At 35.6% G+C, this 72,089-nt stretch overlaps 2 protein-coding genes across 3 annotated transcripts in view; both read left to right on the top strand.

Moving 5' to 3' along the window:
• Positions 1-16,756: 16,756 nt before the first annotated feature.
• lepr (leptin receptor) lies at positions 16,757-52,115 on the top strand. Its single transcript, XM_051111555.1, is given in 21 exon segments — positions 16,757-17,005; positions 21,624-21,676; positions 24,537-24,589; positions 27,438-27,608; positions 28,673-28,790; positions 29,188-29,369; positions 33,877-34,022; positions 34,698-34,836; positions 38,795-39,067; positions 39,163-39,268; positions 39,349-39,572; positions 41,200-41,351; positions 41,738-41,891; positions 46,032-46,114; positions 46,202-46,418; positions 46,808-47,011; positions 47,130-47,207; positions 47,481-47,574; positions 50,905-50,980; positions 51,153-51,759; positions 51,762-52,115. Coding segments are annotated over 20 exon segments (3,225 nt in total). The 5' UTR covers positions 16,757-17,005; positions 21,624-21,671; the 3' UTR covers positions 51,905-52,115.
• Positions 52,116-53,962: 1,847 nt separating this feature from the next.
• The window catches only part of pde4ba (phosphodiesterase 4B, cAMP-specific a), a 188,569-nt gene continuing 170,442 nt past the window's right edge, over positions 53,963-72,089 (top strand). Inside the window, exon 1 of one of the 2 annotated variants that reach the window (XM_051111564.1) lies at positions 53,963-54,005. The gene's annotated coding sequence lies outside the window, so the exon portion shown is untranslated. Of the gene's footprint in view, positions 54,006-70,759; positions 71,153-72,089 lie in introns of those variants that run through there. The other variant, XM_051111563.1, reaches the window with a different exon arrangement.

Genomic DNA, 72,089 nt, shown 5'->3' with positions numbered 1-72,089 from the left:
CTATCCTCTCTCCACGTTTCACACAGATTTAACAGAGATGAGGAGAAAACTTTTTTTTTTTTTAGCATGTTGCCTCGCCTGCGTCCAATCAGGCTGACGTAACAAAGGTATAGCATAAGAGTCCCATTTAAATAAAACGCCATGTCCCTACAATAACAAAAATAACTGGTGTAGGTATATAATACATAATAATCGTCTTTAACAGTGACAAAGAGTTTTGGGAAGTTCATCACAATAAAATACAATAAAATTTATATTTGTCTTCCCAACTTGCTACACTAGCAACATGTTATCAACATGCTACTCATTCCAACACATGCTAACAACATGTTAATCATGCTAACAACATTCTAAAACATGTAAACAACATGCTAATAATGTTAAAACATGCTAGCAACATTCTAACAACATCCTAACAACATGCTACTCTTGTTAAACTTGCTAACAACATGTTAATTATGCTAGCAACATGCTGACGTGCTTAATCATGCTACCAACATGCTAATCATTCTAAAAGCATGCTGACATGTTAAAAACATGCTAATTACGTAAAAACATGCTAGCAACATCCTAACAATACGCTACACGTTAACCTGCTAACAACGTTAATCGTGCTAGCAACATGCTTATAATGTTAAAAACATGCTAACAATATGTTAATTATGCTAACCAAGTGATAAATTATGCTAACAACATGTTAATCGTGTTAACCATGCTAATGACATGCTACTCATGATAAAAACATGCTTAAACATGATAGCAGCATGCTGTTTAATAGTATGCTAATAATGCTAAAAACATGCTAGCAACATGCTGACAACATTCAGATCTTGCTAAAAACATGCTAACAATATGTTAATCATGTTAACAATGCGATAAACAATGCTGGCAAAATGCTAATCATGCTAAAAGCATGTTAACAAGTTAACAACATGCTAGCAACATGCCAACAATGTGCCTAATCATGCTAACAACATCTTAAATCATGCTAGCAACATGTTATCAACATGCTACTCATGCCAACACATGCTAACAACATGTTAATCATGCTAAAAACATTCTAAAACATGTAAACAACATGTCAACAACATGCTAATAATGTTAAAACATGTTAGCAACATCCTAACAACATGCTACTCATGTTAAACTTGCTAAGAACATGTTAATTATGCTAGCAACATGCTGACAACGTGCTTAATCATGCTACCAACATGCTAATCATTCTAAAAGCATGCTAACATGTTAACAACATGCTACTCATGTTAAAAACATGCTGACAACGTTAATCATGCTGACAACATGTTGATCATGTTAAAAACATGCTAACAATATGCTAATTACGCTAACCAAGTGATAAATTATACTAACAACATGTTAAACATGGTAACCATGCTAATGACATGCTTAAACATGCTATGTTTAACAATATGCTAATAATGTTAAAAATATGTTAGCAACATGCTGACAACATTCAGATCTTGCTAAAAACATGCTAACATTAACAATATGTTAATCATGTCAAACAATGCTAGCAAAATGCTAATCATGCTAAAAGCATGCTAACACATTAACAACATGTTAGCAACATGCTAACATGTTAATCGTGATAAAACATGTTAAGAACATACTAGAAACATGCTAATCATGTTAGAAACATACTAACAACATGACAACATGACATGTTAAATCATGTGAGAAATATGCTAAATCACAACATCTATTTAATCTATCTAAACTTTCAAATTTCAAGCTTTTACAACTGCTTCAAACTTTTAGTCAAGACTTTTTCAAGCAACTTCAATGTTTGTTTGCAAATATTACAATATTTTTGTTGTATTTACAATATTTATAGTACAATATTTTTGTACACTAAATTTTACATTTCACAGAAAAATGACAACTTGTACTGGGACAACATGCATTATATAGACATTTTTGTGCAATTAGGGAAATTACTATTTATTTAAGTCAAGAGTAAGAACTAGCCCCAGGCTTATACTGTTATGTAACCATGAACATATGGTAAAACATGCTAGCAGACTGTAAAAACTAGTAAATAAGCTCATATCTGAGGGATCTGTGAAATCGTTTTATTTGTTTTTGTAAGATAGTGCATGGAAATGTCATTTGCTGTGGTCCCTGTTATAAAACCCAAAAAGAATCACGTCCTCAGCACTTTTAAGTTTTAACTTTCACTTTATCTGAATTGTTTTCCTTTTCCATATTTTTGGCATATAAAAGACTGTTGCTCACTTCTGGGAAATGAACATCTTTGAGTGAAGTTAGCCAGCTTGCGTACACCAGTCAGTCATGTGACTTGACTTTATGAGCCGGACTGTGTAATTTCGTGCAGTCTCCAGCTAATCCTGGTAGGACTCTGCAGATTTCCTGCTAACACATATTAAATGCAAAACATATGAAATTTAATTGGACGTCAATGAACTCGTATATCAGCACATAATCATAACACAAACTTTAGAGAAGAAATCCAGAGCTCAGATGTTTTCATCAAACCCAAGAACACCAAAAGTAGAACTCTAGACTGGCAGCTGCACCATTTAACACAGAGAACAGCCATTTACCTATTATGACGTAAACTGTGTGATTAACCTTTAGGCTAGAGGTAATTTCCAATCTTGGAAAAGATCGCATTATTTATTCTGTCTCCCGTGGTGCTTAAACCAAATCCAATTATTGATTTGTTGACATGCATTTCGTTTTCCTATATCTGCAAGCAGGTGAAGTCATTAATATTCCAGTTTGCATGATTTTTCAGAACAGCCATGATGGAGGTTTAAACCAAAAGGGCGAAGTTTTCAAAAGAAATTTCCATCCACACATCACAGAGCATCATTTTTAATACCCACTGTCTGTTTTGTTCTGTCATATGGTTCACTAAAGGGATTATGCAAATCATGCAATGGCATCAATACACACTAATTTGTCCTGAACGCTGTTGATTTTAGTAAATGAGATGCAATCTTTATTGAAAAGAGATGTTTTTGCACTCAAAAGTCATCCAACCAGAGTGCTATTCCAGTACATTTAGCTCATGGTTAAACAAAAATTTTGTAGACATGTGGAGTTTCTCACTGAAATACTATGCGCTAAAGTGACATAAACTGGTATAACTCCCCCCACAGTAATTTAGCATCTCAATGTGTCTAGTCAAAGTCCTCACACAGATACTCATTCATATTGTACCCATCAAGCATGGCGAAGACCCAACAATAATAAGGTGGGAACATACTGTATAGACTTTCCACCGTCAGAAAAAGTACCTCTCCTGTATGACTTAAGGGGAAAGAAATGATTGCCCATGATTAGCACCTTCGCAGACATGAAGGAAAGAAATGATCACTTATTATGTAGTTATGTGTCATTTGGCGGTGGTTGTTTTTCCAGTGTGGCCTAAGGTACACCAATTGCATTGGTAGACCCCTTAAAGCAACCCAGTGTTAAGTGGCTTTCTCAAGGACACAATAACATGGTAGGAGCTACTAACAGGCTTTGAATTAGCAGTCTGGATCCTAAAACGTATGCTAGCAGCACCACTTCTGTGTAATTTACATAACTGGAATGTAGCCTTATCTTGAGCCTATGCTGAGTTTATTTCCTGTCTCGAATTTGCCTTCAGTATTGGATTATCAGTACACACCAAATATCCAGTTCACCAGTCATTCTTTATTCTTCATAGTTTCAGGTGAAAGACCATGAGATCAGATATACAGTGGCTCAAATACGTATTTTGACAATTAAGCCACGCCTAAAGAGGTCATCAGATAAATCGCCCCCCCCCCACCCCCTCATTTACCTAAATGTAAAGGAACATTCCACTTGTTTTAAAACAGGCTCATTGTCCAACTCCACTTGAGTTAAACAGTTGATTTTTATCATTTTCAAATCCATTCAGCTGATCTCCGGGTCTGGCAGTAGCACTATTAGCATAGCTTAGCATAGATCATTGAATCTGATTAGACTGATAGCATCTCGCTCAAAAATGACCATATATAATGATGATATTTTTCCTATTTAAAACTTGACCCTTCTGTAGCTACAACATGTATTAGAACTGAAGGAAAATGAAAAGTTTTGATTTTCTAGGTTGATATGGCTAGGAACTGTACTCTCATTCTGGTGTAATAATCAAGGAACTGCTGCCGTACCATGGGTGCAGCAGGCGCAATGATATTACGCAGCACCTGAAAGTGACCGGCACTAAGTTTGTGTAGATGCACCTCTGAATCACTGCGCCTGCTGCACCCATGGTACGGCAGCAAAGTTCCTTGATTATTACGCCAAAAGAAGAGTATAGTTCCTAGAAAATCACGACTTTTCATTTTTCGTCCGTCTATGTACATGATATAACTACAGAAGAGTCAAGTTTTAAATAGTAAAAATATTGAAACTCTTTGGTCATTTTTGAGTGAGATGCTAACAGTCTAATGGGATTCAATGAGCTATGCTAAGCTATGCTAAAAGTGCTACCGCCAAACCCGGAGATCAGCTGAATGGATTCGAAAATGGTAAAACTCAACTGTTTAACTCTAGGGGAGTTGGAAAATGAGCCTATTTTCAAAAAAAGTGGAATGTTCCTTTAAATATAATAACAGAAAATGGCTAAGAAAAGTGGTTCTTGATATCAAATTTAGCAGTTATTCATAACCAACTCAAACCCCAGGTCTGCATGTGCATATTTTATTACAATATAGTATGTAAAAAATACTATGTGAAATGAGTAGCATTTGATTTCCAAATTTGCTGTATAATTGAGAAGTATGGATCATATACTATTTCTGTCAAAATTCTGAACTGCACATTCCATGAACATCGAAAGCAGAAGCGGTGCAACTGACAATGTAGGTCAAGTGACAGTTGGTGGATAGTAAGTCCAGACTACTAGTAACTTTTGTTAACTAAAATGAGTTCAAGTTTATTGGTTGTTTCATCACTTAAAACGCATTTTACTTGCTCTTTCTTTCTTTAAGTATGGCTTAAAGGAATAGTTCACCCAAAAATGAAAATTACCCCATGATTTACTCACAGTGAATGTCTGTTGAGATTCAGTAGTCCAACAGAAGTCCAATAAAGTCTATCCATCCATCATAAAAAGTGCTCCACATAGCTCTAGGGGTTAATAAAGACCTTCTAAAGCATTTGTGTAAGAAAAATATCTATATTGAAAACTATAAACCGCTATCTCTAGCTTCCACTAACTGTCGTACTCACATTCACATGAGAGCGGCATTACAAAAGTGACGAACACGGAAGCACAGAAGAGAGAGCAAAACAAAACACTGGTCACAAATTAGAAGTACAAAACAAGGATTTGTAAAGAAAATCTCAAAAGGTTTCGATACAAGCCAAGTGGTTTTCCTTTGAAACTTTGCTTCCTTTGCGCCTGTAAACAAAACTTACTTCTTGTGAGACTAGCATATTTTCACCGGAGCTTTAGCTATGCCTATGTCTTACATCATCCGCTGGTACGTCACTTTCTCATGTATGCATGTACAACAGTTTAAAATATGGATATTTTTCGTACATAAATGCATGGATTCACTTTAGAACGCCTTTATTAACCCCCTGGAGCCGTGTGGAGTTCATTTTATAATGGATTGATGCACTCTACTGGACTTCTATTGGACTGTTGAGTCTTAACAGAGATTCACTGCCATCATAAAGCTTGGAAGAGCCAGGAGATTTTTTTTTTTTTTAATACACCTTTGACTATTTTTGTCTGAAAGAAGAAAGTCATATACACTTAGGATAGCTTGAGGGTGGGTAAATGATGGGGTAATTTTCATTTTTGGGTGAACTATGCCTTTAAATGTCCAAATTTAGAATTCTCTTAAAACTCATTACTTTATACAATTATCAGCAAATATGGCAAATATCCTCCTCTGATTCTCACTGTATTGTACACAGAAACTTAAAACACTTAGAGCCTTTTTCTACTTTGCATGTGTGTTGATTTATGGTGATTAAGCAGATGCTGCTATGAGTCAGCTCGTTAGAGGGGGTTAATTGAAATGGTGACTTAAGGGTCAAATATGTGTCAGTTTGTCTGGGACCAACAGCTTCATACGCAGAATTAAACATCTAAATCTGTTACTGACCTTTTCAAGGCTTGCAGACCACACACTACACTGACAAGAATAAGTGGTGAAGTTCAAAGCATTTAAATTGGTTTCACAGATTATGTATCATGTTATTGAGAAGATTGATGTGTAGTAACAGCTAACACTGAAAATAGAACATTATTGTTCAAATTATCATTGTTATCTTCCTCCTATCAGTTTGTCTTCTTTGCTCTACAATTGCAATCTTGTAATCTACAATAATACCCAATAACATCACAAATTAGATTCGCTGTTACCATCAGAAGACTGAGCCAGTGTAATACTGCTGACATTCTGTTTCTGAGCCCTTGCAGTGTTCACCACGGCATGCAGTGGATGCTTTGCAACCTCATTACGACAGCTATTCTTCTCATTAGTTAGCTTATAAATCTCACAGTCCTCCTTGTAATATATATCTCAACCCTGCAAAAACAAGGGCACTTGTGAATGTTGCCTTTGCGTTGGGTGCCAAAGGAAAGACCGTCTCAGTCACTGACTGTAAATCTTCTTTTGTATTCAGTATGCCGTAAAATTCTCCCTCACCAATTGCTTCATTTCTTCCCCAGAAGGAACAACATCCACCTTTGTATAGGCAGTGTTTTTAAATAAGGGAGCATTTGACACTCCTTTAGTTCCAAAACTAGAGCATGAGCAAACTTCTGAATATTTTATTAATTCTGCACATGCAGGTTCTCTTGAGAACATGAGATAGTAAGTGCATGAGGTCATATCTTTAAGCCTCCTGGATGATGGTGAGAGATGATGTCATTCACATTCTAAGGAAAGGAATTTGAGCACTCAAACCTTAGACTTTTATCTAAATAATTACTTCTGCCACACATTCAGTGCTTTGATATGAAAGATTAAATGTATTTAAGGCTGAGCTATCGTGGACATAAACAGACTCTTGGCATTTCAGAACTTCTCACTTCAGAATCTTGGTGGAAGTGTAGTAGTAGTGCAGTCATACACTCTAAAAAATGCTGGGTTATTTTTTTCAGCCAAAATGCTGGGTTTGGTTTATTGGGTTTTATTTATTAATCATTTTGTTGAGTTGTTTTTAATATTTTTACCCAGGTGCTGGGTAGTTTTTTTGCACTATAAAAATGTTGGGTAATTTTTTTCAACCCAAATGCCGGGTTCTGCCTATTGGGTCATTTTATTGGGTTATTTTTAATATTTTTTACCAAGGGGCTGGGTAGTATTTCTGTTTTTGCACTCTAAAAAAATGCTGGGTTTTTTTTTAACCCAAATACTGGGTTCAGCTTGTTGGGTCATTTACTTTTGATATTTTTACCCAGGTGCTGGGTAGTTTTTTTGCACTCCATCAAATGCTGGGTATTTTTTTTTTCAACCCAAATGCTGGGTTCAGCCTGTTGGGTCATTTTACTGGGGTATTTTTATTTTTACCCAGGTGCTGGGTAGTTTTGTTTTTTGCACTCTAAAAAACGCTGGGTAATTTTATTTATTTATTTTTTTAACCAAAATGCTGGTTTCAGCTTGTTGGGTCATTTTATTGGGTTATTTTTAAGATTTTTACCCAGGTGCTGGGTTTTTTTTTTTTTTTTTGCACTCCAACAAATGCTGGGTAATTTTTTCAACCCAAATGCTGGGTTTAGCCTGATGGGTCATTTTATTGGTATATTTTAAATACTTTTTTTTAAAAACTTTTTTTTTGCATTCTAAAATATGCTGGGTTATTTTTTTAACCCAAATGCTGGGTTCAGCCTGTTGGGTAATTTTATTGGATTATTTTTAATATTTTTATTGAGGTGCTGGGTAACTTTTTGCATTCTAAAAAATGTTGGGTTGTTATTTTTTAACCCAAATGCTGGGTTCAGCTTGTTGGGTCATTTTATTGGGTTATTTTTAATATTTTCACCCAGGTACTGGGTAGTTTTTCTGTAACTCAGCTGCTGGGTCATTTTTACTGTCAATACAAATGATGAACCCCCTCACACACCTACCCAGCGCTGGGTCAGTGTAACCCAACGTTGGGTATTCTGTGCTAGGGCTGAAACAATTCCTCGAGGAACTCGAATACAAAAAATCATTGAGGCACATTATTTGCCTCAAGGCTCCGTTTAGTCCATTAACTGTAACTACACATGGAACACTGTGTTTCCCCACGGACCATTATTACTGACACACAAACTGATATATGCTGGACATATTTAAGACCGTAAATTAATGGTGGTTAGTTATGATGTTCCTAAGTTAGCTATGTTTTGTGAAAGACTAAGTGCCATTTAAGTTGATTGTCTCATTCTCTCTCTGTGACACACAGAAAGTTAGAAAGTTAGTCAATATCAAACGAATTTGTAATCAGCATGATTACAAATGTGATACTGATTTTATACAACAGTTCATCAATAAACAAGAAATTAATATTAAGAGATGGCATTTCGTTCTTGAATGAATCACCCATTAAATTATTCAGGTCAATCGCAATGACTCACTTACTTAACATTGACTTGCTGCCACCTACTGGCCGTATTGATTTCACATTTAAAGTATCTTCATTTTAAAAATACATGTAAATATTAGTATTCAGTGTTTTGTTTAAAATAATAAAATATTATTTATGCATTTTAACTGCAAGTTAAATGCATTCATGTGCATTCATGTCCCTCTGAGCTAAATTAAATAGTGGGTAAATAGGCCTACATCTAAATGCCTCATTTTCTTGATTTATGTATTCAGTTTAGGTTGTAATGTTTACCTTTTTCTAAAGTAATGTGAAATAGATTTATATATAAATGAATAAAAATACTAAAATCTATTTCGCATTACTTCAGAAACTGTATGCAAATGTATGTATGTAATTTCAGCAATAAAAATATTACTTTTTCTAAAAAAGGAAACAAATTAGTTGTTTATTTTAAGAAGCCTTTTTTTTTCTTTTGCATATTTAGTATTGCTCTTTAATAAAGAAAAATGACTTCTTATCCGATTAGTCGATTAATCAATAGAATAATCGGTAGAATACTCGATTACTAAAATAATCGATAGCTACAGCCCTATTCTGTGCCAAACCGGTTAAATTTGGTTACATTTTTCAGCAGCCATTTTGTGTTCAGTCCTGAGAGAAAACCAACAGATGGGAAACTTCCTGAATAAAATTAAGGTTTGTATTACATAGTTTTCTATTTATACAGTGATAATATGAAAGGAATACATAGGAATACATAGAATAGTTTATAGTCCCACATTTTTCCTTTTTTCTTAATGTACGTCACAACTAACGCCTGCTTAGAATGCTATAGCCTTCTACAAACGCAGCAATCACCGGATCCAAGTTTCCTTCCGTCAAACTAATATGCAACAAGGGCTGAAACACAATGCAACCACTGCGCCATTGTTGCAGCTGTGGTCACATTATGTGTTTGACGGGTTGAAACTTGAATGTCTGACAGACAAAATGGCACAAGGTAAAGCTGTTTTTGATGTAACTTTTAAAACATGACTGAAGTAATTTCATAAACTGGAACAGCCTACTGATAGCAGTTTTCTTCCTACAGATTCCCATTGGCTGCTTGCTGCTCCTGTCATGTCCTAAAACTTTTACTAGTAGTTTTGAAGATTTTAAAAGACTTGACATTGAATAAAAATATTATATATGAGCTGTTCTTGTCCTGCATATATATAAACAGATATTAGAGTACTGTTTTTTTAATTTCAAATAAAAAAACCTTCACTAGGTTAACTGACCCAGCACTATGCCAAAAAAACAGCCCAGCAACTGGGTTAATATATAAAACCCAACAAGCTGGGTCGAAATAACCCAGCATGTTTTTTTAGTCAAATATTATCCCAGCGCTGGGTTGCCAAATAACCCAGAAATGGTTGTTTTTAACCTAGCATTTTTAGAGTGAACCTATACTATTTTGTAAATATTACAAATATTCATTCACTTGCAGGAATGCAACAGAAGAAGCATTTTGGGAACTTTTCAGTGAGCAGTTCCTAAAAGTACTGTTTGTTTTTTATTTGCTGTGAAGAATATTTTTAATAATCTAAAGAACTCTTTTCTACTATAAAGAACGTTTTGTACACTGGAAAGTTTCCATAAATGTTACAGGTTCTTCAAGGAACAACTGAACTTTTATTTAGTTGTTCCTGAATAAAAGTTTACAGAGTTGGTAAAAAATAAATACAAAAATGGCTCATGAAAGTGGTTCTGAGAAAAGGTTTAGCAGAACATCTGAGCATTTGAAATGTATTTATTTTTGCGGTTTGACAATGGCTTCTGCCGCACATACAATGCTTTGAAATGACAGATGCAATATATATGAGTTACAGCAGACGTAAACACATGATAATCTCCCAGACTTGTGACATTTTGAAGACTTTCTGATGCTATTACTTCATAACAATCGTTGCATATCAGTGCAACAGTTGCTATGCAGCCATAGTGCAGTATTAGAGGTCATGTCGTGACTCATTTGAAATATCTTCCTTGGTGATGCTCCTCTGCTCTCGCCATTCAGACTCTGCAGGGCTTCCCAAGCGCTAGTGATTTAACCGCAGCTTAAACTATGCATGACTAGTCTCATTCTTCAGGGTCAGACCTGGGCAGAAGGAGAGCGTCAAGCTCCCTGCTGTCAAAGAACACCTACACTACACTGAGATTCATACCTAGCATTGGCAGCCCACATGCAAACATACCCACACAGATGCATCTGTTCTGATGTCACTGTTTGCTGCGGCAACACCTATCCTTGGAGATCCTGTGGGGAGAACAACATGAATGCTTTGACTAAATGCTTTTAAACAAACAAACATCTTGCACTACATTTGAGTCAGTTTTATTATACAGATGTAGATAAAAATGGCATGACTTTTAATAATAAATAGAGTAATCATCCGATATATTGATAAAAATTTTTAAATCCTAGTATTGGGACACCTGACCATTAGCCAACAGGGACTTTAATGGCATTGCATCTAAATACATAAATATTAATATGGAGCTCTTTGTCGCTTTGCACCTATAACCGCTTCTGCTCTTCTGGAAAGACTTTCCACAAGAGTGTTTCTGTGGGAAGTTTTGCAAATTCATCCTTGAAATCTTTATTACAGTTCATGCCAATGTTATTCGATAGAGTTGAGGTCAGGGCTCTGTGCGTACTGGTCAAATTCTTCCACATCAAATTCATCCAACCATTTCTTATTTGATGGCACAGCCATCCTGGTTTAGAAAACTGCCTTCCCCAAACTATTCCCACAAAGTTGGACAGATAGCATTGTCCTAATTATCTTGGTATACTGAAGCATTAAGATTTCCCTGAAAGTAATTGGACTAGACCAACTCCTGAAAAACAGCCCCATTATCCCTCCTTCACCAAACAGTATAAATGGCGCAATGCAGCCAAGCAGGTAACGCTCTCCTGGCATCTGACAAATTCAGAATTGCCCATCAGACTGCCAAACTCAGAAGTGTGATTCGTCACTCTGCAGATCACGTTTCCACTTCTACAGAGTGCAGTGGCACCATGCTTTCACCACTCCATTCAACACTTGGCATTGTACTTGATGATGTGAGGCTTAGATGCAGTTGCTCAGCCATGGAAACCCTTTTCGTTAAAGGAGAAGTCCACTTCCAGAACAACAATTTACAAATAATTTACTCACCCCCTTGTCATCCAAGATGTTCATGTCTTTTTTTCTTCAGTCGTAAAGAAATTGTTTTTTGAGGAAAACATTTCAGCATTTTTCCCATATAATGGACTGATATGGTGCCCCGATTTTGAACTTCCAAAATGCAGTTTAAATGCGGCTTCAAACGATCCCAAATGTGGTTGTAAACGATCCCAGGCAAGGAAGAAAGGGTCTTATCTAGTGAAACGATTGGTTATTTACATAAAAAAATACTATTTAAATACTTTTTATTCTCAAACGCTCGTCTTACCTTGCAGTCCTTGAACTCCGTGTATTCTGACTCAAGACAGTTAGGGTATGTCGAAAGACCGTATTTTCTCCCTCAAATTCAAAAATCATTTCAAAATCATCCTACATTATTGCAGAAGTTCCGACCCAGTCTTTGCAAAGTGAACATGCAAAAAAGATCAAACACCCTTAACAAAAAAGGTAAAACAGCGATATAGGACGATTTTGAAGTTGAGGGAGAACATGAGATGGGAGTTTTTCGACATTCCCTAACTGTCATGAACAGGAACAAAAACAGCCCAGGCAGAGTAAGACAAGACGAGCGTTTGGCATTGAAAAGTATATAAATTGTATTATTTTTATTAAAATAACTGATCGTTACGCTAGATAAGACCCTTCTTCCTTGGCTGGGATTGTTTACAACCGTATTTGGGATCATTTGAAGCCGCATTTAAACTGCATTTTGGAAGTTCAAAATCGGGGCACCATAGCAGTCCATTATATGGGGGAAAATTTCCTCAAAAAACATAATTTCTTTACAACTGAAGAAAGAAAGACATGAACATCTTGGATGACAAGGGAGTGAGTAAATTATTTGTAAATTGTTGTTCTGGAAGTGGAGTTCTCCTTTTCTGCCAGTGGACATTTGTAACTCTTCAGCTATGGAATCAGCAGACCGTTGGTGCCTTCTACACACTATGTGTGCCTCAGCACTCAATGACCCTTCTCTGTGACTTTTTACGTGGTGTTGCGTGGAGTTGCTGCTGTTTCGCTTTCCAATAATACCACTTACAGTTGACCGTGGAATATCTAGCAGGGATGAAATTTCATATGCTGACTTATTGGAAGGGTGGCATCCTATCACAATACCATGCCTGAATTCACTAAGGCTATGTTCACACTGCAAGTGCTCAATTTTGGCTTAGATCCAAATGGCCAATATCAGATTTCCAGTGTGAACAGATCATGGTTCTGAACTGATGCACATGTGCAAAAAACAAACAAACAAACAAACAAACAACACAAACAGGGTTGCCAGGTTTTTACAAAAATATGCCCAATTGTTTCTCAAAACTAGTCCAAAACTAGCCCAATAGTGTTCCGGGGGAAAATATTGCATTAGTGGGGTTGCTTCAACACACAGATTTGAAAAACAACCCATGGCGACAGTGAAAAAAGTAGCCCAATTTTGTGGGAAAACTGTAGACTTGGCAACACTTGTGCTGCGCACCATCATACGGAAGTCAACACGGAGGGCATAAAGTAAGCGATTATGCGTTTATTTATCATGCAATCTGTCGCAGAAATTATGTGCAAGCAATATGAAAAATTAAGACAAGAACGTGACAGAAAAGTTTTAAAGCTTTTATGATGCGAGCCCTCATGTTTTGCTTGTATATAGATTTGTCACTGTAAAACTTATGAGTTCTGACACATTACTGTACTTCCACTGACTACCTTTTGCAACTTAACTTTGGGTATGTAAAATCTTTAAAGTGACTCCAATGAAAATCCTGAAAAATGTTGATCTAGAGTGACTTAAAAGTCACATAAATTCCAATATGACTGTTCGCACTGCATGCAAAACATTTAACCTGTATTGGATTTAGTACCACATATAGAAGTGGGACAAAATGGAATTGAAAAGATCACAACCACAACAGGGTTGGCAAAATTAGCCCAATCGCATTCTGGGGGGGGAAATATTGCATTAGTCACTTCAACCCATGGAGTTTAGAAACAACCTGTGGCAACAGTGAAAATCTAGCCCAGTTTCACTGAAAAAATGTGGACTTGGCAACACTTGTGCAGCGCAGCGTCATACAGAAGTAAACACGGAGGACATAAAGTAAGCGATCATACATTTATTTATCATGCAATCTGCCGCAAAATCCCAGTGAAATTGATTGCAAAATTATGCGCAGGCAATATGAAGTATTAAGACAAGGATGTGACAGATATGATGGTTTAAACTGCATTTGCATTGCAAAACATCTGACCTGTATTGGATTAACTACCACATATGGAAGTGGCACAAATTGGAATCGAAAAGATTAGATTCCATGTGGTTTGTGCTGTTCACACTGTGCATTGCAAATGTGGCACACATTTTTTTGCTTACATGTGACTCAGATCTGTTTTTCTCATTACAGTGTGAACAGCACACTTTTGCAATGAGACCGCAGTCTGAACAGCCATATAGGAATTCACGCGCTCATGCGCTTATGAAGGTGACTTCAAAGGTTGTACATACCCAAAGTTATCAAGACAATTGAGAAAGTGTTAGAATATAATATCTAATCAACTGCCAAGATTCAGTTTGGTTGAGTGATGGAGCACAGAGTCAGGACCCTGGACCAGTGAATGAAATGACCACACACAGAAGTGCAATTCACTCAAAGGTACTTTATTAAGAGAAGCTTCGAATATATATATGGTAGATACAGAGAAGTGATTTTCAGTTGTCAGCAGAAATATAGAAAGATCAAACATCACATCAATATAAGGCTGCAATATTTTGACAAACTAAAGTTAAAAGGTGATAAAGATACATACAAGCAGTATTAATTAACATATTAGCCTAATATTTTACCTACCTGACCGGAAATGAAAAGAACAACATGAATGTTGTCAAGATTCTTGCTCTGGAAATCTTGGTTCAGTATGGCCAACCACAAATGCCTTTTGTTCCTCAGACAGTTTTTGCACTCTTCTCCTTGATTTGTTATAACTTTTGGCAGTTTCCGATTAGTACAGCCCAAAACATGACAATAATTGACCATTTTCAGCAGCAATAATAAGCAAAATATGCAAATTTCATTTGGTTCAGTGGAATTGTTTACTTTCACTGCCACCAACATGGCTGATTGATGACACGCTGTGAAAACACTCTATTACAGTGACAACTCTATAAACAAGCAAAACACAAGGGCTCATATAATAAAAGTTTTTCATATTTCCTGTACATAATTTCGCTGGCTTCTATGACAGATCACATAATAAATAAACTCCACAGTTTTCCAGTGGAATTTGGCTACATTTTAACTGTTGCCGTGAGTTGATTTTTCATGTGTTGAAGCGATACCACTAATGCTATATTTACCCCCCAGAATACAACTGTGCTAGTTTTGGACTAGTTTTAAAATGCAATAGGGCGGATTTTATTATGAAAACCTGGCAACCCTGTTCGTATTGTTTTTTTTTGTTTTTTTTTTGCATATGCAGGTCAGTTCAAAACCATGGTCTGTTCACACAGGAAATCTGATATTGGCCACATTCAAAAAACAAAAATGTGAACAGCTATACAAAAAAAAAAAAAAAAAAAAAAAAAAAAAAAAAAATAGATCTGAGCCAAAAAATAGGATTGAGCACTAAGGTTTGCAGTGTGAATGTTGTCTAAGCTGTTTAGAATGACTGTTTTATCCACAAATGTTTACAAATGCAGACTGCATGGCTTGATTTTATACATTTTTATACTGTGGCAATGGGTTTAATTGAAACACCTCAATTCAATACTTTTTTGTCTATGTTTGGAAATGGTTCTTCAGTTGTACACCCTATATATTTGTTTTTCACAGCTGTAAATCTAATCCTAATATGTTTCTGTAGCAATGGATTTTCAAGTTTTGATTCTGATAAGGTTTTGATAAGCATGGCTGCCATCTAAATTGCACCCTGCCGACTTTCTCCAACCTGCTGTGAACTGCTAAAGACATACGTGGTGTTTTTGGTCTACCATCACAGCATGAGAGAGGCCACATAGTGCATATCATGCATTTAAATGCTTATTATACAAGCTGTAGCATTATGTGTATACGGTATGGGCCTGGAAAAGGCTGATAAAGGTTGATAAACATTCAAGCCTTTGAGCATCATTGTTAACTTCCGTACTGCTTTGGTGTTTGTATCTGCATTCCTGTTTATATAACCGAAAATTGCTTATGGCTTAAACATCATCCAAGGTCTAATAGATGTCGAGGCAGTATTATTGCTATAATATTTATTTTTAACAATATACTCAAATGGATTTGCTTATGAAAAGTTTTGAGTGAGAAGTAGTAATAAATATGTTTTAATAAGTGAAATATGGATTACGTTTTACTTCTACAGTGAAAAAGAGCTGTGGAGTAAATATCACGTGACCTCACTGTGTGGTTATTACATCGATCCCATGTAAGATCATGCATATATGAGACAAGCACGTCACGTGGGAGCCTCCTCGCGCTCACTTTAGGTGATGACAGCATGTTGAGATCATGCGGATGACGTAATGTCGCTAAACTGCAACAGTGCAAGTGAAACAGCAAGACGCTCATTTGTTTCAATTACCAGTGACTCATTATTTAGAGTATTTTAATTATGACTGTTTACAGATCGGTTAAAACAATAACTATAGTATGTTATTGTTAAAAATATATCTATTTTTAATATTTGTGAGAATTACAGCTTAAAGATATTAGCCTTTTGTTCTTATGTAGGAAGCGCTTACGATTAAAAATAATAATAATAATAATATTAAACACTTGCTTAGCAGCATGACCAGTACCAGAATATATTTAGGCTAGTTCAGTGAATTTCACTGGAACAGAGAAGGGTAAACACTTATTCAGACATTTCCTCAGGGAAGGTGTGTACGTTGTAAAATACAACAAACGCTGCAGACTTTCTTTTCCTTGCCAGAAATTAAACAATGAAGATGATTATGCTGTGACGCAATACGCTCCGTAGAAGGTGCCCCTCCCTCCGCCGGGAAACGCACAGCAGCGGCGGCGGCGGCAGCGCTCGAGTTCAGGATGCCGAGCTCTGGAAACATTAGTAAAGTCACACGCCTCTCCTAGTCTGCATAACCGACTACAGACATTCTTCATTACAGGAGGAAGAGATTAACTCTGGATTTGGAGCTTTTTCATTTTTAATCGAAGTAGGACACGTACAGTAAGACTCTGCCAGTGTAGTTGGATCAAATCCACAGAGAGCCAAAAGTGCGATAACCTCAGGTGAGACATTCTGCACATATTTCACTCTCAGCTCAAGCGGATGATCGCAGGCAGCCGTGATAGCGGTTAAACCGTCTTACACTTTTAGCAAGCAACTTGAGACCTTTTAAAGCTAACACCATGAAGAACTATTTCTTTACTCACCTTTTGTAATTTAGTGACCTGTTTTGTGCGTGCTTATCCGAACAGTCTGGATAATGTTCTTCCACTCTAATGTTTTTATGTATTCAGACACGATTTGTGTTGCGGTTACTTAGAGGCTTATTATCAGTGGCTGTATAATTAATTATTGGGGTTTCCTCATTTTTGTGTCCGGAGCAGTGTCAGTGTTTCCGTGGCCATTATAGCGATGTCCAATTCTTGAACGAGTCGTTCTTTTGAGTTGGAACTTTTAGTGAATCTTTTGAACCGGTTTATAAATCTGTGCGAGCACTTTTGCGAGTCAATGACTCTTTGAACTGATTCATTGAACTGAGAATCATCTCTTTCGGACATGTCCGATCACAATGAAGAGAAGGGCTGAATTAGCTTTTAGTCGGAGCACGTGAAGTGAACTGAAGATTTAACTGTTGGTGGGAAAAGTTAAAAGCGGAACAGTGGACGTTACAAATAAATGTAATGGAAATATGCTTACAGCTTCAGTGTGTAACCCTTTTATCAACCAATACGAAACAAATAAAGAGATAAAAATTAATTGTACTACTGTTTAATGTTAATACATTATTTTCTGCAAAATATGCAAATTAGGTTCCAAATGTATTAAATATACAACTGTAAAAAAGAACTGAAACGGCACAAGAAATGACAATAAACGTTCTTATTAATAAAGCGTAGGCAATCCATAATAAACAGTAACACACATTTGACGCATTTTATTTTTTTCGCATGTTTATTGCCACACTAGGTTTTAATTGCATGCAATTACGACAGTCTGCTTGCAATTATGACACCAGTGCAACAGATGGTTCTAGAAGTAAACATTTCTCCAGTAAATTTTTCTGTCGATTTTTACGATATGCTTTTGTCAAAGCCCGTCAGCATTATGTGATCGACTATGCACAATCACTTCCACATTTAGCCTCACATTTGGCCACAGAACTTCCGATGCAGCACAGGGTTTGGAAATTGTTAGAAAATCAAGCACAAAAATAAATCTTGAGGAAGTGTTACACAGGAGTCAGCTTCATGTATTATTACCATGTATGGTTTAATAAAATATACTAAAATGTTGTGTTTACTAGTTAATTATACATATATATATATTATTAGTTAATAGAATCATGACAGAAAGATTTTACTACTACCATGCTTGCTTGTTATGAGAGAATCAGAATACTATCCTGGAAGTGTATTTTTTAAATTTGATTATATTATTCGTAATGCTTCAACAGAAAACAAATGCACACCAAAATGAATGTTAATTCCGGCAGAATACTGGAACATCTCAAATGTGGACAACAGAGTCCAGATGTCCTGAGATAGGTTTATGTTTAACCTGCATGTGATTTTTATTTCTTGAACCTGTTTTCTGAAAGGAACTGAATTAATTTGAGGATATCTGTTGGACGTGGCATTGCATATTGGACAATGTAATAAATGAGAAGATGAGTGCGGGATTCCTGCTGCTTATTAACGCTAATTAAAAATCATTGTACCCCAAAATGGGTAAAGATCTAGTCTTGCATCTGAAAGATTGTAGGTTCAAACCCCTTAAAGCAGAAGTTCACTTCCAGGATGAAAATGTCCTGATAATTTACTCTCCCCTGTGTGATCCAAGATGTTCATATCTTTCTGTCTTCACTTGCAAAGAAAACAAGGTTTTCGAGAAAAGCATTACAGGATTATTCTCCATATAGTGGACTTTAATGGTGGCCAACGAGTTGAAGGTCCAAATTGCAGTGTCAGTGCAGCTTCAAAGAGCTCTACACAATCCCAGGAGAGAAATAAGGGTCTTATCTAGCAAAACAAACTCTCGTTTTCTAAAAAAATTAAAAATCTTACACTTTTAAATCACAAATGCTCATTTTGCATCATCTCGACCTCACGCATCACATAGTCATGTTAAAAAGATCACGTTTGATGTAGGCAGAAGTACCGACTCAGTTTTTACAAAGCAAACGTGTGAAGAAAGAGAAATGTCCTTTACAAAAAGGTAAAACAACGATTTCGGATGATTGTAAATTTAGAGGAGGAAATGAGTTTTTCACCCTACCCTACCTTTTTGAATCGAAGTACACAGATGAAGAACTAACCGCATGTGACATTTCCATCATAATTGCATAATGTGTGAAGTTGTAGACACACATTGTAGAGCTAGTGCAAGATGAGCATTTGTGGTTAAAAAGTATATAAATTTTATTGTTTAAAAGAGAACTCCACTTCCAGAACAACAATTTACAAATAATTTGTTCACCCGCTTGTCATCCAAGATGTTCATGTCTTTCTGTCTTCAGTTGTGAAGAAATTATGTTTTTTGAGGAAAGCATTTCAGGATTTTTCTGCATATAATGGACTTCATTGGTGCCCCAATTTTGAACTTCCAAAATGCAGTTTAAATGCAGCTTCAAAGGGCTCTAAATGGTCCCAGCTGAGGAAGAAGGGTCTTATCTAGCGTTATCTAGCTTTACAAAAGCTTGTGTAGCACAGGCTCTGGGATGCGCGTCCACGACGCTACAAATCACGTCTAAGTTCATCGTCTCTCAAAAAGGTAGAGTACGGCAAAAAAACTCCATCTCATTTTCTCTTACAACTTCAGAATCATCTGACATTGTTGTACCTTTTTGTTTGTAAACAGCGTTTGACTTACTTGCACTTCCTTAGTCTTTGCACGTTCGCTTTGTAAACACTGGGTCTGTAGCTCCGCGTGACCTTTTGACATGATTCAATAGTACGTAGTGTCGTGGACGCGCATCCCAGAGCCTGTGCTACACAAGCTTTTGTGCTTAAAAAGTAAACAAATTTTCCGAAAAAAAAAAGACTGATCGTATCACTAGATAAGACCCTTCTTCCTCAGCTGGGATCATTTAGAGCTTTTTGAAGCTGCATTTAAACTACATTTTGGAAGTTCAAAATCTGGGCACCAATGAAGACCATTACATGGAATGCTTTCCTCAAAAACCATAATTTCTTCATGACTGAAGACAGAAAGACATGAACATCTTGGATGATAAAGGGGTGAGTAATTTTTTTGTAAATTGTTGTTCTGAAAGTGGAGTTCTCCTTTAAGGAAATTACTGATCGTTTCGCTAGATAAGACCCTTATTCCTCGGCTGGGATTGAGTAGTATTTTTTTGAAGCTGCATTGAAACTGCGATTTGTACTTTCAACCAAGTCCATTAACACCTTAATTTTATTGCGACCAAAGACAGAAATGAACATCTTGACTCACGTGTGGGTGAGTAAATTATCAGGCAATTTTTATTCTGGAAGTGAACTTCTTCTTTAAGGGCTTTATTTATCACCACTGCGTCACGTGAAATTGGTCAGTTAGAGGTTAACATTCATAGTTTTTTTAACGTTTATTTTTGCCTTGTTCTGCACCATTTAATTCACATGTAGGTTAAACATACAACCTATCCCAGAACATCTGGACTCTGTTTTCCATTGAGTGGCTTCACAATGTTAGAGGTTTTCCTCCTCATTGCAATAATCAAAGCAAGCAACACATTGAACGTATCAGATTTGAGATGTTCTAGTATCCTGTCCGAGTTAATATTCATTTTGGCGAGCATTTGGTTTTTTGTTGTTGACAAAATTAAGCATCATCAAAGTTGTTTTGATATTTGATAGGGGACTTTACATGACTACATGAGATGTTCACAAGAGCCTTTCTGGAAAAAGGGCTTTACTAAAGTGAATGGCCACTTGCCTTGTCTTCCTGCATATTCACATCTAACCTGTTTTTATGTCAGATTACCTTATATGATGTTTGGTTCAGCAGCAGCACCAGGTGGCTTTAACAGATGGTGTGGAAAGCATTGCATTATGGGGCCTGTAGTGTTTTATTCGTTGCACGCAAGGCAGATTATGAAGCACTGGTTTTCATTTTTTTTGTACGCATTTATGGCGTTCACTAGGTCAGTTGTGTTCTGACTCATCATCGCAGCATTGTGGCAAAACAGGTTTTAGATTTCACAATATTGCTCAGAGTAAGATGCCAGGAAATGCTAAACATGGGTGTTGCTGCCTCTTAACATGTTTGCGCAGGCACACAGTCAAAACAGTGTTGCGCTTTTTTAATTTGACCTAGCATTTCAGAACATCCAGGAACTTGAGGGTATGGAAATGTGGGAAGCAGCCGTGCTTGTTATTGCCTCGTACAAGAAAGGTGACTTATCTCGTCAGAGAAAGCGTAAGCCAGGGAATCAAAGGCAAATATAATCAGAGCAGAGTAATTCACTCTGAAGCCGGTGTCATATTACTGCCTGATACGTTTAATGTGTGCCAAAACGTTTGCCTGCTTTATTTTCCATTAAGTGACTCAGGAATGACTTCTCCATCCCTTAAGAGAGTAAAACTATTCCTGCGTTCTTTTTCGTCAGTGGTTTAGTTCAAATCAAATTTGTCTATCTTCCCACGCAGAGGCCATTCCTCTCTTATTCTCTCTCTCTCATTGTAGACTCCATCGCTCCATCAAGAAAAGAAATGATGCTCAAAATTATATGAAATGATGTAAGTATCTCTAATTAGATTTGATTAGAGCTATGTTTCACTGTTGCTTTACATCATTGTTTACGCATTTCAGAGTGGTTAATGAGTTGTTAATGAATCCATTTATGTGAGTAATTTGAATTTGATTTGAAGGATGTAAAACTAGCCAAGTAATACTGCAAAAACATTGCTCAACATTTCTTTGTTTCTTGTAATTTTGATGTTAGGAAGAGATAGAGTTGGATGACACAGTCTTCTTATTACCTTTACTTAACATTTTCCAAACTATGTAGATTGATGGATTGAGACATTCTCTTTGGTTTTAAGCATTCTGACTTAAATTTTTTTACTGAAAATAGAAAATAGACTTTGGGGTGCACCATATTGTTTATTGGCGTATGTTACTGATTCATTGGTACCAGTTATTGTTGGATATTTATTGATAATTATTTGTGTTAATTTATCTTTGTCCTCAAACACAGTTAAAGGAGAAGTCCACTTCCAAAACAAAGATTCACATATAATGTACTCACCCCCTTGTCATCCAAGATGTTCATGTTTTTCTGAAATTATGTTTTTTGAGGAAAATATTTTTCTCCATATAATGGACTGCTATGGTGCCCCGCTTTTGAATTTCCAAAATGCAGTTTAAATGCAGCTTCAAACAATCCCAAATGCGGTTGTAAACAATCCCAGCCAAAGAAGAGCGGTCTTACCTAGCAAAACGATTGGTTATTTTCATTATAGCTTTTGACTTGTAACGCAGACTCCTCTGCTAATCACCAGAAACAGTCAAACGAGTTCAATAACTCACCGACAGATGTCGTTCACCCAAAATTGTTCGTTAAGGATGTAGACCAGATCAGCGTTAGCAGTATTTCTTACTTTTTAGCATCTTAAAGTCAACTTTTAACAAGTTAAACAACGTTAATAACGTTAATAGCTTCTTCTCTCTTAGACCGTTACTGTTCAATTACACGTGCTACAGTTGCAAGTGCGCTACATTCGGATTTCTTAAAGGGGAAGCGTCAGGACAATACCCTATATAGATGTTTGTGTTTCTGTGAATTCTTAGTCACGTGTAATACATTTTAACTTATTCGTACATTATAAAATATCATATTTATTATCTTTGCCTTACTGTAATATTATGAATTTCAGTGTTTATATTTGTGTTTTCATATATGCTGCATTTTTATTGTGTACACACACAGAAAAAGTAATTGAATAACAGAATCAAATAAGATAATACAGGGCAAAGTGAAATTCCATTTAAAAATCACAATGTCCAATAAGATTCTATGAATCAATAAAAAGTGAGAAGTTAAAATCCAATTAAAATAAAAAACTTTACAGGGAAAAAGTGAAATTCCATTAAAATAAATCAGATTGTGCAATAGGATTCTAAGAATCCAGTAAGATCCTAAAGCATAAACTGAAATTCCAATAAGATTTTTTGACAAGGAAAAATACAATTTAAATACTTTTTAATTTCAAACGCTCGTCTTGCCTTGCTCTCCCTGAACTCTGTGTATTCTGCCTCAAGACAGTTAGGGTATGTTGAAAAACTCCCTCAACTTTAAAAATCATTTCAAAATCATCCTACATTGCTGCAGAAGTTCCGACCCAGTCTTTGCAAAGTGAACATGCAAAGAAGATCAAACACCCTTAACAAAAAAGGTAAAACAGCGATATAGGATGATTTTGAAGTTGAGGGAGAACTTGAGAGTTTTTCAACATTCCCTAACTGTCATGAACCAGAAAAAACTGTCCAGGTAAGATAAGACGAGCGTTTAACATTAAACAGTATATAAATTGTATTGTTTTTATGAAAATAACCGATCATTACACTATAGAAGACCCTTCTTTCTTGTCTGGGATTTCACATTTGGGATCGTTTGAAGCTGCATTTAAACTGCATTTTGAAGGTTCAGAAATGGGGCACCATATCAGTCCATTATATTAAGAAAAATGCAGAAATGTTTTCCTCAAAAAACATCATTTCTTTACGACTGAAGAAAGAAAGTCATGAACATCTTGGATGAAAAGTGGGTGAGTCTATTATATGTGAATCTTTGTTTTGGAAGTGGACTTCTCCTTTAAAGGGACAGTTTACCCAAAAATTAAAATGATCAACATTTGCTCACCCTCAAGTTGTTCCAAATCTGTATGACCTCTGTTCATCTTTGGAACACAAATTAAGATATTTATGTGGAAATATTTATCAGAGAGCTTTCTGACCCTGCATAGACAGCAACGCAACTGACAAGTGAATGCAAGTTGAAGACTGACACGGAAGTGAAGAAGTTGTTAAAATAAAATCGCTGTTTGTTTTCTTTGCGCACAAGAAGTATTCTTGTAGCTTCATAAATTTAGGGTTGAACCACTGATGTCACATGGACTATTTTAATGATGTCCTTACTACCTTTCTGGGCCTTGAACATGTCAGTTACGTTGCTGTCTATGCAGGGTCAGAAAGCTCTTGGATTTCATCCAAAATATCTTAATTTGTGTTTCAAATATGAACTTATGGGTTTGGAATGACATGAGGGTGAGTAATTACTAATATAAAGTAATAGTACATACATTAAACAATAAAATAACACTGAATAGCAATTGTGATGCTGACATTTTCATCTGCACCTCTCAGAGTTTAATCAGAAAATGTAAAAATCTAGTTAATTTAGCTGGAAGCATTTTCTAAAAAACAACAACAGAAGTGCTTTTGACTCAAGCAGCACTGGAATGGGACTCTGTCGTATAATGAGTAAACTAAACGCTGTCACGCTGTTTGAGCTTAAAGATTCAACCATTCCAGCATTAAAGATAGTGAGTCATGTCCATACTGAACCATTTTACAGATGTCCTCTCTTTCCCGTAGGTCTCTGTTTATCATGCTCGTGCTTCTTGTGAATTTCATTACCATTTCACGAGGTAAGTCGTTACTGCATTTAAGCTAAAATTACACTTCCTGTTTATATTTAAATTCTGTATCCAGCGTCTTTTCATTGTTTTCCATTTCCTATTTGCTGTCGAGGCAAAGACCTGGGTAGCATACTGGACACCCACCAGCTGTCAGCAGTCCCTCTGCCCACCTCAGAGATGGGTTATGGTTGAGCGCACAAAGTGCAGGAGGCTGATGAATGCACAGAGAGATAGAATACGACAGAGAGGTAGTGAGAGAGAGAGGTAGATTGAAAGAAAGGGGTGGAGGAGGGAGGTGATTACACCCACATCATGAATCAGACTATAAACTTTTAACGGTCGCCTAGGGGCCTCACATATAGACAGATGTACAGATGAGAAAGAGCCATGCCCATAGGCCTTCAGGGTAACAGTAGTGCAGCTGGTAAATGAAGGTGAAAATGTTTTGTCGCTTTGGGTTAAATAAAAATGTATATTATTGTAATTATGTAAAGGAATGATGCACAATAAATTAGTGCCATATTGATTATGGGATGATATTGGGGATTTTTAAAAAATGTATCGGTATTGCTCAGTGTTAGAACAAAATAAACTGTGAATATGCATTTCACCTATTTATGTTTATATTACTCTTTCTGTCTTCTTAATACAATCTTTAACACAATAACTTAAAGGAATAGTTCACCCAAAAATTAAAATTGTCATGAATTACTCACCTTCATGTCATGTCAGGATCAAAAACCTCTCAGATTTCATTAAAAATATCTTAATTTGTGCTCTGAAGGTGAACAAAGGTCTTACGGGTTTGAAACAACATGAGGGTGAGTAATTAATGACAGAATTAAAATTTTTGGGTGAACTATCTTTAAAAACAACAATAATTTGAGAATCAATGAGTATCCATTTTTCATATTGAACCATAAGTTGTATTGTTGTAATTCCTAAATTCACTTTTAGCATTTGAATTTATTGATTAATTTTAATTTAAAGTTTTAGGTCATTTAATTAATAAAATAGTAATATCAGCCATTTATCACAAAAATAATTATCATCTTATCAGAGTCAGCCAGAAATGTATACATTTTGATGTCAACGTATTTATCCTAGCCTAATATGCACTGTGTGTATGCCATTTGACATAAATTATAAATGCTGTGTCATTATGTCTCTGTTTGATCATCTTAACTATCCTCTGTTTGATGCAACCATTGCTATTTATTTGGGGGCGGGGTCATTTGTCTTACTGACCAATGGAAAATGGGTGTTTGAGTTTTGCAGTTCCATGTAGGGCTCAACTGATATGTGTTTTTCAGGGCTGATGCCATTTTATACGGATAAAGTAGGCCAATAACCAATATTTTGAAGCAATATCTGGTATAAAAATGAAAATTAATGTCAAAATTAAGAATAACAAAGGCACTGACAAAAACTTTCTTTAAAATATTTTAGTTTTGAAAATGACCGATAACCATAAAAATGCTTAATACCGGTGCCTATAATCGGTCGACCCCTAATTCCATGTGGTAACATTAGTGGTGCAAAAAGCAAACAAACTACATTCAATAAATTACTTCTTTGAAAATAGTTGTTATTTTTGCATTTCCACGTAGGGGTCGACTGATATGTGTTTTTCAGGGCCGATGTGATAACAATTATTACAGATCAAGTAGACCGATATTTTAAACCAATATGTATGTCTGGTGTAAAAATTAAAATTAATCTCAAAATTAAGAATAACAAGGGCTTTGCCAAAAACTTTCCTTAAATGATTTTAAATTACTTGATCAGAAAATTGGTTTTAAAAATGACCGATACCAATTACCTTAAAAATGCTTAATATCGGCTAATCTGTTTCGAAAAGGACAAACACAGATAGCCTTAAAAATGCTTAATATCGGCACCAATAATCAGTCGACCCCTAATTCCATGTGGTAACATTAGTGGTGCAGAAACTTTAGAAACTACATTTAAAAAATAAGTTTTGTGTTTGGAAAACTATTATGAAAATAGTCATTATTTTTGCAATTCCATGACGTTTTTCAGGGCCGATGCAAGATCAAGATCAATACAGATCAAGTAGACCGATAGCTGATATTTTGAACCAATATTTATGTCTGGTATAAAAATTAAAATTAATGTCAAAATTAAGAATAACAAGGGCTCTGACAAAAACAGTCTTTGAAAAATGATTTTAAATTATCTTGTCGGCAAATTGGTTTTGTGACAGATAATGGTAACCTTAAAAATGCTTAATATCTGTGCCAATAATCAGCCAGGGGTGCGTTTCCCGAAAGCAACTGTGGTTGTAAGTTCCATCATTACCAATAGATTTCAATGGAACTAACAACCATAGTTAGCTAATGATGCTTTTGGGAAACGCACCACAGGCCGATAATTGGTCGACCCCTAACTCCATGAGGTAGCACTAGTGGTGCAGAAAGTTAACACACTACATCTAATAAATGAATTATGCTCTTTATTTAAAGCTGCAGTCCATAACTTCTGGTGTTCTAACAGAACTGCATGTGTCTTGCAGAAGAACATTTTCAACAAAAAGTTTCAAAGCTTTCAGAATAAATTGAAATGTTAAGATTTTTTTAATTAAATTTAACTTAAAAGTATTAAATCCTTGTTTGGAAATGTATGATGGCTTGCTTATGCTGCAGTCCTACACAGTCCTTGAGTAGCTTTCAGATGAATGTTCAGTTCTGAGCACTTCTAAGAAATTGAATCTGTCAGTAGATTTTTCTTTTATACGTAAGGTCTGTTTATTTCTTGAGTTTTTTTTTTGTTTGTTTGTTGGATTTGAATAGTATTGCAAATCAATGTCACTCACATTGAGATCCTTGTGTTCCAGGTCTTGCTGATTTGAGTCCTTCTGATGGCAGGGGTGGTGTTTACGAAGACCTGAAGTGGAAAGCTGTGCTATGTTGTGGGCTGCCCTTTGCTCAGACACATAACGGTGGTCTTTCAGAACACCCACCTCTAGGACAGTGTCAGCTACTAAATGCTACAAAACCTCTTTCTGGTAAAAATCAATCTGTGTGATATTACAATCGTTGCTTTCGGAATTACATTTTTGGAATAAAGAATGAAAATAGTGTTTTCATGTTTGTAAAATGTTGAAGTAGTAATATATGTCAAAAACACTGTTGGTCAGTAGTCATCGGTAGCAGCGTTGCTGATAATATGTAAACTAAATCAGCGTATTAGAGTGATTTCTGAAGGATCATGTGACACTAAAGACTAAAGGAATAAATTATGTTATAAAATATCTTAAAATAAGTATTTAAAATGCTAATAAGATTTCACATTATTGCTGTTTTTACTGTATTTGTAATCAAATAAATGCAGCCTCGATGAGCATTAGAGACTTCTTTCAAAAAAAAAAAAATAAAATTATAATATCATACAATTTCAAAATTTTGAACGGTAGTGTCCAAAATAAATGAAAGGCAATTTATGAGTTAGTCTTGCCATTTCAAGGCCTTAAAAAAGCAGTTTTATTCATATTTGCATCAGATGACCTTCAGGTGAAGAGGTCTTAGCTACAGCTGTGAACCAGAGAGACTGAGAGGATTGGCCCCTCGAGTCAAGTAGATGGGTGCCATTACACATGCTAATCAATTCTCATTACTGCAGTAGGCCTCAGGACAATAATTAAAGTCTACAAATAAATTTATAGCATTTAAATGCAAAATAAGTTAAGGTCTGCAATCCTATTAAAGTGTGAAGTGGCTCTGCAAAAACAGAAAAGGAATCAATACAAATACTCAGAGGTGGATGCTTATTTTTTTTTCTAACGTGTTCATAAGTTGTAAAGAAAAAAAAAGTCCCCATCTACTTGAGTTGGACTTCTGCAGTAGTTCAAGTCTAAAACTTAACAATCCAGATAGAATTTCAACTAGACTATGAATAATTGATGTTTTATGTTGATTCAAAGCATCGTGTTTGTATCTTTCAAGTTGTTTATGCATCATGTAATGAGGCTGTGTTCTCGCAGAAATAATTTGCAGATGTTATTTCTAGAGGCTGCTAATTGCAATAGGCTGTGATGAAAGAGACTAACGTGGGAATGCAATCTCTTTTCAGGAAACTGTTTGGACATCCTGTGCTGGCTTGAAGGTGAACGGACAAATTTGATTTGTAATGCAAAGAGCCACAGAGCAGCGACCGCTGCAAGTCTGCTCACCGTTAGGCCTCAATTAGTGTGAGTCCCCTGTTTTCATTCTGCTTTCCACAGACTACTGATTAGCCGCTGCTCCAATTTGTGCTTAAATTGAATTCAGGACATATTAAGTGTGTACGTGGTGGGGTTATGCAGATGATATAATACATCTAGACTCTATACCTTAATTATTACCACATTTTCTTTTCTTGTATTATTTAATTAATATTTTTCCCCCTCCATTGTATATACAGATTCTAACTTAGTGATTATTTCTTCTGTAATAAAGATTAGCCTGTGTTGATCCCAAACTTAGGACACCATATGATAAATATTTTTGTTTGTTCCTTTTGTTGTGAGTTCCTTAGAGGCTTAATGTAAAGTTATGGATATTACGTTTTATTGATTATTTTATATTAACTTTTCTTTTTCATTTTAGCATACAAATGAATGTACTTTCCGGTGAAGCAAACCATGCTGCTCGGTGTGCTGGGGAAGATGCTGCCATGTGCTCCGTTTCTCTTCATGGCAGTGATGCAACTGTCTCACTGACCATCAGTATATCTTTGAATGAGAGTACTGCAAAGTCACCCGAGATGCAAGTCAGCACACGTCATCTGCGTAAGAACTGCCTTATGATTTACAGTTTTATTATCTATCTATCTGTCTAACTGTCTGTCATGGTTCTGTCGTTCTGTGATTCTATCTATTGTTATGGCTATCATTCTTTTGTTCTATTGTTCTGTCTGTCGTTTTATAATTTTATCGATCTATCAATCATTCTGTCATTCCATTTGTCATTCTATCTATCTTTCTGTCATTCTATCTATCGATCATATCTATCGATCATTCTATAGCTCGTTCTATCATTCCATTTAATGTTCCATCTGTTATTCTATCTGTCGTTCTATCGTTCTATCATTCCATTTGTCGTTTTATCTGTTGTTCTGTCATTCCATTTGTCGTTCTATCTATCTATCTATTGTTCTATCATTCTATCTATCTATCGTTCTATCTAACGTTCTGTCTATCTATCGTTCTATTGTTCTGTCTATCTATCGTTCTATCGTTCTGTCTATCTATCGCTCTGTCTGTCTATCGTTCTGTCGTTCTATCATTCTGTCTGTTGTTCTGTCTATCGTTCTGTCATTCTTTCAATCGTTCTTTCGATCGTTCTATCGATCATTCTATCAATCATTCCTTTTGTTCTATCTATCTGTCTATCTATCTATCCATCTATCATCTATCATCTATCTGTCTATCTGTCCCTATCTATCTATCTATCTATCTATCTATCTATCTATCTATCTTTATCTATCTATCTATCTCTGTCTGTCTATCTATCTGTCTAGCTATCTGTCTATTTATCTATCGTTCTGTCTATTGTTCTGTATCGTTCTATTATTCAGTCATTCTGTCTATCGTTCTGTCGTTCTTTCAGTCATTCTATCAGTCATTCTGTTTGTTGTTCTATCTATCGTTCTATCTATCGTTCTATCAGTCGTTTTATCAGTCGTTCTATCACTCTTATTCTATCTGTCGTTCTGTTGTTATAGCAATCGTTCTGTCATTCTGTCTATCTATCTGTTTATCTGTCTATCTATCATTCCATTGTTCCATCGCTCTATCGTTCTATCAATTGACCGTTCTATCATTCTATCTATCATTTTTCCCTTTCTATCAGTCTATCTATTGTTCTGTCTATCGTTCTATCTATCATTCTGTCATTCTGTCTACTGTTCTGTCGTTCTTTCACTCGTTATGTCTATCAATCTTTCCTTCTGTCTATCTAGCGTTCTGTCGTTCTATCTGTTGTTCTATCATTCTATCCATCGTTCTATCTGTTGTTCTATCATTTTATTAATCTATCTATCTATCTATTGACAGTTCTATCATTCTATCTATCATTTTACCGTTTCTATGAATCTATCTATTGTTCTGTCTATTGTTCTATCATTGTGTTTGTCATTCTGTCGTTCTTAGCTTTGGCTGAATGACCAGTAAGCAAGTTCCAATTTGGAATAATGCTGTTTTTATTAATCTTATGTTATCAAAGTGAAATCAGCCATTTCATTTCCTTCTTTACTGCCCATGTTTACTTGGAAGGGTGTAAAGTTACTAGAAGTGCTAAGTTTCCTTTTGGCAAAATGTACTGGAGATTTAGTTATTTCCTGTTTTTGTTTTTTTCAGGTCTTAAACATGATCTTATAACACAAACTTTCTAAGGGAAAACTGCTACATATTTTGTTCAAGATTGATTTAAACTATCGTTTATCTTGTTTGTTAACTCAATTTCATGTACTCATTTTTACTAACTTCCTTCATTTTCACTAATGTGAAATATTACAGTAGTACCTTTGCGTAAGTGACAGAATGATTGATCATACAGCTTGTAGCATGTTATTTTACAACAAAGTCACTTTTTGTTTAAAATAGGTTGTGATAATATATTAGGAACTAAAGATCATCTTCACAGTTACCTGTAAGTACATGACTGTTGCTTAATTGCTACTGTGAGTTCATGGAGACGGATGCCAGGGCAACAGGTGTTTTATTAGGGCGTGTTTGTTTTTTGGGACTGGAGGCTGAAGAATACACATTTAGTCTGAAGTGTTTTTCCAGACAGTGGATTTCATAATAGCATGGCTAAATGACTTAGGCTCTGTGTTATCGTTGTACAGGTACAACCAAATAGTTTAACAAAGCAAGATTGTGTAACATTTTATGAGATTAGTGAGATTAAAGGGATATTCAGCAAATAAAGTTCCTGTCGTCATTTACTTGCCTTCATGTCGTTCCAAACTTTGACTTTTTTTCTTCTTCTGTGGAACATCAAAACTTAAGTTCAGTGAAATATTCAAACCAGAAGCCATCAAACTGCAAAAAAGGACAAAAAAGCACTACAAAAACATCATAAAAGTCATTCATGTGACTCTTTCACTATATTACAGGCCTCGTGAGGTCTTACAAATCATCTGACTCTTTCACTATATTACAGGCCTCCTGAGATCTTACAAATCTTTTTTTACAAACCTGAAATGTGTTATTCACTGAAAATGTTGCTTAACAGACATGCTCACCATTTACTTTCATTGCTGCTGTCTGGACATGCTGAAAAATAAACCGATTGTGTTTCATGGAACAAGGAGACGTCAAGGGTTTGGAATGACATAAAGATACGTAAATGATATCAGATTGATCTTTTTGCAGTTGAATGATTCCTTTTGGTTTCATTTCAAGTGAACAAATTGTTCTGACATTTTCACTTCCTTCATTTCTTTGAAGTACATTGAACGTTTGTTGGAAAAGAAGAAAACGAGTTAATGATTAGAGCAAATGAATAAAAAGTCCCATCAGTGTAAGCCTATTTGTATTAATTGCAACAACAGGAGAATTTTTCTTTATAATGTGTTAGTGTCATGAGGTAGTGGTTTTAAAAGATAATGTTAGTCTGTTAATAAAGACTGCCTCAGCTGATTAGTAATAATGGTATTGCTATTATTAAAATAAAGCAAATTGCTTTGCCTGTTTTACAAAGCAGTTTTTGCTGAGGCCATCTTGTTCTAGAGCAACATAAATACTTTGTTCAGTACAAAATAATACTTGTGGACAACATACACATTTGTTTTTTTGTGTTCACTTCAAAATACCATCACCATCAGCCAGGCCTTTGTAGAATAAATGGCTCTGGCTTGGTTTTCCATTTGCTAAAGATGTTTTGCCAGTCTTCGAAAATGGGGATTTCCCTTTAAAAATGTGATGTGAAGATGTTAAACTGCCAATTTTTGCAGTATTCACACCCTCCACTACTTTTTTTTTTTTTTTTTTTTTTTTTTTTTTTTTTTTATAATGCAATGTGTGGATTCCCCACCCTCTGATAACAGCCATTGAAGGGTTGTGGATTAATGTTTCCAACTCTTATTGTAAGGCAGTAATTCACGATAAACAAGAAAGTATTGTAGAATAAGAAAATTGAGGGTTTATTCTTGCATGTAGGTCAGTTTCTGCTGTGTGTGTGACAAATAGGAGCACTTCAACTCAGTATTTATATTCTGATTAAACAAGGAAGTTTCTGTCTCAGAAGTAATATAAAATAATGCATACTCAACATATGTCTACTTTTAGGGCATCTGTGTGTTTCTCCTCAAACTAGGGTTGATTTGATGTAAAATAAATAAAATAACATTACTTGACTCACACCTTTCTGCATGTGGTATCAACATAAGCATATAGGATATTTTTTTATCTCAAGCCTTATATTCTTAAGTTTATATGGTGTAACATACAGTTAATGCTGCAAGATGAAAACTAAAAAGCAAATAAAAGAAACATACAGAAATTAAAACATAAAATATGTATACACTACCAGTCAAAAGTTTTTGAACAGCAGGATTTTTTTTTTTTTTTAAGTCTCTTCTGCTCACCAAGCCTGCATTTATTTGATCCTAAGTACAGCAAAAGCAGTAAAAATGTGTAATATTTTTACTATTTAAAATAATTGTTTTCTATTTGAATGTTTTTTAAAATATAATTTATTCCTGTGATTTCAAAGCTGATTTTTTTAGTATCATTACTCCAGTCACATGATCCTTTAGAAATCATACTAACATTCTGATTTGCTGCTCAAAAAAACATTTATGATGTTGAAAACAGCTGAGTAGAATGTTTCAGGTTTCTTTGAATAGAAAGTTTAGAAGAACAGCATTTATCTGAATAGAAAACTGTTTTAAATATTGATAATAATAATGATAATACATTTTTTTGAGCAGCAATTCAGCATATTAGAATGATTTATAAAGGATCATGTGACACTGAGGAATGGAGTAATGATGCTGAAAATGTAGCTTTGATCACAGTAATAAATTACGTTTTAATATATATTCGAATAGAAAGCAGTTATTTTAAATAGTAAAAATATTTTACAATATTACTGCTTTTGGAGTGTATTTTGGATCAAATAAATGCAGGCTTGGTGAGCAGATAAGAATTCTTTAAAAAAATATATTAAAAATCTTACTGTTCAAAAACTTTTGACTGGTAGTGTGTATGTATATATATATATGTATATAGCATTATTACCAGTTTACAAATAATCATTTAATATTTTGTGAATATCCTCCTTTCGCAGGAAGACCAGACCCTCCTGTCAATCTGCATTACAATGTGACGGCTGAAGGCGAGGTACTGTTCAAATGGAGTGACACACAACCTGACAGTGATGCCATAAACTATGAGATCCGATACTCATCCAATTCTTCACTTCAGCAGTGGGAGGTAATTGTTGGTGTGATGAATGTTGTATTAGCATTAAAAAGTAATGTTTGCGAAAACTGTTATAGGCCCCCAGAGAATTCCACAGAACGCCTCGCACATTTCCACAAAATTAGAATTCCTGCCATATGCACTATTCTATACATGCTTTAGTTCTTGCATGGTTGATGAGGAGCTACCTTCCTTTATCCAATGATCTCATTACAGTTTGTAGATATTTGTATCTAAAGTGTGGTTTTAGCTCACATACATTTTTGCATATTCGAATAGACTCCGAAATATACATTAAATATTTAACATATCGACAGCACCTAAAAAGTAAACCATTTTACATAAAGAACACTTTTTAGTTCCAACCAGTCTCCAGGGGATTTGTATTGATTTGTACATTTTAAACTAACAGTCAGTATGTTGATATTATGTTTCATCATATATCCAAAAGTACAAAAAATGTCATTTATGAATATAAACAATGTTTTAATGAATAAATCTCACTTAAATTAATCTAACATATTGTTTCTGTAGATGCTCCAACATAATTGTTAAAGAAAATGTGAATAATAAAATATTTTGACTATTCTGTTAGTGATTTCTTAATTTTTACTGTAATTTTTAAAATGTAATATGGAATTAACCTACACAGTGTGAATGAATCTGTTTGATCTATGGCTCTTTTAGATGGTGAAGGTCAAAGGACGTTCCTGGGTGCCTTTGAATGATCTCAGTTCTGGGATCAGATACATGGTCCAAGTGCGCTGCCAAAGCTACTTCCACTACTGGAGTGAATGGAGCCAACCTTTCTATCTCACACTGGATGGTAAGGATCTGTAATGCACATTAATTTTACATACTAATTCCCATTCATGCTGTATGTGTGTACATTTAGGTCATGAATTAATTTAGTTCTGCACCTCCCATTTAATGGCTCATCAGTTATAGTGAATGAGTAAAAATATGCAAATTCTGACATTTATGAAAGGGTCCTCAAAATGTTTTCTGCCTGATATGCTCATATTCCCATGACTTACAGCCTGCTGTTCTCAACAACAGAGTGCACAGGTCGACGCATTTAACCCAACATCATTCAGAGTCTAAAAGTGGTTTTTAGTGTGTATCAAACTTCATGCAAATGACTGCTTTTGCTGTTCCAGTTATATTTATCTTTCAAAGAGATTCATTTTCTTCCCTAAGCCTCCACTTAAAAGTTTGACGTTTGCTAATTACAATCATGTATACTCTCTGCTACTCTGCATCTGTATAATGCTTTGGCTTGTTGCTCTGCTCTCAGAATACCTCTTTGATTTGTCATCTAAAAGATGCATTCAATTCACTGTTCATTTTCAGAATGAATTACAATGCTAAACAGCCGGTTTTCTAATGTGAAAGCATTAATATGCCATTTGCTTGCAAACTGAGGTCAGATGTTGCATTTGCAAGGTATATGATATTGGCATACTTAATTCTTTCAAACCAGATAATAATAATAATATAATAATAATAATAATAATAATAATAATAGTAACCAATTTTCATTTCTGTAATTACCTATTTAAAAATACTATAGAATATTTAGACTTGTTCTTAAATGAAAAAAGGTAATGTATTGTAAATATTTATGAGGCCAGAGTAAGTACTGTCCTTGAGTTCTTTTACCTTATCATTGTTAGGTTTATTAGTACGGCTTAGATTCCTCCTTGTAAATAGTTTTTTATTAAAAGCCTTCATAATTTAAACATAACCGTGGTTTGCGTTTTAAATCTTTTGTTTAGCATCATGTTCAGTCTCAGGCCAATAAAAGATCCTTAAATTTATTGAAGTTGAGTGTGAGGAATGTATCTATCTTTAGCAGTTATGAAGGGGTCATATGGCTAAAATGATTGATACTGATTCATACTCAACTTCTAAATATACTCATCTGCTGTTTATGGAAGCGGTTTCTGCCACTAAATAAAATTCACCACTGAATAAAAAATAAAAAATGTAATTGCGACTTTTCAATATTGACTTTTTTTTCTCGCAGTTGTGAGTTTACATCTCGAAAATCTGACTTTTTTCTCTGAATTGTGAGATATAAACTCGCAATTGTGAGTTATAAAGTCAGAAATGTGAAATATAAACTCAGCTGTGACTTTGTTTTCTCAGAATCGCGAGTTTATATCTCGCAATTTTGACTTTTTTTTTTTTATAATTGTGTTTAAATTGCAATTGTGACTTTTTTCGCAGAATTGTGAGTTTACATCTCACAGTTGTGACTTTTTTCCTCAGAATTGTGAGATTACTATATATCTTGCAATTCTTTTTTCGCAAAGTTGGGAGCTTGTCTTGCAATTCTGACTTTATAACATGCAGTTGTGAGTTATAAAGTCAAAATTGCAAGATACGAGCTCGCAATTCTGACTTTTTTCCCCTCAGAGTAGTGAGTTTATATCTCACAATAGTGACTTTTTTTTCTCAGAATCGTGAGATTACTATATATTTTGCAATTCTTTTTTCGCAGAGTTGCGACTTAATGTCTTGCAATTCTGACTTTTTTACATGCAGTTGTGAGATATAAACTTGCAATTTTGAGTTATAAACTCATTTTCACTGCCATGTCTCTTTGACTAGTGCATCTTTGAGCCTATATTAAGTATAAGTAAAATACTTAAGTACTGTTAAAGTCAGATACTTTAAAACTTTTACTCTTTACTGCACTTTTATTTCAGTTGTTTTGGACTTGGTGACTCGTCGCTTGTAGTGGAGCACTGTAAGGTGTCTGTACTTTTACTCAAGTATGGTTTTTAGGCACTCTGTACACTTCAACTGTTCACGCAATTGTAAGTTTGTATTATGCAATTCCGACACTTTCAAGTTTATAGCTCACAATTCCTAGAAAGTAAGTCAGAATTGCGAGATTCACCTGCAACTTAGAGTGACTCAGTATTATGAAATGAGCATTTTTCTGTAGCTTGAATGAAGCAACTTCTAAGAAAATTCTTACTTGAGATAAACTGTAACATATAAACACTTTCCCATGGTAGATTAGAGCTTTATTTATGATCTTAGCTGAATACTGACACTGATCGGGTGGGTGTTTATTTATTTATTTATTTATTTATTTATTTATCTATTTTTTATTATTCTTTCTTCACTTGCTTTTAAATGCCCAGACCATAGCGGTGCCCGTGAGTAATATACAGATAAGAGAAAAAAAAATCAGTTGAGTGCGGTAGCCAGTCTTAAATACTGCTGCCAGCTAATGCTGCACTTAACTGCACTTTGGGCTGTCTGCATATTAGTTAATGTTTTAACTGTTTCAACTTGATTTGACGTCACAAGAGACTTGATTCTGTCTCTGTTTTCCTACTTTGATGCATTAGTTACGTAGCAGCTGTCATTTTGTATGTGCTTATAAGCTTTTTCAGTGCAGATCATACATAGTTTTTCTGATATGCCAGTTGAGTTGTATATTTTCAGAATCCATGCTGCGCAAGTCACCATAGCAACTAAGCTTCAGGTTGTTCACTAGCATTACAATAAACCCACTATCTCTTTGCTGCAAGGGAGCAAGATGGGAATGAGGGAAAGTAAAAATCAATAGGGTGAATCTTAACATCTGTCAGAAACATGTCTAGGTCATACTTCATCCTAAAATCAAACAAAAATATGTATTGTTTTAGCCTTGTAACTTTAAAATGTTTCTTCAAATAATATTTCTTCAAGTTGTTACTGTAATTCAGTATTTATGTTTGTAAATTATTATTATTTAGTGAAAAAAAAAATTATATATATATATATATATATATATATATATACATTTTACTGCAGTAATTTCATTACAGTACTGTAAAAATTTCTATATTACAGTGTTGAAAATCTAATAAAACCATAATTAAGAATAAAAAGTTACGCAGAATGTAAATCAAGTTAAGGTGTTTCATCTGTATTATGATATTTATAATTTTGGGAGAAAAGTGCTTAATTAAAATGTAAATAATGTCACAGTGGTATAAAAATAAGCTTAATTTGCTTGATGCAAAATATTTTGGTAACACTTTACAATAAGCTCACAGCATTAGCATTAGCACTAACATGAACTAACAATAAACAATATATTTTTACAGCACTTATTAAACTTTGTTAATATTAGTTGTATGTAGAGCTGCAAAACAATTAGTTGCGATTAATTGATTCAAAATAAAACGTTTACATACTATATGTGTGTGTACTGTGTATATTTATCATGTACATATATTTTCTTAATGTATATATTAAAGAAAAATATGGTAGATTTATATGTATATTTATATAAAATATAAGTTATATACAAGTGTTTAAATACAAATACATACATATGTGTATTTTATGTACATAATAAATGTAGACAATACACACAAATGGTATGTAAATAAACTTTTATTTTTAAAAAATGCTCTAAAAATGTTCATGACAGTTCACAGCACATTAACTAATTTACAGATACAACTGTTTGTACATTTTAATAATGTATTAGTAAATTTTAAAATTAATATTAACCAGATTAACGAATCCTATATAAATCTTGTTTATGTTAACTAATATAGTTGTTTCATGTAAACAAATGAAACATTATTCTAAAGTGTTCCCAATATTTCTTATGTTTTGGGATGAAAAGTGAACCACAAATGTTGTTGTCAAGAGATTCACCCACTTGCTGATATGCCACATGCTGTTCTTAAATCTGGTTTGTTTATTTGTATGTTTACGGTGCAAAAATGCTTCCTTTACATTTTTTCCTCTCTTTCTCTGCTCCTCAGTCAGTTACATCCCTGCTGAAGTCTTCACGACACCAGGGTCAAAGGTCACGGTTTACGCCGTCTTCCACAACCGCAGCTGGAGCGCGAGTAAAGCTGTGTGGATGCTTAACGGACAGGTGAAGATTCCGGAAAGCCAGTACAGAGTCATCAATGAGCAAGTTAGCTCTGTCACAGTGACGGTAGATGAACCAGGGTTTGATACTCTGATGTGCTGCCACCAATGGGGAGAAAGGTTCAAGTGCATCATCGCCTATGCCAAAATATACACTGAAGGTAAGCCATGAATTATGGAGAGCATCTCTAACCATACATTCAATAAATGTTGTTTATTTAAAAAGCTAGAAAATGTAAAATTGGCTTTTTTCCAGGAATGTTTAATGCAGATATTACCTGCCAGAGCAAGAATTCAGTAGTGGACACCATGAGCTGTGAGTGGAATAAGAGCGCTTGGGCACAAGTCAGACTACTTTACAGGTAAAAGCATGATAGTTCAGCCATTTCTATTTTAGCCAGGTTGTGTTGCATAGATGGTAAAGTCTTACTTTTTGTTGTAGACAATATACATCAATGTGTGAGACGATTTCAGAGATCGAGAGCAATGAAGAAAATGAAGAAAACATGTCTTTGGTAAAGGAGTGCCCATCTGGAGCAGGAGACCACAGAGAGTGCACTTTAAGAAACCTTAGCCTGTTCTCTTGCTACAAAATCTGGTTGGAAGTGGAGGGAGGGCGTGGGAAAGTTAGATCATTTCCTGTCTATGTTGCACCCATTGACCATGGTGAGTTTCAAAGTTTTTCACCAGCATTCCAATGAAATTCAAAGTGACAGTATTCTTTTGACTTTTGGTTATAGATCAAATTGCTGACAAAGACTGGAATATATCAAGGACATTTAAATATATCTATATAATAGTATATAATATTTTTAATTAAATATTAATATATTTTTCAAAAGTAGATATAATTAAATATCAACATACCCAGCTTTTCAAGACTTTGCAATTTTTTTAAAAAATGTTTTTGAAAGAAGTCTCTTATACTCGTCCAGGCATTTTTTTAATCAAAATATAATTATACAGTAATATTGTGAAGTATTATTAATTTTTTTAATTATTATTATTATTTTAATAGCACTTCTGTTCAAAAATTTAGGATCAGTAAGATTTATAATGTTTTTTAAATACATTTGTTATGTTCATCAATGGTGTATTTTATTTGATCAAAAATACAGAACAAACACATATTATGAAATAATATTGGGATTTAAAATAAAAGGTATAAACTAATATACTTTAAAATATAATATTCATATGATACAAACCTGAATTTTCACCAGCCATTAATGCAGTCTTCAATGTCACATGATTCTTCAGAAATCATTCCAATATAACAGTTGTGATGCTCAATATGTTTTTGGAAACTGTAATACTTTTTTTCAGGATTCTTTGCTAAATAGAAAGTTTAAAAGAACAGCATTTTTTAAAAAATGGACATCTTTCCTAACAATATACAGTACTGTTTGGTGTCAAAGTACAAAAGTTTGGTGTCAGTACATTTTTTTTCTTTCTTTTTTTTCTGAAAGAAATTAATACTTTTATTCAGCAAAGATATGTTAAATTGATAACAAGTGATAGTAAAGTTGCAAAAAGGATTTGTATCAGCCTATTAAAATGATTTCTGAAGGATCATGTGACACTGAAGACTGGAGTAATGACTGCTAAAAAAAAATTAGTTTTGCATCATATAAATAAATAGTATTTTAAAGGATATTAATAGCAAACAGTTATTTTAAATTGTAATAATATTTCACAATATTTCACAATATTACAGTTTTTTTCCTGCATTTAACCAAATAAATAAAGCCTTTGTGTGCATAAAAGACTTTAAAAAAAACACCAAAAATCTGATCCCAAATTTTTAAAGACAGTGTGTTTTAAAATATAATTTATTTCAGTGATTGAAAAGCTTAATCTTCAGTAGCCTTTACTTCAGTGTTACAGTGATCACGTGATCCTTCAGAAATCATTCTAATATACTGAGTTGTTGCTCGAGTAACATTCCTTTTTTCTGCATTTTCATAGTTGAAGACAGCCGTTTTTGTGGAATCCATGATATGTTTTTCAGGATTCTTTTATGAATAGAACGTTCAATTGAACAGCATTTACTTGCATTAATTCTTCAGTTTAGATCAAGTTCATGTGTCCTTGTTGAATAAAAGTTTTTATTTTGTTCAAAAAATCTTTTGAATGTTAGTGTATAAATGTTTTCTTCTGAAAAATGTTTACTTTTTGTGTCTCTTGTAACCATCTGTTATTCCAGTTACTTGTGTCTGTCTCTGCTTGCCACTCTATTCACATTGCAAATTGAGATGAATAAGAGTTTCCCTTGTGTTTTTTTTTCTTTCAGTGAAACCATCTCCTCCCTCAGTCTTGGAAGCGACCACTATGCCGAATAAAACCCTGAGCGTAAGCTGGAGACGCCCCCATTTACCTGTATACGACATGCAGTATGAGCTGCGCTTTGTGGATTTGCGAGGGATGGCAAATACGCAATGGAAGGTAGGAAGAAGTTTCTGGAAGCTGGGGTCTCAGGTGGACAATGAGACCAGAAAGCTGAATATAATATATTTGAGTAAATGCTTCATGCATAATGATCAATCACAGAGTGCATGCAATGAATTACTGTAATTACTCTGATCTGTATATCGGTCTTATCTGTATAATTGAGAGATTTGGAATTTAAAAGATGATAAGCTTAAAAGATGATAGGCTAAATTGATCCTTTTTTTTTTAATTTAAATGTTCTTCTTACTGGAACTTCTTAGCACTTCATTTTCAATTTATCCCTTTCAGATTTCAAAAGGAATACGGTTACATTCTGTACTCGGGTATAAGCTCTGTAATCTTCTGTGGCATTTACAGATGAGTGTTATGTCCCCTTACAGGTCATCAGTCCTCTTCTGGAAACACAGGCAGAGATTCAGCTTGAAGAGTCCTGTGTTCAGTTTAAAGTAGAAGTTCGCTGTAGAAGACTGAATGGCACTGGATACTGGAGTGACTGGAGCATGAGTTACACTTCAGCTGTTTACAACAGGAAAGGTAACGTTATCAATGTAGTTGTGCTACTGTTATAAGCCTATATAATTCAGAAGCCCTAATAGGTATGGAATATTAATATCTTTTTTTGGTTATATGAAATTGAAAACGTTTAGAGCGACTATAGTGTTACAATATGGTTGTAGACTTAAATATCAAAGCTATTTCAGCCTTGGTTAAAGGGATAGCTCACACAAAAATTAATATTCAGTGATATTTTTGATGAAATCTAAGCGCTTTCTGACCTATCGTAGACAGCAGCTGACCCTTTCAAGGCCCAAAAAGGTAGTAAGGACATTGTTAAAATAGTCCAAGACATCAGTGGTTTAACCTTAATGTTATGAAGCAATGAGAATAGTTTTTGTGCGCGAGGAAGACAAAAGTAACAGCTATATTCTCTCTTCTATCTAAGTCTTCGAGGTTACAAGAAAAAAAAAACTGAAATTTTTCATAGTCTCTTAGGGTTTCTCTTAGGGATGGATTTTTGTTGAAATCTTCCCACACATGAAAACATTTTTGACAGATTTAATGTTAAATAGCTTTGGGGTGTCTGTAAGATTGTGAGTAATGACTTCCTCCAGTGAAACATGGGAAATACATCACATACCATTGACATTTAAGGACAATATAAAGTTGAGGCACTTATAAGTTAGATATTGCCAAGTAGTTTTTGTGGTGAAAACCACAGTACTTTGTCAATATATATGACAACAGCATAAAATCTAAATCAATGAACACAGACCAAAGCTGGAACTGGTGTAAAGAATATGCAGGTGAAAACAAATCCTTGCTAGCTGATTTAAAAAGATAAAAACAATAAAAATGATTTGACAAAAGAAACCTTTCTTTTGTCTTCGCCTTGGAAGCGCATGTGATTCCTCATGCTTCTTCTGAACACACACCTGCTTTATTATATCCATCTGTACGTCTGTGAGTCATGATGAGTAACTTTGTAATTTGTGTGAACTTCATAGGAGATGCACAAGGATGTGTTTGGAGAACTGATGACAGTTCTTAATAATAAAAATATTAAACTTAAATTCTTTCTCTAAAAAGTCGTAATTTCTTACATTTAGTTATACTAAACATGCAGACATCCTAAATATGAGTTGCTCAGTAAGTAAATTAGTTCATATGCAGCTTCCAGAGCTGCAAAGTTTAATTTGTCAGTGCGATTGTAATCATTTAAATGGTTCTGTGTATATTAATTGACTTTGTCTCCATAGTGAGAATGTTTTGAATTGAACACAGTTACGGTATAAAGTTTATTAGGATTAATGGAAATTGCACCACATATCACCCACCGTGACTTCCTAAACCTTGCGTATCGCTGTAGGAATGTGAACTGGAACGCTACTGCGGGGGTGGAGATCAGCGTGTGCTTGCAACACCATTTGTCAGTTCTTTATACCACCTTTCTAACAGGTTTACATTAGTGCAGAGCTGTCTGCTGGTGCCAGAGCTCTTGCTTTTGAAGTAACTGTTGCTAGCAGATTGCCGTCAGCATTACAGGATATAATTGTCTGTTACAGTAAGTATGGAGGTGTAGGAATTTGCCTGAGAGAAGACTTGCAAATAACAGATAAGGGAGATGTATTTCATTACATAGTGAGACTTCTAGCAAAACAAAAATGTTGGAGTCATAGCCTTGTAGACAGCGCTCCATCATATGATGCAAGAGCAATTTGTCTGTTCTAAGTTCAAGTCCCAGATTTTCCAGATCCTGTTCCCACATCTCTAATCTAATTTTTTCTCTTTCTGTCAAAAAAAAAAAAGAAAGTAAAATTCTTAATGAAAAGCTTACAGTATCTCACAAAAGTGAGTACAACCCTCACATTTTAGCAACTTGGATATATTTTAGAGTTGTCAATATGCAGCTTGTATAGCGGTGTATATTTACTGTCCCCTGAAAATAACTCAACATACAGCCAAAGTGATAACAGCACTGTCATTTAACCATGCAAAGCCACATGTCCTATTTATCATGTTCATGTTTTTGTCTGCTTGACAGGACCATACAAAGTTGTGTATCTTGTATTAGAGCAGTTAAAATTTGGTGCCTTGTGTACATTTCTCTCCTACTAACCACTGGATGTTCAACAAGGCACCTCATGGCAAAGAACTCTGAAGATTTGATAATTAGAATTGTTTCTCCCCACAATGATGGCCTAGACTATAAGAGGTTCAGTAACAACCTGGAACTGAGTTACAGTACTGTGGCCAGGGTCATACAGAGGTCTTCCAAGACGGGTTCCATTGCTGAAGACAACCTGTCCAAGAGCATGAATTACTGGAACCATGTCCTATGGTCTGATGAGACTAAGATAAACTTGTTTGGCTCAGATGGTGTCCAGCATGTGTGGTGATGCCCTGGTGAGGAGTACTTTGGACACTGTTTTGACAAGTTCACTTAGGGTGTACTCACTTTTGTTGCCAGCTGTTTTGACAATAATGGCTGTATGTTGAGTTATTTTTAAGGGAACAGTAAATATACACTGCTATACAAGCTGCAAAATAAAAAATCCAAGTTTCATTTCTATAGTATTGTCCCTTGAGAAGATATACTAAAATGATTGACAGTTATTTTAAATTGTACTATTTTACAATATATATATATTTTTTTTTTTAATCAAATAAATGCAAATGCATTATTCTTGATGAGAATAAAAAAACATTTTTAAAAATGCATTCCTATATGCCAGCCTATTAACTCTTTCCCCCCCAAACACGTAATTTTACATTATCCTTGAGACAATGCTTCCCCGCCAAACATCGAATTTTACGTTATCCATGAGACGATGCTTCCCCGCCAAACACAGAGTTTTACGTTATCCATGAGACAACACAGAATTTTGCGACAATGCTTCCTCGCCAAACATGGAATTTTACGTTATCAATGAGACGGCGCTTCCCCACCAAAAAAAAATTAAAATTTTCCGTTATCCATCAGACAACATGGAATTTGAGACAACGTTTCCCTGGCAAACATGAAATTTTCCATTATACATGAGACGACACTTCCCCACCAAACACGTAATTTTCTATTATCCATGAGACAATGCTTCCCAGCTAAACACGTAATGTTCGTTACCCACGTGAATACAGAATTTTCCATTATCCATAAGACAACATGGAATTTGAGACAATGCTTCTCTGAAAAACACAGATTTTTCTGTTATCAATGAGATGATACTTCCCCACCAAGGACTGAATTTTCCACTATCCAAGAGATGACGCTTTCCCGCCAAACACAAATTTTCTGTTTTCCATGAGACAACGCTTCCCTGAGAAACACAGAATTTTCTGTTATCAATGAGATGACACTTCCCCTCCAAGCACAGAATTTTCCACTATCCAAGAGATGACGCTTTCCCGCAAAACACAAATTTTCTGTTTTCCATGAGACCAACGCTTCCCCGCCAAACATGGAATTTTCTGCTATCCAAAAGATGACGCTTCCCCCGTTATCCATGAGACAACACTTTCCCACCAATCACAGAAGTTTCCACGTTTTCACTGGTATAGGGGGCATTATTATGCATCTCCTTAATGAGAATATCCTGATCAAAGAATATCCTGATCAAAAACACAGGCGAGGAAGATGCATGAACAAACGATCTCATACGTAGGCAGATACAGTGATCATCAACAATAAATGCATATAAATGAAAACTGCCTAATGTTACAGAATGAAATGGTGATCCAGGAGGTGGTTTAGGACCGTGCAAGCATTGGGGTGCTGATGGAAGTGATCTACTGCATCTTTGCTTTGCTTTGATCATTGTACTGAATATAATCCAGATGTAGTATTTGATTAAAAACATGGTTTTCTCAGCTCTTTGCTTAAAATGTTGCTTTTTTTATAAAACTTACCTACATTCAAGTGTTGATTTAAAAATTAATGCTTGAGGCTAGAATAAACAGATTTTTTGTTGTTTAGAAGTAGAGGCTTTGTTCTTTATTTTGATGTATTGCATATTCAGATATTAACACAAAATTCTCTGGGGGCCATGAAATTTAGTAAAAATGATCAAAAATGATAACTTTTTTCAAAAACGCTGGTGGAGAAAGAGTTAATATCCTCTTTGAACATAAAATGTAGTGTCCTGTAGATAATCATGACTGTGTGGTGTGTCATTTCAGCACCAGAAATGGGACCAGACTTCTGGCGGATTATACAAGAGGATACTGCTAGAGGTGTGACAAACGTCACCCTGATCTTTAAGGTTGGTAAAGATTGATTTAATTTACTCTAGCAACAAAATAAATGTGATTATAAAAAGTTTGAGCTTAAATGTTTTTGTCACTTTTAGCAGCCTGTCCTAGCAGGAGATGCATATAGTTGCGTGGAGGGTCTTGTGATTGAACACCAGGCCTCAGGCAGAGCCGTGTGGTCAGATGAAACAACCTTGGCTCAGTTTCACTCATTCCAGTGGAGGAAGGAAGCGCACACAGTCACCGTTATGTCTCGCAATGCTTTAGGCATTTCTACACGGAATAGAAACATGACGCTGTTGCATCAACCCAAACGTGAGCTAACTTGCTTCATACCCTTCCTGTAACATCACACATTTTTTTATCATGCAGTCTACCGTTGCCATTGTTTTCGTTTGATGAACAAGAAGTTTTGTTTGCCTTCAAGCAAATAATGTCTGTTTATGTGCCTACTCATGGTGCGTTATTTCATCCGGACATTAATTTACAGAGTAATTGTTTTGATAGAAGCTTGGTGTTGTTTGTTTGGTGAAAGGGTTGTTGGGGTGGGAGATTTTTGAATTGGTTATTACCTATACACAATAGTACTCTGATATTTTGTTCCGGCTTGTTATTATCTATTCCTGCAATCAAAGTGTTTTTCACATAGAAATTATATAGATTCCACTATTTACGTTTATTAATTTCCTTTTTTCCTTTTCTAGGACGATGTGTACGTTCATTCAACGCAGTTGCTAATGCTAGCTGTGTGTATCTTTCTTGGAGCCTGTTATCTGATCATCCAGTGCCTCAGTCATTTGTCATCGAATGGTTAGACCTAAACAAAAACCCCGAACAGGACGTGTCTCTCACTGAGAGGCTGCAGTGGGTCAGAGTTCAGTCCGCAACGAGAGATCTCTCCCTTTGCCGTATGTGATTTTGCGTATTATTCCTCACATTTGCATATCAGTACATGACGAAAATAAAAAGAAGGTTTATCCTTACAAGTATAAATGATCTTTGACAGGGTAATTTGTTTTTGTACAGGTCGTTTTTATGGCTCAGAGGAGTTCACCTTGTATCCAGTGTTTGTGGATGGTGAAGGGGAGCCGGTGCGATACACAGGTGGGTTTACAGCAGTGACATCAACTAATGCATTGACATCATTATGTGATCAGTTAAACCCCTGAAGACATTTGTACGTGCATTTGGTGCTAGGCGAGGGGCCTTTGGTTTACATTCATTGCAGGATTACGTAAAACATTTATTTTGACAACAAAGTACACATTATACAAATATCTGTCTGAAAAAAATATTAGACATTGTTATTTTAAGAAAATGTATGAAAATCATGTTGATGTGATAGAAAAATTAGTTTCTCTTTGTTTTGTCATCCAGCTACAAGGGGAGACCCTGCAGCGTACATACTCCTACTGATCATTGCGTTCCTGTCTGTGGTGCTGTTTGTCACTCTTCTGATGTCACAAAACCAGTAAGACCTACAGCTATCTTCTTTTGGTCGAAATAAAGATGGTTGCAGTATCATTATGTTTTGTCTGTGACCCCTAGAGGGTCCAGTGAGGTACTATATGGGTCTGCTGATTATATTTATTATATTTATTTATTTTTTTTAAACAGATTTTTGTGAAACGATTAAAATAAGCATTAAACCAAAATTGTTTAAGCTGTTATTTAAAGCGAAATGATTTGTTCATGTTAAAAAACTGTTAAAGTAAGATTGTAACGTGTAAATATGACTAAATTATAAATATTATAATTGCTTTACAATGTAACTATCATGCCAAACTATGTAAATGCATAAATACAACACCATACATGTTAATATTTCCTGGGCTTTAATGCGACACTCAGTTTTGTGTATATAATTGGAGGACCCTGCTCTACCACTCTATTTACCAATGGATAAATGTGTTAATCGAGAACAGTGGTTCTCAAAAGTGTGGTACGAGTGCAACTAGTGGTACACAGAGGAATCACTAAATTAAATATAAATTAATGTTAAAACACAATACACTTTCATTTAATCTTTGAGTAAAGTTTTTATTTTGTAATTTTTTTTTACAGTTACATGTGCAGTATAGTTTTTATTGAACTGTTGGGTTTGTTAGCACTGTGCAGTGTTAATGTTCACACTGTGTATTTAAAAGGTTAAAGTGGCTGACAATAATAAATATTCTTATTAGGAATAAAACTGCCTCCCTTTTGAACTCTGCAGAGCTGTAGCTGAATAGTTAGGCCTACTACGCTACTGCATATAAGCACATAGTAGTACTTGGGGAGCCAAATATTTTTGTACTTGGTATAAAAAGTTTGAGAACCACTGATCTAGGATGTAAAACCAAAGCTAAAAAATGGCCTAGAAGGGAACCCCAGGTATTTAGACTTGTATGGCTTAATATAACTTAAATGATGTCTTGTACTTAAATATGTAGTTGAAAACCCATGAAAGATTTAAGTTTTTTTTAAAAATCCACATCGTTTTATACATATTTTGGACTATGGGGGGGGGGCACCATTATTTCGATTAGATCAAATGGTTGCACTCTGTGAGCTGGCGCAACATGTTGCTATTTTAACACAACTCTGAAAATAAAATACTGATACGTTGCTGCATTGTGCAGCTTTTGGTTGTCATTTTCAGTTGCAGGGCAACAAGAGAAGAAATGCAAGTCTTCACTGCTTTCTTAGCGATAAGAAGAGGAGATAAGAATAAGAACATGCCTGTGGACAAATAAAACTTCCTAAAGACTCATGTCTTTGTTCTCTACACTTTACACGATGTGGATTTTTTTTTTAAAGTGCCCCTCTTATGGAATATGAAAGGTTCATATTTTGGTTTTGGGAGTCCCCAACAACAGGCTGACATGCATGCAAGGTCAAAAAACACTTTCATTGTCTTATATGGATTTATTTTTACCTTTTTTGCTCAACGACTCCCAAACCATTTACTCAGTGAATCATTTGTCCAAACCCCTTGTTTGCGTGATGCTAATCTGCGGTGATTGCTGCGATGACCCATTCTGTAGTGATTGGTCTACTGCGTGCAGTGCATTTCGAAAACAGAACGCCCATCACCATTACTTAGCCCACAGCTCAGTGGTAAACACCCAAACAGCCATGGAATATGCATTAGCCCAACGCAGAAATGTATTGATAAAGCACTGCAGTTTGTACACCAACGTATTGCTCTATTCTTTATCAGAGCTCCAAGTAATAACAACGACAGACATTCACTATTCAGTGATGCATTTCTAGACAATTGCGAGTGAACAGATATTGCTGTTAACTGGTTAGCCAGAGACCTACAAGCTACGCGGAGCGAACACAAAACGCATAACTAAATACGTATTTCGCATGCTACAGAGTACAAGAGAGCAACAATTTTTAAAGGATGACTCCACTTTCAGAATAAAAATTTCCTGATAATTTGCTCACCCCCACGTCATCCAAGATGTTCATGTTTTTCTTTCTTCAGTCGCAAAGAATTAAAAATTATTGAGGAAAACATTCCAGGATTTTTCTCCATATAGTGCAGAGCACAGCGTCTTCTCGACATGATGCTGTCCACAGGAATCCGCTACAGTGTTTGAAGAAGCAGGGGTTCAAGTTTTTCCCTAGTCTGTGTGCACAAAAAGTCCAAGGAGGGCAATATGACATCAACATGAAACAGCTTGGGATTTGTTTTAAAAACGACTCATTGAAATGATTCAGAGTCGACTCTTTCTTTTGAGAGACTATAACTTTATACACGGTGCACTTTCAGATTTTAAACTTTGCAGGATGTTTTCATTCACTTAGAGCTGTTACACACTGTGTGAAATCAAATTTTTTTTAAAAATCCATAATAGGGGCACTTTAAGTAACACAAATCTTTCATGGGGAAAGTAAGAGACATCATTTACGTTATATTAAGCCATACAAGTCTTAATACCCGGGGTTCCCTTGAAAGAAAAATCCTTGGAAATATAACAGTCAAATTAAATTATAAAATCATAGACCTTCTGTTTATTAACTGGATTACCTTTGATCTAGCAGAAGAACACATTAAAAAGATTTAAGGAAGCTACAGTATATATTGATTTTTTTTTTTTTTTTTTAAGCCAGTTGTTTGAATTAAAGTGAGGCATTGTAATCTGATTTGTATGGGATTTATTTGGTCGTAATGAAAGTCCGATATAACATACATAAATTGGTTTACAGTATGTAATGTATATAAATTGGAATAATGCTCATTCTTAGCAATAGAATAGTTTGCTTGAGGGTAAATATTTCACAAGTTCTGCCAGAGAAAATTACTAAGGTAACAAATACAGTTAAATTATTGCTCATCTGCTTAGACTTGATTGCGGGAAATATCGTGACTTTGTGTGCCACAAAAGGGAGTGGCAAAAGTTTGGATTTTACAATGTGGGTGATAAAATCTTGATCTGCTTTAGATTCTGGTAAAAGAATAGTTCACAACAAAATGAACATTTGCTTAAAATTTATTCAGGTCATCCAAAATGTAGACGAGTTTGAACCAATGGTTCCTCTGCATCGAATGGGTGCCGTCATGACTGAAAGTTCAAACAACTGATAAAAACATCAAGATAATCCAAACTAATCCACTCGACTCCTGCGTGTTTCTAAGAAACAAAACCATTGCTTCTGGCCAAAACACAAGTCCGTAATCCACAATAATGCTTTTTCCAGTAAATAAAGTCCATCCCCTGTTGTCCTCTCACATCAAAATCTACCGACATATTTGTTTACAACAGTTTTGGCTTGCAAACGGTGCTTGACCTGTGCATATTTCTTACAGGATGAGAAAACTCATGTGGAAGGATGTTCCAAATCCCAACAACTGCTCCTGGGCCAAAGGAATGGACTTCAGGCAGGTCAGTATCAGTAGATCCAGAGTCAAACAGAGGACCGTTGTTTAGTTGATAAATGAAAACATGAGGCATTTAATCACATCCATGATAAACTGGTAAAAAATGCTGCATGTGACGCTGGGAGGAGATGGAGTTTTAACACATTCAGTATATATTAGTTTCTTTCTCCTTGCAGATTGACACCATGGAGAGCTTGTTCCCTCACTCAGAGGGGCTCACTGCCTGTCCACTGCTGCTGGTCTCTGAGAGCATCTGTGAGGTGGAAATTATCGAGAAGCCTCATCCTGTGACGCTTGAACACGAAAAAGACAAAGTTCTCATGTATAACTCTGGAGACAAAACGACTACCGGTTCTGCCGTTCTAGCAGACTCTTCTGAGCCTCTGTCTCTGGAGGCTTCCACTGCTGCTGCTACCCCGGAAACATCAGGCCAGTCCTCGGTCACATACTCAACCGTTCTGCTCTCCGATCAGCCCAGTCTCCTTCGGAAGCAGCAGGAGAGTCTGAGCAGCTCCAGTGATGAAGGCAACTTCTCTGCCAATAACTCAGACATTTCCGGCTCCTTCCCTGGAGGACTCTGGGACTTGGAGAACCATGTGTGCCCGGATAGCGCCAATCCTCGCCATTCCAGCTCCTACAACTCCGTGGAAGAGTTCTCGGAAACATCGGATCAAGATTATGAAGCTTCAGAAAGCACAGGTGTAGCCAAAGACCTCTACTACCTCGACGTGAACGAAGAGGAGAAAGATGAAGAGGAGATTGAGGAAACGCAAGGTGAACACGAAAAAAAAGAGAAATCGTTATGAGGGTGGATGCCAGGCCACTTCTGGAAGGCAAAAATTCCACATCCGTCAATTCCAATAATGTATCTCACAGCATTCCTCTTTATCTGCCTCAGTTTCGGACTGAATCCATTAATCCGCCCTGAAATAATAACAACAGCAGCGCCACTTGGTGGTAATGTGGGATAATGCTTTTTTCACTGGATGGAGGTCGACAAAACACCTCAGAGGTTTTCCACTAGGGCTGCACAATTTGAGAAAAAATTGCGAGTTCAATTAAAAAATTTAATTTTAATTTTTTTTTTTTTTTAAGGGACAGACTGCATGATCTTTGAAAAAATCTAATTGCATTTTTTTTCCTGACTAAAAATTGTAAGTTAAAATAGCACAATTACATTGTTTTTTAGCTCCAGGTTTTCTGTGCTTGCTAGTAGGGCTGCAGAATTTGGCCAACATTTTTAAATATAAGTATTTAGATAAATACTATAATAATAATAATTTTATTTTAGTACTAATATTTATGGCTGTATAACTTCTTCATTTAAACCATCAACTGCAGGGAAATCTGCAGGGAGCTTTTAAAATAAGTGTTATAAGATGAGTTTACGTAGAGCAGCATTTATTTTGATCCAAGTCATGTGTAAATAAAAAAAAATGTGAAACATGCAGCGCATTTTTTATTTAAATCACAGCCTTCATGCCTTGATAATCACACTTAGCCATTTGGTTATTTCGTTTTTATTTTGATTAATCATGCAGCCCTATTTTCCACCCTCAACCTTCGATTTGAAAACCTTTTCATGATTCAGTGTTTCAAATGACTCTTTTATGATCCATTTGACTTGTCCCTGATATATTATACCTTTGAGGGTTCACAGCCAGATTTCCCAGGCTCAGTTGAAAAGGGCATCCAAGCACAGTTTGAACTCTGAATGTCTCAGTGACGGGTTGATGATCGGCCTGTCATTGCTGGAACTCGCTGCTCTCCATCTTCATCACATGGAACCTTTCGTAAGTGTTTGAAGACTTAAGTAAAATCTTGTAAAGACCACACTAACTGGAATGAAGTGCTGTAGCAAGAAAGAAGAGTCTGTAGAAAGAAGGACTTCTCTCAGTCACGGTTTAGTGGCTGTTTGGGCATTTCAGGTGCTTCATCAAGTCCAGGTTATCATAAGTGAAGGGGCTTTTGATGAGGCGTCCATCAAAATATCAGCTTTGTGAAGATATAGCCTCTCATGTCTGCATTTACATTGGGCTTATTCATTCAATATGAATGTATATTTTGTCAGTGAGGTCTGTGTTCTTTGAAAACTCAAATATTTTGAGTCTACAAAATGTCATCTATTTTCAGTGTATGGTATTTTTTGATGAAATGAGGGCTGAATGTAACTCAGTGAATAAAACTGGTTATATATGTCAGAGCATCAGTAAGAATGTGTGTACAGTAAACATGTATTTCTTGTCTATTTTTCTGGTCAGAATAAACTATTTATTGCAGTTATGGCTCAGTGTTAAGGTCAGTTCAACATTTTGTTTTAAGAAATTAAGCTTTTTATTAACCAACACGTTTACATAAACTAGTCCTGTCGCCTCAAACAGTACAGCATGTCTTACGTTGCTTTGCTAATTGATTTCAAGACGTAATATTTGACTGAAAAATCGAATTTACAGAGAATATTTACATTTATGCTATCAAATTTATGCTAGTTCCCACTTCCGCTCATAAACAGCCAGATTTTCTGCGTCTGTGGTAGCGGAAGGTTTACTGAATGACCGGAGCACACCGTACTACGCAATGGGACAGTGTTGTGAAGTCCGCTGTAACGGTTTTCCCGCGGAATTTGACTACTTTACAGGGTTGCCAGGTTTTCACAACAAACTCGACCAATTGCTACTCAAAACTAGCCCAACCCCGGTTCCCCATTAAAAATCGCATTCCGAGGGATAAAATACACGTTTTTTGTCGGGGTTCCCCTGGTAATTTTATATTTCAGAGGCTAAATATGATGTTATTGGGGTCGCTTCAACCCGCTGCTACAGTGTTAAAGTAACCCCGCCAAGAAACGTGTGTTTTACCCCTCAGACTGCGTTTTTTTTTTTTTTACCTGGGGACCCGAAAAATGCGAGTTTTGGGCTAATATTGAGTAACAATTGGGCGGGTTTTGTTGTGAAAACCTGGCAACCCTACAATGGGAAAGCGTCTCTTTCAGCTGGCGTCTTCACTGCACCTCAGTAAGTCAATTTCAGGTGGGTTAACTTAAAAAAAAAGTCAAGTCTGAACAGAAATCGTTACTTTAGCATTATTAGATAATAGAAAATACATTTGTGAAACTATCCAGATTTAATTTTAATTAATGTAAACGTTGTTTCATTACGATGTCAGGCTAAAGAGTTCGTGTTTACATTTGTCTGCACGTGTTGAGTAAAAATAACTTGCAGAGATGGCAAAAGTACACACATCCTTCATTCAAGCAGAAGTACAGATACTCATGTTTAAAAATACTTAGTTAAGTAAAGAAGTCCCTGGTGAAAAAAAACAGCATATGCTGGTAGGTATGTTTTGATGCTGGAATGCTGGTTAGGTAGGTTTTGATGCTGGTTTAAGCTGGTCCTTTGCTGGTTTTTGCTGGTCATGTTGCTGGTCAAGGACCAGCATGAGCCAGCATCAAAACCTACCTAACCAGCATTCCAGCATCAAAACATACCTACCAGCATATGCTGTTTTTTTCACCAGGGGTATGGCCTCAGACATTTATTTAAGTAAAAAGTACCCATTACTACTACCTGTTTTAGTGTCAGGCTGGTAACTGGACCTCATATCATATTGACACTTTAATACAAAATAACTTACATTTAAAATTTGTTAGCTAATGAATGTATCGAGGCTGAACAATCACCGTGCAGAACAGGGCCGGACTGGGACAAAATTTCAGGTTGGGAAATCTCACACTCATCCAGGCCATCCCAAACACCCACAACAAATTCTGAAACCATGGACAACTGTATTTTTTTGTACGGCCATCACATTTAAATAAACGTTTAAAACCTTAGGCTGGGGCTGTGCAAAATAAGAAAAAAGCTCTCTCTTAAACTGCACCTTCTCTTCTAAAAACTAACTAAAAATAAAGACTAACCGATCCATGATTTATTGGAGATTTGTTATGAAATGGTGATCAACCAAATGATGATTAAAACTACTGAGCCTAGTTTGAAAATGAAATAAGTAGAAAGTACAGATATTTCTGTAAAAATGTAAGGAGTAAAAGTAAAAAGCAGTCAGAAAAATAAATAGTGAAGCAAAGTACTGATACTAGAAAAATCTACTTAAGTACAGTAACGAAGTATTTGTATTTGCACGCAACAGATTCGTGAATGCACACTGGTCATTCCCAGCTGTTCTTTTAATGTTTTTAAAGAACAGTTTTTAAAATTTGGCTACTATGGTTCTTCTGTAAATAGAGAGAAATTTCACTGCTTCTGGCTGACCAACAGATGGCACTGTAACACTGTTATTAAATGCCATCATACACTTTTCAGAGCTTTATTTACAATCATGCACCTCAGTTATTCAGCTGCATTTTTTTCTGCATTGAATATTTGCCGGCTATGACTGAGACATGGGATGTGAAGTAATAATAAAAAGAGGAATATATATAGTATAACTATTCTGAAACGTTAAATATTTATTCATCTTTTAATAAATTCCTAAATGATTTATATGGCAGCCCACTGACCTCCTGCAGTATCTTCATGGATCTTGAAGGTGCTTTTCAGCTTCTAAAAAATAAAAAGAGCCTATTTCCCAATCACATCCTTGACATGGAAAATTGACTCAACTCAGTAGTGGTTTAATCAGCAGGTCTCTGTACACTCCTCATGTCTGATACTTTATGAAAACGCTCCTTAATCTACTTAAGGCAGCTTTAACGATCTCATTAGAGACAGGTCAACTGGTCATGTGCTCACTCATTCTTATATCCTGCTTATCCTGCTCAACTAATAGACACATCTGTGCTTTTAACAATCCCTCAGCATCTCTGCGTGCAACATCAAATCTAAACCTTTGTAAGAAGTCTCTTATGTTCAACAGAACTGCATTTATTTGATCAAAAATACAGTAGCATTGTGCAATATAGAACAATTTTAGATAACTGTTTTCTGTTAATATATTTTTGAATGTAATTTTGCCATTATACTCTAGTCTTCAGTTACACAAGAGCACCAAATCAGAATGATTTCTGAAGGAACAAGAAGTATGTCTGCTTATTATTCATGTTTCTGTGGAAACATTTTAATTTATTTATTTATTTATTTATGGATCTCTAATTAATAGAAAGTTCAGAAGAACAGCAATTAATTGAAATAGACTTTTATGTAACAATTTAAATGTCCTTTATGTTGTTTTTGTTTAATTTATTGAATTCTTGCTGAATAAAAGTATTTCTTTAAAGAAATATCTTCCTGAGCACCAACATTTGACAGAAGTATATAGTGTAATTTTGTGGCATTTATATATATATATAAAATAATGTCAAATCTGTGGTCCATTAGTTGATTGGCCAGTAAAAATAGATATAAATAAATACAAATATTTATAATTTACAAAAAGCATTAACATTGATTTTTTGGCTGATTGATTAAGTCATAACAATTCACAATTACAGGGAATTACAATACCAGTCAAAAGTTTTTTAATGTTTTTAAAGAAGTCTCTTCTGCTCACCAAGCCTGAATTTATTTGATGCAAAATACAGCAAAAGCAGTAATATTGTGAAATAGTTTTACTATTGAAAATAACTGTTTTCTATTTGAATATATTTTAAAATGTAATTTATTCCTATCATCAAAGCAAAATTTTCAGCATCATTACTCCAGTCACATGATCCTTCAGGATCTTGCTGTTCAAAAAACATTTATTTATTTATTATTTTTTATTTTTATCAATATTCAAAACAGTTGAGTTTCAGGATTATTTGATGAATAGAAAGATCCAAAAATCATTATAAATGATTTACATTTATAATGATATACATTAGAAATTATATAAATTAATACTTTTATTTAACCAGGATGCTTTTAATCGGTCAAAAGTGATGAAAATGACATTTATATTGTTACAAAAGATTTCTTTCACATAAATGCTGCTCTTCTGAACTTTCTATTCATCAAAGAACCCTGAAAAAAATTCTACTCAGCTGTTTTCAACATAATAATAATAATAATTGTTTTGTGAGCAGCAAATCAGAATATTAAAATGATTTCTGCAGGATCATGATGCTAAAAATTCAGCACTGAAATCACAGGAATAAATTACATTTTAAAATACATTCAAATAGGAAACAGTTATTTTAAAAAGTAAAACTATTTCCAAATTTTTCTGTTGGTGGCACTAGAGGGTTTGCGAGATTGGCACCGTGACCAGGGATATCAAACATAATCTCTCTGCCAAAACATTTTCACAGCTGCCATGGACTCCCAGCCAGAACACATAGAATAAAAAAGAAAACCAACAGATATATAGCTTGGCCCCTAAAAATAACCTTATGTCTCAAGATTTGGAAGCAAAACACGCTTGTTACAGCCCAGTCAAACTATTGGGAAGGAGATTTTATTACATAAGATGATTGTGTTCCTTGAGGCAATGTTCAAGCAGAAAATGGTGTAATAATCTTAGAGATTTATGTCATATTTATTTCCGCTTACCCTAATGGTTGGAAGTCTGAATGTATTTGTTTTATTGATGCTGAATGTACATAGACGTTTCCTCTGTAGATATCCCTGTGGTCACCTTGTCTTATTACCGGTAGGCCTAAATGTGCCTCAGTGATTTGGGAATAATCCTCTGCTCAACCTTTATGGCCAATAACTCTAAAGCTTTCACAAAGCCAGATCAAATATGAGACACTAAACAGCTCAGTGGAAAATCTGTGCAGGGCAGAGAGGACTAAATGGGTTGAAATGGAATCAGATTGTGCTGCGCTTGTACAGGTACCAGTAAGTGCCGCTAAGTGGCTCTTTCATCCAGTGAACAGTCTGAAAATTGGACTCCTGTAGGAATCGGCATTTCATATGAGATGTTCCATTAGGTTACATCTGATGGACCTCACTTAGACTGCACAGGAACTTTAATGCTTTCATATTGAGAGCCTCTGATGCAAAGTGCTGATTCTAACATCATCAGTATTTTGGGTAGCAGAAGAAATCATTATCTTCTGAAGCATAAGCACTTGAATAGTATCCAAAGAGATATTGGAAAGTTTAGAGTAAATGGGAACGTGTGATAGGTATGAAAGAATTTTTATTATTTTTATTTTTTTTAATTTTGCGTGTGTATAAGAGCTGCTTTGAGTTTCCTCTGTTTGAGGAACAGATGGAATTGGTGATTTAAAACTAGCAGATCAGAAATAGAAGGAAGAAAATCATGGAACCAATCAGAAGGTTGACTGATCGGTCAAGGTTATTTTCCTCAGGGCTGGAAACATGTTACATAACTTGACATATAGGAACATGTTTGTGCTCGGCTTACAGTAATTGAAGGGCACTCGTATAGTGCATTCATGTTTACAGGAGAAGTAAATAGAATATAAAACCAAAAACATTTCCCATAATACCACATCTCATTCTCACTCCCAAGGCATCAAAAGCTAAAGGATGGAGCTCCATTGATTTTAGTGAGAAACCTTTGGCTTCAGTACAGAGATGTGAAGGGCATGGGAATGTTATTATCATGAATTTATATATTGGGGTATAATTTTGTCATTATGACATATGTTGTGGTAAGATCCTCAAGTCAAAGGGATGGTTCATTTAAAAATGAAGATTCTGCCATATACTCTCATATCTTCTGAAAACAAATTGAGATATTTTTGATGAAATCTGAGAGCTTCTGAGCCTGCATAGACAGCAAAGCAACTACCACGTTCAATGCCTAGAAAGGCAAGGACATTGTTAAAATCGTCCAGGTGACAATTGTGGTTTAAAGTTAATTTTATGAAGCTATGAGAATACTGTGCGCAAAGAAAACAAAATAACAAATTTATTAAACAATTTCTTCTCTTCTGTGTCAGCCTCTGCCATGCTTTCACAACATTACCATGAAAAGATGAATGAAGGTCTTATGGGTTTGGAACGACATGAGGGTGAGTAATTAATGATTATTTGTGATTATCAAAAATGATTATCATTTTTGGGTGAACTATCCCTTTAAACAGCCACAATTTTACTGACATTTTACTGGCAAAGAATATAACAGGCAGATACAACTAGTCACAATTTAAATAAAAAATACATCTATTCAGCTAAACGACTACTTTGTGTGAGGGGAAAAAAAAATCACCAGGTTCATCTAACATAACACTTGAATCACAAGCACATTTAAAAATTGCGGCATGAATACGTTTGACCTCAGGTAACAAGAAACATTCTTTGAGCTAAAGGCTAATGTTGTGGCAAAGTTCTCTCAACGTTATGAACAAGACTTCTTCCAGTAATGTTAATAGCAAGTTCCTTCTGAGCTATCTGGTATTTAATAATGCCCCCTTTTTCAAATCAAGCCATTCTCAGATGCTTGCCGTTGTGGCCACGATAGTTGATTGACATGAGCGTCTTACCTCAGACCCGCCCTAAATCAGCTGTAACAGTCCGATCGCCATTGTTTCGATACTGCAGCAGGGATGTAAGTTAGACGAATATCTCAGATTTAGCGATTGACGTGTTGTGTTGCTGGATGTAATAATGAACATCTGACATCTGAGCTGCTGAAGATGCAGTAGATTACATTTGTTTGTGAACGGAATGCGCCTCCCGATCTACATATATCCGTCTATGTTCACGCGAATCATTCATGATCCAGCTTCACTTACAGCAGAAGTGTGTATAAGCATTTTTTTTTTAATGAATCTTTGCGATCACCTTTCCATATAACGTGGTAGTTAGGAAGTTTAGCGGCTAAATGCGGCTAAAGTAAACAAGATCGTCATTCCACAGAGAGAAAAGGGGGGCGGGGTGAGCAGAGCTCATTTGCATTTAAAGGAACAACCCCTTAGAATGAGATGATTTTTGCAGAGCTGATTTTGGCAAGGTAAAAAGGGTGTTGTTTTACAAAACCATTGAGAATTTTTAATCAAAGTATATTAGAGACTTTTCATTAAGACCCTAAAGGATCATATCAACTTGTGGATAATGGGCATCCTATGACCCCTTTAACAGTGACACGCACAGTGCTTGACCATGCTTTAGTTTTTGACACCTTGGAAATGAGAATGGGTTTTTTACCATTGTGTTCCCATAACCCCTTGAGTTATCCTGGGCTCTAGGTGCATATACCCCTATATATGTGTGTGATTGCTTGATATGGATGGTTTTGTATTAATCTTGTCACTTTAATATTTTAAAAGTGCATGAAAACAGTGAATTATGTTCTTTGAATAATACATGAAGCTGGTTTGTCCCCTTCAGCTAGGTAAGGATGAATTCTTCCGCTGAGATACTTCAAAGGTGTTGCACAGTCTAATTCACATGATCTATTATCATGTGGCAATGTCCTCCAAGAGTGAAGGAGATGCTGTTTCCTCTGCAAAAAATCCTTACCTGTATTTTGATATTTTTATATCTCAGACATGCTTAACTAATCTAAATATATTTATCTTTAAATTGATAGGGTTTAAATATATATATTGGCAGTTCACAAACTTTACTTTTTATTCAATTTATTCATTTGTATTGAATCTCGTACCTGTATTTTGCATTATGCATTGCATTGTTTTTAATGAAATGTCCATAAACGTAATAAAAAAGGTAATTTTCTTTCAAGACATTATTCGTTATTCTACAATTTTTCTTTCTTATAAATTAGTCTTATAATCTGCTAACTTCATATTTTAGGAGGTCCCTCTGAAGGCAATCATTATATTCCAGGGTCTTTGGCATCAAACAGTTTGAAATCTCTTGTTCGAAGTACCTGAGTGTAGATTTCTAGCATTAGACTGAGTCTACATTCTGTTTTCTTCACTGGCCACTGAAGCTTGAATCCTTTGAAGAGTCTCTAACACTAGGACTCTTATTCATATTCATTAGATTCAGCCGCTGAGGTGAATAATATCAGCACGATATGATTGAATGGCCGTGTTTGGGCAGCCAAATGACTCATTAATGATGACCGCATCGCACAGTGGTTAGCTCAAGTGCAAGAATAAATGACAGACAGAACAAAAGGAGGGTGATTTAGAAAGGGGGAAAGGAAATTGAGAGGACGGCAAGAACAGCAAAATGGCTTATTAACAAAATAAGATGAATAAATGATTCCAGATTGTGGAGAAAAAAAGGCTTATAGTTGGAAGAGAACACGATTATGAGGATAAAAGGAGAAGAGGAGAATTTCCAACGAGGAGAAGGAGAGGGAGTGAAGAAAGCGGACAAGCAGGAGATACAGTTGAGAGGTTTAAGTATGTGGAGAGTGATATTAGAAAGACAAGAGTGGTAATTGACAGATCTTGAGGAAGAAATGGTGTTTCGTAAAGGCATGTGATGGATGGATGTGAATAGAATCTGAATCTAATAGAAACTGGTTGAAAGGAATAAGAGAGAGGTGGGTAAATAGATCAAGGAGGAATGGTTGGCCTTGATGGTGACAAACTATTTGTCATGCTCAGAAGTACCCACAGCACACAGAAGGTGATAATCGGCTATGTATGTGCATCTACACTCACTAGCCACTTTATTACACCTTGGTAGTATCAGGTTGGTCACCCTTGTTTTCAGATCTGCCTTATTTGTTTTTGGCATAGATTCAGCAAGGTGCTGGAAACATTCCTCATAGGTTTTTTGTCCATATTGACATGATAGCATGTCACAGCTGCTGCAGATTTGACGGCTGCACTTCCATGATGTGAATCTCCCGTTCCACCACCACATCATTACAAGGTGGATATATGGTGGTTATACTATGGACTAGGTTAGGAACAATAGGCTGTTCAGCTGGTATAAAGAGGCTAAAGTATGCCAAGCAAATTTCCCCCACACCATTACACCACCACCATTAGCCTGAACCGTTGATACAAGGCAGGATGGACTTATGCTTTCGTGTTGTTTAGCCTATATGCCAAATTCTTACCCTACTATTTGAATGTCTAACCCAATCTCATGCCAATTCATACATATTTTATGAGGTAAAGAGGCTAATTAGTATGAATTCGTACAACCTCACTTGTACAAATTTGTAGGATTTTTGCTAAATCGTACAAATTTTATGAGTTCCCCAATTCATATGAAAGACCTAGACCTAACCCCGCTCCAAAACCTACCTATCCCTGGAGAGTAGACAAATCGTACAAAATCGTACGAATTCGTATGAACTAGCCACCTCATAAAATACGTACAAATTGAAGATAGCCTAGTGTTGGAATGCTGTGCAGAAATCAAAACTCATCACACCAGGCAACCCTTGTCCAAACTTCTGTTGTCCAGTTTTGGTTTCCTGTTTACGTCTCACAATTCTGACTTTTTTCCCCCCACAGTTGTGAGATATAGGCTAAACTGTTCTGACTTTTTTCGTTAGAATTGTGAGATAAAATCTAATTCTGTTATAAAGTCTAAAAATGTGTCTGAAAAATGCAAAAAAAAAACAAAAAAAAAAACCCAGAAATCCCAGAAATGTTTTCCAATACAACATGATATAATGTGATTGACACAACAATGAGGTTGTTTTTATTTTTTAATGTGCGAAATTTTCAGACTAGACTTTCAGACTCCGTAAGTTTGCAAGGACCTTAATTCTGAGGGGGAAAAATATCACACAAATTCTGGCTTAATAACTTGCAATTGTGTGTTAAGAAGTCAAAATTGTGAGATACAGTCATGGCAAAACATATTGAGACCCTTGCAATTCTCTCAGAAAATTGTAGCAGATGCAAATGTTTTGGTACTCACATGTTTATTTATTTATTTATTTTTGTTTGCATTGGGACAACACAAAAAAACTTAATATTTGGTAGCATCCACTTTGGAATTTGATAATTACAATGTTTTCGTTTACACAATTATTATTTATTATTATTATTAATTATTGTTTATGCAATTAACAGTGAATAGATTATATACAGAAAGTGAGCAAAGAACATTCCCACCATCTATTGCAAGTTTAAGCAGTCTCAAAAAAAAAAAACTATGCACTGTAAAAAATAAAAAACACAATTTGTTGAGTCAGCTTAAAATAATTTGTTACCCTGCTGCCTTAAAATTTTAAGTTCAGTCAACTAAAATAAGTTTATTCAATTTGAAATGTTAAGTTGTACTAAGTAACAACTTAGATATTTGTGTTCGCTAAACTTAACAGATGGGTAAGTAACCCAGCTGCCTTAAAATTTTACGTTGATTCAACTCAAATATCTAAGTTGTCGCATAGTATAATTTAATATTTCAAGTTGAATAAACTTTTTTGAGTTGACTGAACTTAAAATTTTAAGGCAGCCAGGCTACAAATTATTTTAAGTTAACTCAACAAATTGTTTTTTACAGTGTGGTTATAATTAATGAAGCTGCCTACACTGTGAAAAAAAATAATACAGAATTCAGTCAGAGAGTGCACACACTCAACAAAACTGATTTTCAGCATTGACTCTTCTGAACGGCACTGATTAGCCATTGCATTCCTAAGCTCAACAGAATCATGTGTGATTGGTTATAATGCGCAACACTGTAAAAACACAAAAAAGAAATATAGTGTGCACTTTTCATTCATTTTCACTTTGTTAGCAACAGACGTAATAGATTTAGTTTAATTATACAGGGGTATTTTTGTCCAATTTTGTGGCATTTTTGCCCAAGTCCCCATTGCCAGCCTTACACTCGCTCCACCTATGCTCCTGCTAACTTTTTTTCATATTGAATGAATTTATAATTTGTGTATATTTTTTTACATACTTTACTTTGAGCTATGATAGACATGGTAAACAAGTGGATTTCCCTTCCATTTCATAACCATAATTCCTACATGTCAAAGACACACACATGGCAGGCAGATGATAAGGGCTGCAGGGAGAGGGATCCTGGGGAATCACTCTTTGTCGAGGTGCATCCCACGCTAATAGAACATTCTGTTTACCAAACGATGTTAATTACCCTCGTCCTGATGTGTGATCCGCTTCCCTCTCAGTTCTATTAATTAACTTAATCAGCAGGCTGAGACTTCACACCTCCAGCTACACTGTTTTTTATATAGACTACAAAATGTTTTTTCCGTGTCATCATATTAAATATTATCCTCTCTCTCTTACTTTTTCCGCATGCGTGTGCTCCTAGGATGATTATTCATTATTAATCACAGTGGCATGCCAGGATTTATTACATTAGTGCTTTCTTCTGACATCAGGAAAGACTTGCTACTTTGAAGGGTTTTTTTATAGTTTGACAGGCTGAGTGGGGTTGGAGATTTCCTAGCTTTAAGTGTCCTTATAAGTGATGGTATGTCATGAAGTTTGTGTTATCTGCCTTCGTGATCTGAAGTGTTAATTTTAAAGTCATCCCACTTGTTTATACTGTTGATTATTTAAGGAAGTGTAAAAATGTAAATGTACAATTATGGAGCAATTTTAACTTCATCTTCATGATTCACGCCTTTTTATTATATGTATATTCCTGTTTACATATTAAATATTACTTTTTTAACACTATTATCTTGTAATAAGTCAAAGTTTGCAAAGACTAGTTCTGGATTCTCCCACTGCAGCAGCTGAACATGAAATAGTCTTTGTTGTTAAATTGGCTTTTTGTGTTTCCATGCATGAATTTTCTTTCAAACCCCATATTTGGAATCAAAAAGAATGCAATTACTCAGGCAAAAGTATAAGCAGGTATGGCATTTACTATTGTTTGCCTCTCATAATTTAGCAGCTCAAAATGGATGTTTCTTAATCATTGCTTGGTACCCGTTTGAATATGTAAATGATAGTAGGACTAAACTGAGACTGATGCACGGTGATGTAAGAGTGATGAGTCATGCCTCAGGGTCGAGTGAACAGTTGTTGCAGTGACGGCCTCTGATTTGGGTGGGAGGCTGTACTGTGGTTGCTCACGCCTCTTCCATTAGATGAGTAACACCACCCCACTGGGTGAATAGTACTGATGCTTAAGCAGGACTGCTTCAGCAGATTCTACGAAGCCCTAGTGAAGTAAACCTACAGTCATCATAATGCATAATGGTTTAATAAAAAGACACGGAAGGTCACCTCCCAGCATTAAGCAAGTGTGTGTGTGTGAGTTTTTTTTTTGCTTTTTTTTGCCAAAAGTCCCCACAAGGCAAACGACTTAAAGGGATGGTTCACCAAAAAGCAAAATTCTGTCATCATTTACTCACCTATGTCTATGACTCACCTAATGTTTTTCCAACCCATGAATCTCTTTTGTGGAACACAATAAGGATATTTTGTTTTGTCCATACAAAGAGGTCTAAAGTCAGTGGGGTCCAGTAATAACAAGTACATTAAACGGGAGACTTTTCAGACACGCACTCCAATGTCACCTCAGCGCCAGGCACGAGTCAAATGAAACTGCGCTGTGCTCGTAGCACGTGTTCTTCAAGTGGGGTGGGAGTCTTTGGTGGTAACCGGTACCCAATGGTACTTTTATTCGGTACTCTCTGTGTAATAACGAAAACATTATTTAAGTGAAAAAGTAAATATGAAACCCTTTCATTTTTTGCATACAAACAGAGGTTTACTGTTAAAATTAATATATGGAAGAAAAATTGTGTGAATATTCAGTTAAAAAAAAATTAATATTTCTAGTATTTTTTTCTACAGTTAAGTGGTTAATTTTGTTGTAATATTTATTTTTGTCATTTAACAGTTTTATTTAAATTTGGAAGAAATAGGAATATATAAACAGTAGAATACAAGACTAATATGTTTCTGTTACATGTTAAACCGTACTTTTATTTTCACAAGTTTTCTCAAATGAGATGGTATATGCACATGAAGTGAATTAAATTTGTGTGTTCATGTCATATAGTAAGCAAAACCGTTTCATACAGTACATACAGAGGCAAACGGAACATGCAGGACTCATTTTTAAACCGTCTTTTTGCGTTTTAATATTTAACACTAGTGCATATCACAATTCGAATTAAGTGACAGACCAACTTTTGATCTATTTAAACAAAAATCGTACCCCTAATATAATGGTAGGGGAAACACTGACAGGGAACTCCTCTCAATTTACCCTCGCTGTCTACGTCATTTAGACACTTATATCGGTGTGCCGTTTTTTTTTTTTTTTTATTTCATACCGTGTGCCTTATACCGTGTGCCTTAAGTTTACTGTTTGAACCCATATATCGTCCAGCACTACTTTTCACTGGAGTCACAATAATAGCTCCAAGGCTTGTAGAGGCGTGTGTGTGTGTATTTCAGGAAAGTTTTCATCACTTCTACACACAAATGATGTTTTTTGAAAGAACATTTTCTTTTTCCTGCTTTTCAGAAAGATTTAAGAAATCCATCGGTATTTTCTTGTAACCTACAGTATGTTCTACTGCTTTTCCAGTGAACTCTGTAAACACATGTAAAAACAAATCTTGATTTCTAATCTAAACAAGGCCTCTGTGGGGGTGATTAATCGCTAGGCTAATTGCTGGTTGGTTGCTAATGAGAAGACAGTGCTGGTGTTACAGTGTGTGTAATTGTGTCCTCAGGGACCCTGATATCCTCCTGCTCTGTCTAGAGTTAATGTGATGTGTCTAAGAAATCGAATGCTGTCTTATTTGTCAAGCTCCATCTGTCTACAATGTCAGTGTGCCACGGGGTAAGAAGATTTCTAAATAAATGTTCTTGTCCACAAACATTTCTAAAGCACTTTTAAAGTGGGCTAGAGATTTAGATGGACATGCACAAACATATCATTAATAGTATCTAGAAAGTATTTTCTCATTGCTTCTAAAAGTAAAATGTGGACAGTAAGTGTTTATGCATGAAAAACATCTGTGTGCCGGGTTTGTCATCTGAGTTCTGAATGAATGTGTGTGCATGAGATAAAGAGTGCGCATGTGAAAACCCTGTCGTTCAGACACAGGATAGCAGATGGTCTTGTTTCTTAATCATGGTCATGGTGCTTAAGCACTAAATCCTCACTGGAACAATACAACCAGGCTTTAGCTGTAGTCTTTGCCTGACCACCTCAAACACCCGCCTAGTTACTGACACATTCGCTGGCCTTGTCCCAATTCCCTGAGTAGGCACTCCGGCCTCGTCTTCAGGTGTTATTGGGGATTTTCAGCCATCAGTAGTCTAAGCGTCTAATCAATGCTTTATTGCCAAGTAGAGTGATTTCAAAGCCGATTATGGAAATGATCGGTGAAAAAAACATTCATAAAGGTTTAACCACCTTGCAATTACTGTGTGCTTTCAACGTCTGGAAGATTTCTTAGTGTCTCGTCTGCCAAATTGAACGCTCATAAATTAAACTTCTAATGCATAACCTTGCATAATTGTATAATAGGCTCATAATCATGTGGATCATTCAGCTGTTCATTCATTTCGTCATCAGCATTGAAAAGTGTCCAGACTGTTTTATCTGTATTCAGCTGTATATTTTAGATTTGCAGACATTCTAATCTGTACATTAGCCTAATTGGAAATTCACAAGTTACATAATTGAAACTTAAAGCAACTTTATGTACTTTTGATTATTTGACTGTGGACCCCATACAGTTAAGTCAGGAAATTACTGTTGTAAATAAATCACTGTCGTAATTACAGTGGATAGCTGCACATGTGCTTTTGTTGCCAGTGTAAAGCAATTTCAATCATGACAGCTCTTGTAAAATTTTAGCATGCTAATGGATATGACATTATTAAAGGAGAAGTCCACTTCCAGCACAACAATTTACAAATAATTTACTCACCTCCTTGTCATCCAAGATGTTCATGTCTTTCTGTCTTCAGTCGTAAAGAAATTATGTTTATTGAGGAAAGCATTTCAGGATTTTTCTGCATATAATGGACATATAGTGCATATAGTGCCCCAATTTTGAACTTCCAAAAATGCAGTTTAGTGGCAGCTTCAAAGGGCTTTAAATGATTCCAGCTGAGGAAGAAGTGTCTTATCTAGTAAAACGATTGGTCATTGTTTTCGAAAAATAAAAATTTGTATACTTTTTAAGCACAAAAGCTTGTGTAGCACAGGCTCTGGGATGCGCGTTCTTGAACAATTCTTTCATTTTAAACAAACCTTTAATGTGACTCGGGAAGAATGAGTCATCTCGGGGAGTGATTTGTTCAGTCATGCATTCACAACATCCTATTAGGTTCTATACTGGAGTTAGTTCACCTGTTTCGAGTCTTCGGGTTTTTCGAGTCGTTCGTTCATCTTATGGGGCTGTCACGTGATGCTGATTTTGCTAAAATGAACAAAATGACTCGAAAAAAGATTCGTTCATTTTGCTGTACGAGACCCAAAGGTCCGAGTCGGTAAAATGATCTGAAGTTCCCATCACTACTACGAATCACGTCTTCGAATCGCCACAAGTTCATTGTCTGTGTACTCCGGCTTAAAAACGGTAGAGTATGTTGAAAACTCCATGTTATTTTCTCCTACAACTTCAGAATCGTCCGACATCGCTGTACCTTTTTGTTTGTAAACAGCGTTTGACTTACTTGCACTTTCTTAGTCTTTGCATGTTTGCTTTGTAAACACTGGGTCTGTAGTCTGTGGCCTACGTCCACGTGACCTTCCGACATGATTCAATAGTACGTGAACGTGCATCCCAGAGCCTGTGCTACACAAGCTTTTGTGCTTAAAACGTATAAAAAATTTTATTTTCTGAAAAAAATGACCGATCGTTACACTAGATAAGACCCTTCTTCCTCGGCTGGGATCATTTAGAGCCCTTTGAAGCTGCATTTAAACTACATTTTGTAAGTTCAAAATCAGGGCACCAATGAAGTCCATTATATGGAGAGAAATCCTGAAATGCTTTCCTCAAAAATCATAATTTCTTCACGACTGAAGACAGAAAGACATGAACATTTTGAATGACAAGGGGGTGAGTAAATTATTTGTGAATTGTTGTTCTGGAAGTTGAGTTCTCCTTTAATGTATTTGGTTTTGGCGTAGATGGTTGGTGCTGCAAAGCAAGTATAGGAACTTGCGACTGCCAGTACATGCGCTGATACATGCTGTGAGTATTTAAGAAATACTGCGGCTACACAAATATCATATGAAATAACCCATAGCAGATCTATACAGGTGGAGCTGGGGAGGTGGAGGGTTTCAGAGGAACTCTGAAAGCATGCTGCAAAATGCTGTAGTGAATGTTAACCACTATTTAAATGTAAAGCGGCAAGCTCATTGGCTACGTATGCACCATGAACCAATCAGCTTGTGCCAAGTAGTTTAACGCTGTGAATGTTAACAGTTTGCGTTGACAACCCATCAGCCTACGCCATCTAGAGTTTCATGACAGAACTTGGTATTTTGTACCCACTCACTATATTCCAAAAACAGATGTAAGCATGGGTAATTTTGAGGAAAAACAAAAACAAATATAAAAAATGTACATACAGCTGCTTTAATAGTAGGTAATGTACTGGTCAACAAGCACCATGTAAATAAGAGATTTTCCCATAGTAATATGTGAAAACAACAATGAAGTTGTGACAAAAAAATAGCTTGAGATGAGATGAGGTAAATTAAACACTGCAGTACTTAGGGTTAAATAATTTAGATAATTATGAGAACCGATGTAATTAAATAATGTCAGCTTGACAGCTAGTTTGTGAAGGGCCACTTAAAATTTATGGTTTGTAATTAAATATTCATCAAGCAAAAAAATGATGTACAATATAATGACAATAATCAAGACAGTCAAACGCATTTTAAACAAGTAATAGTGAAGATTAATATCATTAATTTTGCGGTGAATAAAAAGATGCTTGAGGAAGTATTTAGTTTGAGTATCCCCAATTTGTACCTTTCAAAATGAAAAGTATCTTCATTTTTACAGTACTTTAAGAGTTGTACTATTTTATGATGTCCAGTGCAGCTGAAATCAACAGACCTTTGTTCACAGTATGCAATATGAAATCTGTCATCCTTTTCATATCATCATTGTCTTTTTGACCATGTATGTGTGAGTACAGTATATTCAAGAGTGTCAGTTTCTCCTAGGTTGATTTATAAAAGCCCATGGAAAAACTGTGACAAGACCAGCACTGCTCATCACATGACTCTATATTGAGAATCAGGGCTAGCTGTCACATGGGGAAGTGTGTCACAAGGACAGTCTCAGTAAAGGTTTCTAGTTAAGTTGAAACCTCTAATGTTGTTTTAAAATGTCAGTTTCAATTCAACATAATTTCACTATTTCTTCTTTTCAAAAAAACATAAAAAAAAACAAGAGAACACAAAATCACCTGAATACATTAAGGTAAGGTCCTAATAAAAGTAGATTTTTAACCAAAAATCTGAACCGTGTTCTCAGGATGGGGAGTTGTCACATAATAATATAGTAAAATTTAATTTAATATAATATTATATAATTATAACATATTTATAAGCCAACAATTTTGGTTTCATACATTTTATTCTTTATAATTGTTTTAAAATATTTAATACAAACATTATAGGCTCTTTAAATGTGGGTTCCAATTGACAACATCTCTTTTCCTGACCAATAAGGGTGAAAATGTGCAAGAAAAAGCGATTTTGAAGCCAATGCTGAAATGTAGCCTTCACCTATAATATAACTGACAACCAGAAACAACCCACCCTAAAAAATAAAAAAAAATCACTGTCGTAAAAAAGTGACAACTTGCCCCAATTTCTACCACCGCTTTGATCAGTGTAAATGACTCATGCAGCAATGGACAAATGTTCTTTTTGAACCAATGCCTGGAGACGAACATAAAATAAATGCAGTAAATTGAGCATTCATCCTCCCATCCAGTGACTTAATCACACGCATCCCACGTCTCAGTGTTTATAAGCGCTCTTGTATCGGAGATCCTCCTCTGCTTTGACAGGCACAGCGAACGCTCAGCCTCTAGAACGAAAGCGCGAGCCCGGTGCGCGTAAAAACCGCTTGCATCTTACCAAAGCGAGACGAAAACCGAATCCCAGCATCTTTTTTAATGTACTTGGAGTGTTGGTTTCTGCACGGACTCCGTGTACCAGTTCAGACAGTCTGAGAGCATCAGTGCTGAAGGACAGAAGCGGAGCGGGTTTCTATACCGGGACAGAAGATGCTGCTGCTTCTTGTTCATTGACGGCTCTGGTCCACCTCATGGGTTATACACGCAAAACCACAACGGCACAACACTCGTGTTCTTAATCACGAGTTTAAAACGGGATCCTTTTGTGCCTCTTTTGTCTCCCACGTGCAAGAAAGTGGATCCGTATTTGAGGTGAGAATGTGATTCCTGAGAATTTCCTGCTTTTGTTCTATTGTTTACACACTTGCCTATTTTTGATAGCCTAGTAGAGTGTTCTGTTTTGATACCGGAGTGTTTGTTTGCATCTCCGGATTCTCAGTTGGGATGCTGAGGGGCTGTTCATCAGGAATATTTAGTGATGTCTGATTAAGTTGCTCTTCCAGATTTGATACCAACGCGCATAACAGCAGGTTTTATTTACAGTAATGACCGTATGTTAAGCAAAGTACCATGAACGAGATGGTACTTTTTAAGTGCTGTTTTTCTACGATTCTGTCTCCGTTTGTACAGCAGCATAACAATGTAGTCTTTTATAAGCAAGTGTTTGGTCGGAATGAAAAGAGTTAATTCATATACTACAGAACAGAAAGGCAAGGACGACACGGGGAATTCTAGTAAAGAAGAAACGATTTCATATGCATTCATCTGTAAATTTGGTGTTTTCTCTTGTTAATGGAAAGGGAGTTGTTGGCTTTGCCTTCGGCGAGGAACGAGTTTTTCGAAAGTCGGAGCGTCGGCGTTTGTCGTTCTACGATCAATCGGAGCGGGTTTCTTTCAGTCGTGAGCAGAACAGGGAAAACCCGGCGTGGAGCTGGAACTGGATGTTAAAGAGGTGGGAGATAAATCTCTGTGGTTCCGGTCCATTCATATACATTGGTTTGGAATGGTTTATTGACACAAAAGGGCCAATTTCTTAATATGCATTCTTATGCAATCTTGTGTCATACTACCTCATCCTCAACTGTCCAAGTTTAATTCTAATATTCAAGATCCAAGTAGAGGATGCCTTAAAGTAGGCTACCCTAATGTGTTCTTGATATCAAGGATGCAGTGAACACAGACTTGAGAGAATCAAACCATTAGAAGTCCCAGAACTCATTGCGGGCAGATGACATATGGAAGCCTGTAA

Source organism: Labeo rohita, chromosome 6 (genome assembly GCF_022985175.1).
Source record: "Labeo rohita strain BAU-BD-2019 chromosome 6, IGBB_LRoh.1.0, whole genome shotgun sequence".
NCBI classification, from domain to species: Eukaryota; Metazoa; Chordata; class Actinopteri; order Cypriniformes; family Cyprinidae; genus Labeo; species Labeo rohita.
The sequence above is the reverse complement of the archived record's forward strand: the minus strand, read 5'-3'. Positions and strand labels throughout refer to the sequence as shown.